The sequence below is a fragment of the Hypanus sabinus genome, chromosome 9 (assembly GCF_030144855.1).
Source record: "Hypanus sabinus isolate sHypSab1 chromosome 9, sHypSab1.hap1, whole genome shotgun sequence".
Classification (NCBI taxonomy): Eukaryota; Metazoa; Chordata; class Chondrichthyes; order Myliobatiformes; family Dasyatidae; genus Hypanus; species Hypanus sabinus.
Window position 1 is genome coordinate 46,044,427 of NC_082714.1, and position 72,089 is coordinate 46,116,515.

Here is a 72,089-nt window from a genome sequence, read left to right on the forward strand (position 1 = left end):
CATATTACACACATTGCATCAATAGCTCCTCACATTGCTCTATGCCCATAACCATATCACACAGTTAGGAATTATCTCTAACATTAAGAATTCACACACAACATTCCTATACTTCAGCTCCCACACAATGCTATAAGAGTCATAACCATATCTTTAAGCTTAAACTATACCTTACATGAAACACTACACTTATTCAATTGTGACAGGCTCATGACCAAATGTATTTCACAATTCTCCCTGGTTTATTTCCCTCGGCATAATGAGATAAGATGGGTTATTGCTCCCGTGGTTGTTGTAGCTCTGCTTTAGAGCCAAGTTTGGCTATGTGAACAAGCAGTAGAGGGTGGCAGAGAGAACAGGTAGACAAGGAAGAGCATTCATAAACAGGAGAAAATCTGCAGATGCTGGAAATCCAAGCCACACCCACAAAATGCTGGAGGAACTCAGCAGGCCAGACAGCCTCTATGGAAAAGAGTGAACAGTCGACATTTCGGGGCAAGACCCTTCATCAGTTCATCAGCTCTGATGAAGGGTCTCAGTTCGAAACGTTAACTGCTTACTCTTTTCCATTGATGCTGCCTAGCTTTCCGCGTTCCTCCAGCATTTTGTGAACAGCATTCATAAGTTCTGTTGCAAAGGAGGGCTCAGACTACATTTATACTTTGGATTCCTACAGAGAACAGAAAAGGCGAGTTTCAACAGAGTATTGTAAGACAAATCTAATTGAGCAAGGAACAAATAACATGACACAATAAATAACCTCCAAATCCCAGTTATTTGACTGGTTGAAATATTCACAGTGCAGTATGTATATTCACACTTTACGTGTTATGCATATGTAGCTGCACTTGTGTTTTAATGTGATGCTGACTCTTTAACAATCCCTCATATATTCACCTTCGTAATATTAACAGCATTAACTAGTTTACACGGAAAGGATTCAGCTTCATGCAAGGTGTGTTTGTTCCCCCATAACCCAATGGCTTTAACAATAGTATTTGTGGAAAATAAAAGCTCAAGATAAAATATTAGCATCCAATTGATTAAAAGTAGATTGATGTTATACTTCTTAGTGCAATAAGACACATTGCTGAAAGGCTTGCAAAGCTTGTAAAATAAACAGTATTTATTTGTTACTGATTTTTCAAACAAGTTAATATCCTCAAATATGAGATTTCTTTTTTATTGAAATTCTAAACTATAATCTATTTCTAACGTAAAAGCCTGTCAGTTACATTTTGAAAAAGCAAGTCTCAATTTTGATTCATATGACAGAAGTTAAACTGTGCTCTATTAATGTCATAGGTCACATCACCACTTACCAAGAGCCAACAGGACATCTCACCATCATGCAGATAACAAACTTGAACTTGACAGTACCATTCGCCTGAATGATCAGCCCACAGAGTTCCTCAGATCTCGACAGCAGAGCTGGTCATAGCCTACAGCGTAGTCAAACAGTCAGCTCACATCACTATCAGAATACCACCACAGTTACTTCATTAAGTCTTTGCTGTAGAGCTAGTTTAAAGATCACTGAATCTGTCAATTGCCTGGCAGGACCAATCACACTGCAGATCAATGATGAAGCACATTTTTCTTTTTAATGGTTGTTTCTACTCAACCTACAAGCTCCAAAGACACAATAAAAAATTGTAATCATCTTTTCATAAACTATACTCAGTAGACACTCTTGATAAACACATACATGTAATATATCTATAACCTACTTAATAAAAAACTCAGATGTTTCCAAATTAACTGCTGGTCATGACACAGAGTTTCACATTAGTTTATTTGAGACAAAAATCTAGGGCTAAGACACTCAAAAGACACATGTACAAAAATTCTCTACTAACCTGCGAATGCTGCAGAGGATTAGTGAATGAGACAACAAGGTCTCACCTGCTCTCACAGGTGGATATTGAAAGATTTCATGGCAATGATCATATTGCGTTATTCCTGACTGGATCTATACTCCAAGTAAGTGGTTGTCTGTAAAGCTCTTTGGGATCTTTGAAAAGAATATACATGATGCTTTATAAATCCAATCTTCCTTTTCAATGTAATGGCACTCCAGAAGTGCAGAGGTAAAGTTTATTTGGTTTAAGATCTATCCAAATGACAATAGTATTCGTTTGTTACATTTGACTGAGCAGATCTTCTTTGAGGAGATAATAAGGAGTTTCAGTGAGACTAACAAGCTAATTTTAGTTGATGAGGGTTTTAACGAGGCTGTTGACTAGATCTCACAAGTTCGTCTTCGGAAAAGTAAAATCTCAGGCAGTTCAAAGAGAAAGTAACAAGTTGCTTTCCAGACTGGCTTTTCAACAAGACGCAAAAGCCTGCGGTCATCGGGTGCTTAAGTATTTGCAGTGGGGCTCCACAAACCCCTATGTTAGATGCTTTACTTCCATGCAATGTAACAGCTTTTTAGATTTATGTTTTGAAGCCAATAGGAGACAAAAGAAAAGTCGGCTGTGTGGTTGATCAAGAGGAAGATGGACATCTCAGGATGAGTGCAATATTGTTTTTAATTGACAATGAATTTCATCTGAAAGAACTGTGAGGTGATGCATTTGAGAAAAGGACAAAAGCAGAATAAACAAAAAATGAAAACATAAAGAAACTTGGTGTGCATGCCAATACTGTAGATCCCTGAAGGTAAGCTAATTAAGCAGGTATATAAGATATTCTCCTTTATACTGAAGCACCCAATATAAAAATATGAAGGTCATGCCAGGATTTTATACAACATTGACTTGACAGTGAGAGAGAGGGAAAGAGGGAGAGAAGGAGAGAGGGAGAGGGAGAGAGACTTATGAGGATGTTGGAAATCCCATGTGCGGACTGCAGCAAATATTACGTCGGCCAAACTGGGGGATTATCTAGCCACAAGGATCCATGAACATCAACTGGTTGTGAAGCAGCATAACCAACTCTCCCTAGTCTCTGCCCACGAAGATTGAGAGGAGCATAAAGTCAACGGGGCATCAGTGAAAATCATTATGTAAGCGAACACAAGAATTCCTAGAGGTGTGGTTTTCCATGAACAATTCTGTAAACAAACACATAGACTGCAATCCTATTTATGAGCTGATGTGGGCAAAATTCCAGACCAGAACCACAAAGTACACTACACAACCAATCAGTGATGGGATTTCCTCCCCATATCACAAATGAGTTTCCAAAATAATATCCAATCAGCTGACTGAAAAGTATATAAAGGCCAAGCATTTGGAGGACACACCACAATCAACCGCGACTGACAGAGTCTCCTTGCATAGAGACAAAACATTTACAAGTAAATTGCCAAGATTAGAGAACAACTCAACTGTGCTTATGAGGATGTTGCCAAGGATGGAAATTTTTAATGACCATGATGCCTGGCTTGACTTGGAAAAAAATGAAGCTGAGGAATGGCCAGATTGATCTGTATAAAATGACAGGGGCTTAAACAGCATGGACAAGGAGAAACTGAGTTGGGGTAAGTACCTTTCTTGGTATTTAAAGTAATTAGAGAATTATTAGAGGAAACTGTTTTCACACAGATAATGATGCCATTCTGGAACTTGGTGTTTGATGTGAGGGATAGGACCAAGCTGAATGAAGGCAAAGAGAGTGGACAATTCTAAACATGATAAGGATTTTGCCTTAGAAATTAACCATCATCATGGAAAAAAATACATGGTATAATTAGCACTCATGTATGTGCTTGCCCTCCAGTATTAAGGGACTATGAGTGCAGCTCTCAGAAAACTAGCAAGTGTAATGTCTTGCACACACCCCTCTCTCACAAGGAGATAAAGCACATTTAAAAACACTTTTTGGAACATTTTTTATCCCAAAAGCTACAAGATACAGAGCAAGAGTTAGGGAAAAAGGAATAGTTTGAACAGCACTGTTTTAGCCAGCATGGTCTTGATGAACAATCATGGTCATGGAAAGAGCATGATCACCCACGTCTTACAACATGGCACATAATGAACCAACAGTCTGATTGAGCTGAACAGTCTCATCTGCTACACATTGCCTTAGCTGTATGATCGTGTGCTATAGGCTGACTAAGAGAAACAAAATATATGGAGTCTGGACTATATACCGGCCCACTACTTCACCCAAAATATGTTAAAACACTGATATGTGCGAACTGTACATAGCTCCCACTCTTTGAATTTGATGGGAACTACAGAAACTATTAAACTCTCAACACATTTCCAGAAGCTACTGCCTGTGGCTCAACCTGCAGATGTATGTACTAATGGCAAATTCTTCCTCTTTAATGAACTTCAGGCATTAAATATTAACAGAGGAAAAGAAATCTCCCACAAAAATAGGTTATGTCTTTCCAGACTTGGTCTGATAGATTCTATGTTATGAAGTTCTTTCTGTTGTGTCCTACAAGTTTAGTGTCTATTTTACAGAAACTCATATAACTATACACTGGAACTTGTTTCAAGGAACTAGCTTCAAATTTTATCTTCTCAGAGCTATTTTATTTAAGGACAGCCTTTACTGGATAATAGAATGAAATTTCTGAAACCATGGCAGGGATTTTGTACAAAGTTGTTGGCTGCAATGTATTTGTATGTACGGACATATTGTACTCTGTATATTTATATGCATAGAGATGCTGTGATCCTAAAGTGCATCATGATGTGCCTAGCTTATAACAGTGATACTAACTTCAATTCACGACATGTAAACTTTAAGGGGTTTGCCTTGCAAACTAGTCACTATGAAATTTGACATCTTTGTACTATGCCTTAAATGTACGTAAGGTAATATTTGGTAACAAGGACGAGATCTTGGATAACTTTTTTTTGAAACTGAAGGACATCAACAGCACTTGCTTGGCAAGTATGACATAGGTTAACAGCACCAAAACTGATTTTTTTACATTGTTTTCCTACAACCACTTGTGTAGAATTGTAATTATCTATGTTGCTTGTGTAACACGCTGTAAGGTTTCACTGTTCAGGCTAATGTGATGGCTTCTATGTAATGTTCTGCTGTTAAGGTAATGGTTTCTCTGGAGCAGCAATGTTTTCATTATGACTAGAGATAATGGAGCTTTGGGATGCAGGGGTTAGCCAATGAGGAAATGTTGTTCTTTCTTGTGTGTCTGGTTTCTCGTGGAGCAATGGAGAGAAAGGATGTGAATGGAGAGAGTTGGAAGACCACCAGCCGGAGCGGACTGAGGAGCAAGGGTCCGAAGGTTGGCAACGCTCGGAGGAGTGCAATAGTTGATGAATAGCCATATCAGTGAGCTCCAAAGATGCGCAATAGACTTTTTTCCGCAAAATAGGCCCTTTCCCTTTTTATTTTCTTTACTAACCCTTTACTCAGATTAAGATTTATAAAGTTCAATCATTTAATTGAATATGGTGTACCGTATCATTTTGCGATGCGGATTTGTAATTGGGCAACACCTCATGCAGCACCCACACAAACAAGATATCGCAGTTTGGTGGGGCCAGAGGTTGTTTTCCCCCAGACAAGCACCTGCTGGCCGAGCCTGAGGGTTACATTTCTATGTGCATATTATGGAAAACTGCAATGGCTAGGTGCACCAACGTTAACATTTGAATGGAGCATCATTGGCACCAAATCTAGCCGTGTCACTGTGGAATAGGATTCAGACTCGCTGTCCCCAGATGACTATAACAGCCCCAGCATGACTGAGGCTACGTCCACACTAGACCGGATAATTTTGAAAACACCGGTTTCGCATAAAAACGATAAGCATCCACACTAGGTGTTTTTAAAAATATCTCTGTCCACATTAAAATGGATATTTCGGCGAATCTCCTCCTACTGCACATGCGCAGGACACATCTACCGAAAACAAGCAATATGTTTGGTGTCAAATCTCGCCGTGAAAGACTTGGTGCGCGTTTGTCCAGTTACAGACTAGAAAAACTTAATTGCCAAAGGACGGACAACTGTTGGCTCTCACGTAGGAGGACTTAAAACTTAAAAAAAACAAATACTGGAGTGTATGGAGGCAACCAACAGAGTTCACAGACAATATGACCCAGCTGACGATGAACATTGAAAAACTGATTAACTCTGTTGCATTAATAAAGCCCCTTGTTAAATATATAAAACATGTCTGCATCAGTGTTATCTTGTATTTCCATACAATGTTACATTAGGCTGTTACACATCTATCGTCAGAAAAGTACTTGCATAGACAGGTAAACCACCATCATATGAGCAAGGACAGAAAGCAGGGCAAAGTGAGTATACTTATTTATTCAGTAAGTTACGGGTCAAATAAATGGTGAGTACACTTCAAACTCTTCTGGCTTCAGTCTCGTTGCCATCTGTTCTGAAATTGTTGGGTTGTATTCAAGAAAACAATGAAATGGCACACTGCCGTCGCCATCTGTTCCAGCACATCATGACAGCGTTTTTAGATTTCTCCGGTTACCCTGTCCACACTGTTCTGGCCAAGCGGCATTTTCAAAATTACAGACTCTGGAAAGCATTTCTAAAAAGCTCCGGTTTTGGGGGACGAAAACGCTGTTTTAGTGTGGATGGAGGGTAAAAATGAAGAGAAAAAGCTTCGGTTACAGATTTATCAGGTGTAGTGTGGACGTAGCCTGAGCATAAGAACTATGCATGGGTACAAGCTTTAAAGCAAAAAATGTGGAGTATGAAGAAGGTGATATCGTGAAAAACCAAACCATGAAATATAAGTGTAAGAAACCAAAGGTTGGCTGTGCTAGCAAAATGCTGAAATCTACAAGCTTGGTACAAGAAGTCAGAAGTAGGGTGAAAAAAAAATTCTTTTCTTTTCAGATTATGCCTTGCACATCATTTGTAGACAGATGAAATTATTCAAAGTTGCTAAGCCTGACATTTACATTCAGCAGATAAAACAGTAGTGCCACAGGAAATGACATTCAAGAGTGCCAGGTGCTGACCATAATGAGTGGTTCGTGGAATGTGATTTGTTTTATTCTTGTCACGTGTATCAAGAGACAGTGAAAAGCTTGCCTTGCATGCTGTTCATACAAAGTTGACAAGCTATTCACCAAATCTGAAGCAAAATCACATGTCTGTGCATAAGTGAATGACGACAAGGATTGCCAGCAGTTCAAAAGGCACTATTCATTCTACTCAAATACTCCATGGAGTCAATTCTTCACCAAAGTTTTCCATATCATGGTTTCTTGCAAGGAACAGATTATTGTATGTGTAACCTGGGCTGTCTGTTGAAGAGAAACAAAATGTTCAGATTTTGGTAGAAATATTGAGAAACCTGATGGCTGCAGAGTGAAAGTGGCACAAAGGGAATGCATTCTTTCCAGAAGGAATATTATACTTTGGGTTTAAGATTGATTCCAATGGCCTAGAACCAGTAAATAATTAAAGCCATCGCCAACGCAGTTAAAATTGATCCTGGGGTTATGGTGTATTAAGTATTAATATTCCACAATCTCCATAATTCCGTGAGATTTTCACAGACAGTTCAATAGACATCTATAGCAATAGAGAACTATTAGCACTGACATAGTTGCCATGCCTGCCAAAATCTTTAACTTGATATTTTCATGAATGCAAAATGGATAATATTTGCTGCAATTAACATCACATACTTCCATATCCTTAAAAATATAATGAGTGCACATTTCAGCTTTGACCCTTCACATAGCCTTGTTTCCTGTGCATCAGATAATATTAGAGACATGGCGCCATAAAACACTACAGTACAGAAACAGGCCCTTTGCCTCAATTATTCTGTGCTGAACTATTATTTTGCTTAGTTCCATCACCTGCACTCAGACCATATCCCTCCATAACTCTCCCTTCCACATACTTATCCAAATTTCTCTTAAATGTTGAAATCAAACCTGCATGCACTCCTTCCACTGGCAGCTCATTCTACACTCTCACCAGCCTTCGATTGAAGAAGTCGGACCATAAGACCATAGGAGCAAAATTAGGTCATTTGGCCCATTGGGCCTCTCTTCATCATGGATGATCCATTTCCCCTTTCAGTCAGAAGTCCCTACTCATGTTCCTCTTAAACATTTCACCTTTTTTGCTCTTAACTCATGACCTCTAGAGTTAGTCACACCCAGTCTCAGTGGAAAAAGTCTTTTTTGCATTTATCCTATTGATACCCCTCATAATTTTGTATACCTCCATCCTATTTCCCTTCATTCTTTGGCACTCTAGGAAATAAAGTCCTAACTTAATCAACCTTTCCCTATAACTCATGTGCTCATATCCTAACAACATCTTTGTAATTTTACCTCTGCATTTTTTCAATTTTATTGATATCTTTCCTGTAGGTAGATGACCACAGATGCCTGCAGTGAAGGTGAGTGATCAAAACTGTGCACAATGTCCCGACGTCCACTCTTGCATACAGATTTCAGGGCTGATCGTTGGAGGTCCAATATCTTCAAGTCCAGGCCAGGGACTGGAGATTGGACTGGTTGTCTCTCCTGGGGTTGCAGACCTGTTTGTGCATGTGAGAGCACGGGTGGGAGGGAGAAAGGGGCTTGTGTTTGCTGTCATTGTTTTGAATTGCTGCTGTTGTTGGGTTGTTGTTGTCAGTGTTGTTTTGCACGTTATACTGGCGCCAGAAGGTGTGGCGACACTTGTGGACTGCCCCCAGCACATCCTTAGAATGTGATGATCAATGGGAGTTCATTATAATCATATTAGGCATCCCTCTTTGTTCATCTACTTGCTCAAGCACAAATCTAGTCAAAGAGAAACATTGAAAGCAATCAACACAACCTGAAGCTGAATACAAACTAAATGAAATGAGTAATCCTGTCATACACTTCCCCCACTTTGATTATTGTTAACTAATGCTACTCACCAAATTCTGTCCATCTTTAAGGGTGTGAGTACTACCCTGAGACGCTCCTATATTTCCAAAACATGGTATTAAGCTACAGAAATATCATGCTTTCCAATTTTTAATTTCACAATCCACTTGAACTCAGTGCATGAGTGACTAATTGGATATGGATGCATATGACATCCAAACTAATTTAATGTCAAAACTTGGTTCTTATGAAATATTACTGGTCCCATCCAAAGAGTACTAGTGTCTCCATATTTTTATTTCCTAACAATATCAACATTTCTGCATTTAAAAATAGCATATCTAATTAATAACAGATCAAAAAGAAATGTAATGTCAACTAATATTTTAGTTGAATTCTTGATTTATCTTTGCACTGGAATACGGTTATGTTTATATTTAAAATAAGTACTTTGCTGTGGAATGTCAGAATGAATGCTAAAATTGGGTCAGTAGCTGAGAATAAATTGCTGTTTGAGTGTACTGTATAAATGTTAGAGTTGAAAGGGGGATTTACTTGGCTACAATGCACAGTGTTTCACTGAGGTTATGAATCAGACTCTGGGTACAAAATCAATACCAATGTTCCACTTGAATGAGTGTCAAAATGAAAATGATTACGTTGTCTAAGCAGAAGAGTGTTGTCAAGGGTTTGGATTGATCCGGTTCATTCCTTGCCTGAGATTACATTTAATAGAAGTTTTATTAAAATGCAGGAAATGCAGACAGTTCCATTTAAAACCTCTAGTTCAAAATAAAGATGGTTGCTTCTCATCATTTAACCAACGTTAATTAGAAAACTTTTATTTGTCACAACAATATGTTGCGACATGATAGCATAGTGGTTAGCTCAACGCTTTACAGTAGCAGTGAACCAGGTTCAATTCCCACCACTGCCTGTAAAGAGTTTGTACATTCTCCCTGTGACTGCTTGGGTTTCCTCTGGGTGCTCTGGTTTCCTCCTACAGTCCAAAGAAGCAACGGTTAGTAGGTTAATTCATCATTGTGAATTGTCCCGTGATTAGGCTAAGATTAAAATGGGCAGCATGACTCGAAGGCCAGAATGGGTTATTCTGCGCTGCATGTCAATAATAAATAAATAGAAAGCATAAGCCCCTACCATACTGACAGATACAGATACAGAGTCGGAAAGACAAATCGGTGGTTTGATTGTTGGAGCACATGTAAGTGTCTATCTTCAAGTATTGAATATGCTTCGATGCATTGTTCCATCAAACACTACTGCTTGGTTAGAGACTGACTGTCATTCACAGAAGATGTTTAGACTACAGGTGCTGGAATCTGGAGCAAAAAGCAACTGCTGGAGGAACTCATCAAGCCAAGAAATAGCTGTGGAGGGAAAGGAATTGTTGATGTTTCAGGTCAAGACTGTTGCAGGATGTTTTGACCTTTGCTCTGTCTATCCAGAGTAGTAGTATCTGCTGAAACCCCAGAGAAAACAATAGGCAAGGCATTGGTGAAGACGTGGTGTTTCTGTTTCTGAAGTACTGCGAGGAAAAGGACCAGTTTGGGGAAAATTGAGAGTCCAACTCCCAGAGCAACAGTGTACAGTCGGCCCTCCTTATCCGCAAGTTCTGCATGCGCGAATTCAATGAACCGTGAATCAAGAAAACTTGGAAGTGCTCTTCCAGCACTTGTTGTTCAAGCATGTACAGACTTTTTTCTTGTCATTATTCCCTAAACAATGCAGCATAACAACTATTTACATAGCATTTACATTATATTAGGTATATTAAGAAATCTAGAGATGATTTAAAGTATACGGGAGGATGTGCATAGGTTACCGTGGATCGGGATCGAAAAAACCAGAAGTCCTCTTGCTAAGTTGGAACAGGTATATCTGGTATTATTTAGCATCAGTTAGTAAAACATTTGTCTTTGTATATAATATATATTTTAACTTCCTATGCATATAAAACACTTAAGAAACATATGTATTTCAATAATTAAACCACTGCGTTGCTCAGTAATAATTGTACCTTTCATCAGGACAGGGCCTTTCTCAGTTTATCCTTTAAAATTGTTCCCATTGTTGACCGACTGTAGCCTAACACTTTTCCAATGACCGATGGCGTTTCACCTCTTTCCGATTGCATCATTATTTCCACTTTATTTTCAGTCGTGATCATGATTATTTTCGAGAACAGAAAAACTGCAGATTCAGAGTTCTGCTGGGTCCTAAAGTCCACCGCACTGAGACAGGTTGAATAAGGGACTTGCGCATCTGCATTTTTTGGTAACCGCAAGTGGTCCCGGAACCAATCCCTTGCAGATAAGGAGGGCCAATTGCATTTACTAAGGATGGCAGGAAATACAAGTGCTAGCCAAGTCATGAAGCCAAACCATATCAGATATCTCAATATCCTGCTATTCTCGCCACACAACCTCCTCCAAAGGTAGTCAGATGTAAACGTTTGTACTAGTGTTTACCCTGTCTGCTTGTGATTCCCATTGGTGACTGGCAGCAGTTTGTATAGCTGACTGGTGAGTAACATGCTCCTGGAACATCACTCTCTATTCCTCTGCCTGTATGAAATTAAATCAGCATTTATCTTCATTTCAATTTGTTTACATAGTCTGGAGTATCTATACTGACATGGATCGAGAGTTGGTTATCAGACAAAAGGAGTGTGAAGAAACAGATCATTTCCACTTCAGCAGGCTACAACTAGTGGGGTACTACAGGGATCAGACTTGAGCCTCAGCTTTTCATAACTCCTATCAATGATTTCACCAATAGAATCAAGATACCATATTTCCATGTTTGCTGACAAGTCCAAGCAAGGTAGGATTGTGGATGCAGAGGAGGACATACAAAGGCTTCAAAGGGATATAGGTAAGCTGAGTGAGTGGGTAAAAACATGATAGGTGAGGTTTAATGTGGAAAGATGTAAAGTCATCTACTTTGATGACCAGAACAGAAAAAAACAAGAGTATTTGTTAAATGGTGGTAGATTGAGACCAAGACAGGCTTGTGCACAAGTCGCAGAAAACCAATTTGAAAGTATGGCTTGGCCAATGACGCCATGTTTCTGGTTGCATCCATAGCCTTCCATCATGTCACTGTGATGATTGCAAGTATCTGTTGTTGATGTGCTAGAGATCAGGGAATGTCTATTTAGGAGACAACACTCCCTTCAATATCTAAATATATATGATGTTTACTCCACTAGGCAGTAAATCACTTGTAAAAACCAGAGATAATGTAAGTACAGAAAAGTATTCTATAGAGCAATCCAAACTAATTGCCCTTTTCTATTCCCACAGCCCTGTACTTTCCACTGATTCAGATGTTATTTACGTGCCCTTTAATCTTATTAATCATCAAAGAGAGACACAAACACAGGAAATCTCCATCACAAAACAGAGAACCAGAACCAGGTGTTACTCTAGAGATTTTGTTCTGATATTAGCAACTATAACATTAGATGGCAGAAAGTAAATGTCTGGTAATTTTGTAGATGCTGTAAACATTTGTTGGAATCGTGATGAAAATGGGTTTGCACATCAAGTAATTGCTGATGCCATGGACTTTGGGATACCATGCTGAATGGCAACTGGGTAAGGGTGCCACTCAGGAACTTATTGTACTTTTGTTTGGAGGAAAATAGGCAGTTGCCTCTAATGTTCTGACCAATGTTTATTCCCCATTTGGATATTTGGGTATTATATGGACACCTGTTTTCTACATCACAACAGCAACCACACATGAGTGAACTTGAAGCACTTCAAGTTGGCCATGGGTGAAGAAGATCCAGTGAGACAGCAGGAACTGAACTCAATTTGAGGAAATATGTTCAAGTAGGAATCTCCTAGGTTTAAAGGAATCAGGACAGCTTTATGTTGTACTGCTCGATGCACTGTGTAATGAGTTGATCTGTATGAACAGTATGCAAAACAAGCTTTTCACTGTTTCTCAGAATATGTGACAATAATACAATTCTCATAAACTAATCCAATTCCAATTACTAGTTATTGCCACAGGCAAAGAAATAGTCTCCCACATTCCTTTCTATAGTGCCTACACTTCACAAATTGTCTGGTTGACTCAGCATTTCTCTACGATATTTTACAAAGATGAAAGATACTCTTTAGTAAATGATTTTTGTTTTGCCCTCGCATCATATTTCAGTTATTTTAATCTCTGAGCCATGTTATTCTTCAATTAGATGGTGAACATTTGGATGTGTTCTCCAAGTTGTGGAAAATGCAGGATCTAATTACAGCCAAGATGCTCCATGGTAGCGTTGTGGTTAGCACAACACTTTACAGTACAAACGATCCAGGTTCAACTCCCACCACTACCTATAAAAAGTACACTCTCCCTGTGACCGCGTGGAGTTCCTCCGGGGGCTCCGCTTTCCTCCCACAGTCCAAAGACAGACCCATTGTTAGGTTAATTGGGCATTGTAAATTGTCCCTTGATGAGTCTAGGATTAAATTGGGGGACTGCTAGGCGGCAGGGGTCAAAGAACCAGAAGCGCCTGCTCCACACTGTTTCTCAATAAATAAATAAATAAACACCACACAAATGAGATTAACAGAGTTGATAACCTGGTTGACACAACACTGACTTTATTCAGATGGAAGATGAATGAAATTTATTAACTTTTTCCTCATATACTCGTATGTCAGGGTGAGAAATTCTCAATGGCAGAATTTACATAGTGTCTTTAATGCAGCAAAGAGACGTCTCAAGGTGATGCATCATGACAAAATCAAATCAGACACTGAGGCAGATAGATTAGTATTGCTCCAAGATTAAAGACCCAGATAACCAGCCTATTTTAACGGAGTTTACACATCGCTGAAACTGGTAGTGGAAAGATAAAACTGGTGTCAATTGCTTTCTTATAGATGTGATCTCATCCATGAGGACAATATTGCAATAGGGCATAATCTCAAGAAGGAAACAGAAGTGGCCAAAATTTGAGGAACCCTGGAATTGACTATGCAGAGCAGGAAAAGAAGTTATTGCTGGAGATCCTCTGAATATGATCAATTTAGGTGAGTCAAGCAAGAAAGGTTCCTCAGAGTTGAAAACTAAATGAAAGGATTAGAATGGTTGACTGCATTGAGGCAGGGAAAAGTTAAGGACAATGGGGAAAATAAAGCCCCTAGGCCACAATTACCACCACCGAGAATGTTTCTCATTGTTTTAGATCTATTTTAGTGATACAAAAGGATAGAAGCCATTTAGAGTAAATTAAGCAGGGGGGTTGTGAGAGCAGGCCATTAAACCGTAAAGTAACAATTTCATTCAAAGATCTTGGAGAAGAAAAACAGTTTGAACGGAATGGTAATTAGTGAAGAGACCAGGACGGCAGGTAGGCTTTCAAGAAAAAGAATGTTGACAGAAGATCTGAAAAGACGGACTGCACCTGAGGTACAAAACCATTTAAAATGCTAATGTTCTCTGTGTTGCTGCCAGGAAGAAACGTTAGGAGATCAGGAACTTAATGGAAATTGCTTAGAAGAAGAACAGGTATTTGGAAGCAGTGGGCTTGGTGGAGAAAGTCTGGAGAGTAGAGTTTCACGTCCTGTTCCTCCTAGTCCTAGATATGTGCATTATTAAAATACACAAGGGTAGAAATTAGTCTTCAGTAAATGTACTAATTATATCTACTAAAAGCCCATACAGTTTGCACTCCACTTGTAAACTTCAATTTCCTTGAGGTCAATGGAAATTAATTCAGACTGGGCAGTATAATGTACATAGATTAACATATCAAACATATAACACATGCTAGAAGGATGCAATCCTACCCTGCTGTTCATTTCTGATCCCTGATCCTCAAAGATTCATGCAAACAGTAAAATATTGAATAAGAAAAACTAATTTAGCCAACCTGACATATTTCTCCAAATCATGTACAATTTCCAGCACTACCCTAAGGTAATCCACAGAGAAAGAGGAATAACCAGGTAAAATTTCCAAGTAGAACAAACTAAGAAGTTCTCCTTGAACCGTAAAGACAAAGGGGCAAAATTGCAGCTATAAATCTAACATGATGATACACACCAGCCAAACCTAGTCAGAAGCAGGTGACTGAATGCCAGCTTTCTGTCAACATGAAGCTTTTATGAAATGGTAGACCAGCTTGGTAACAAGTTAGTTTGCTTCCAGTTCAATGCATTTTGAGCACGTTCCTTCTGTGAGACTAGTTGACAGACCCAAGTTCATGGACTGGAACGTTTCGAAGGAATAAAACTTGCCTCAACTTCAAACCAGCACAAAAATGCTTTGACTGATTTGAAGAAAGGTAGCCAGCTCTTATGCACAGATACAATAGACGTGGTCATTTCAGTGGAAAATCGGTTGACTTCCACAACAGTAGAGCAACCAGCTCTGGTGGTCTATCAGCCAAGTCACAAAAGTGAAAAACCCTCACATCAGCATTTAGGAGGGAGATTGAAAATCTGGCTTAGTGGACTCACAACAACAACCTCCATCTCACTCAAAGACAGCAAGTGCTGATTATTGACTTCAGAGAGCAGAAACCAGAGGCCATGAGCCACGGGGGGTGGGGGGTGGGGGAATCAAAGTTGGAGATAGTCAGCAACTTTAAATTCCCCATTGTTATCATTTCAGAGGACCTGTCCTGGGCTCTGCACAAAAGTGTAATTACAAAGAAAGCACAGCAGTGCCTCTAATTCCCGAGAAGTTTTCAAAGGTTTGGCATGACATCTAATACTCTGACAAACTTCTACAGATGTAAATTGACTGGTTGCATCACAACCTGGTATGGAAACAGAACATCTTACAAAATGTAGTGGTTCCAGGCCAGTCCACCACAGGTAAAGCCTTCTCCACTATGAAGCACCAGTCCACCACAGGTAAAGCCCTCTCCTCTATGAAACACCAGTCCATCACAGGTAAAGCCCTCCCCTCTATGAAACACCAGTCCATCACAGGTAAAGCCTTCTCCACTATGAAGCACCAGTCCACCACAGGTAAAGCCCTCCCCTCTATGAAACACCAGTCCATCACAGGTAAAGCCCTCTCCTCTATGAAACACCAGTCCATCACAGGTAAAGCCTTCTCCACTATGAAGCACCAGTCCACCACAGGTAAAGCCCTCTCCACTATGAAGCACCAGTCCACCACAGGTAAAGCCCTCTCCTCTATGAAACACCAGTCCATCACAGGTAAAGCCCTCTCCACTGTGAAGCACCAGTCCATCACAGGTAAAGCCTTCTCCTCTATGAAACACCAGTCCATCACAGGTAAAGCCCTCTCCACTGTGAAGCACCAGTCCATCACAGGTAAAGCCCTCTCCTCTATGAAACACCAGTCCATCACAGGTAAAGCCCTCCCCTCTATGAAACACCAGTCCATCACAGGTAAAGCCTTCTCCACTATGAAGCACCAGTCCATCACAGGTAAAGCCCTCTCCTCTATGAAGCACCAGTCCATCACAGGTAAAGCCTTCTCCACTATGAAGCACCAGTCCATCACAGGTAAAGCCCTCTCCTCTATGAAGCACCAGTCCACCACAGGTAAAGCCCTCTCCTCTATGAAGCACCAGTCCACCACAGGTAAAGCCCTCTCCTCTATGAAGCACCAGTCCACCACAGGTAAAGCCCTCTCCACTATGAAGCACCAGTCCATCACAGGTAAAGCCCTCTCCTCTATGAAGCACCAGTCCACCACAGGTAAAGCCCTCTCCTCTATGAAGCACCAGTCCGCCACAGGTAAAGCCTTCTCCACTATGAAGCACCAGTCCACCACAGGTAAAGCCCTCTCCTCTATGAAGCACCAGTCCACCACAGGTAAAGCCCTCTCCTCTATGAAGCACCAGTCCATCACCTGTAAAGCCCTCTCCTCTATGAAGCACCAGTCCATCACCTGTAAAGCCCTCTCCTCTATGAAGCACATCTACACAGAGCACTGTGGCAGGAAAGCAGCATCTGTCATCGGGACTCCTACCTTCCAGGTCATGCTCTCCTCTGACTGCTGCCATCAGGAAGAACGTACTCGAGCCTCAGGACTGACACTACCTGGTTCAGGAACAGTTATTACTCTTCAACCATCAAGCTCTTAAAATGATGGGGATAACTTCATTCAACTTCACTTGCCCCATCACTAAACTGTTCCCACAACATAAGGATTTACTTTCAACACCTCTTCATTTCATCTTCTCAATGTTTATTGTTTATCTATTTATTATTCTCTCTTGTATTTAAACAGCTTGTTGTCTTTTGCACATTGGTTGTTTGTCCATTCAGTTGGGTGCAGTCTTCCATTGACTTTTGGACCCTTCAAAGGCACTTCACAATAGCACTAACCAATCAGGTTAATCAATCAGCAACATCTCTAAATCTTCAGAAAGCCACAATACTAAACACCACTAGAATAGTCCAAAAGTTCCTAGCAATTGAGAAATGAGCATTCTTGGCAATGCCCACACCTCAGGTTTTACCAGCTTGAGCTGAGAAAAAATGTTTTTAAATTGTAATAATAATAATAATAATTCTAGAAGAAAATTACCAACAAACACAGAGATAATAAACTTTTGGTCTGATATCTGGTCAAAAAGGATGGCGCACAATCAAGAAGTTGGCTTAAGGACGAATAAGAACTCACACACACACAATTGATGACATGCAGACACCTGAAGTACTTCCCTTCATCCGTACCTGTTGATACATATCAACAATCCTCTTAAAAATCCTGACAAAGTGCTTGAATTTTTGACAGAATGTGAAACATGTCTCTTACCTAAAGGAGAAATCACAAATGACTCATTAAAATATCATTCTCTTACTTGTTTGCAAACTATTTATAAAATTGTAACATCATGCATCTCACAACTAATCACCACTGACTTGGATAAGCACAATATACTTAAAGAGCAGAAAAGATGCCGCAAGGGTATGAAAGGATATAAAGAACAACTGATAATAGATTTTGTAATTTTAAATCAAGCCCAGCAGAAAAGCAGAAATCTTCCATGTTGTTATATTGACTACCAGAAAGCATTTGATACCGTCCCATAACTCATGATTCATAGAAGCTCTTAATATATATAAACTACTTCTAATACTTGTGAAATTCCTACAACATCTGATTAAGCATTGGTGTACTATAATCACCCCATCTATTAACAACCAATAAAAGAACAACCACCATTAATTATCAAAATAAAATGAGGCATTTTCCAGGGCGACTCTCTTTAAGCCCACTATAGCTTTGTCTCGCTCTAAACCCACTTGTTAATTTACTACATCGTATGAAATTAGGGTATCAGATCAAAGAGCACCAAATGAATTATACACCTTCTATACTTGGACAATTTGAAATTGTATGCTCCTTCATCAGTAAGGCCAAAACAATTATTTCAAATATTAGAAGTAACATGAACTGTGGACTAGATAAGTGCAGAACATTAAACATAAAGAAAGGTGCAGTAGAGCTAGTAGAATATAAAACAGAGCAGCAGGATACAATACAACTAATGGATATCATCTGGGATATGAACAAGCAAAGAAAGTAGATAATAGTGCCATAAAGGGAAAAATTTTGACAGAATTTACTTCAAGGCTTAAAAATATCTGCCAAATAGAGCTCAATAGTAAAAACATAATAAATGCAGTAAACACATTTGATATACCTATATTAACATATTTTGGCATTATATCTTGGTCTGAAACTGAGCTGAAAAATTTACAAAGAAAAGTAAGAACTAAAATGACAATTTTTAGAAAACATTATGTATACACACTTAGATTAACATTACTTAGGAAAGAAGGAGAAATAGGAATAATAGACTTAAATAATGAATGCAACAATTAGATAAAACCTCGAAGGATACATTTTCATCAATGAAAACAGGATTCAGCACTCCACCTGAGCATATGCAATTCTGATAATAAGTATACACCACTAAACTTAAATGAAAGCACAACCCAGAAAAAATGAAGAAATTATCACTACAGAAGAAAAAGTTAACCAATGGAAGAGCAAGATCCTCCATGGAAGACATCCCCACGATCTGAGTAGACTAGATGTTGACAAAGAAGCATCGAATGCCTGGCTCAGAGTTGGAGACCTCTTCCCAGAAAGAGAGGGGTTTCTGTGTGGCAATACAGGACCGGGGGTTAACACAAAAAAATTATCAGAAGTACATAATAAAATACCAACCAATTCAAGATTAAGTGCAGAAATGCCAAGAGCAACCAGAAACAATCCAACACATTACAGGATCCCGTAGCAGTTTAACTCAATCTGATTACTTACACAGTCATAATCAAGTTGCAAAGATAATTCAATAAAACTATGCTTTAAAATACAAACTCATAAAGACTGCATATCTTACTATAAGTGCAAGCATGTCCAGTTTTAGAGTCAGAGTCTACAGATTATATTATGACAGATTCATTATTACAGATAGAGCAATCCTTAATAACCATCCTGATATAATATTACAGGATAAACAAACAAGAACAACATACCTAATAGATACGTATAACCATTCTAAAACACATAATATACAAAAATCAATAAGTTAAAAACACCAGAAATATGCTGAACTAAAAGGAAATTGAAAGACTATGGAACATGAACAGGGTATACATTGTCCCAGCAGTAATATCTATAACTGGTATCATCCCAAAATCATTACACAATAGCAAAAAACAATTAGACCTACACAGCAGTATTTATGTAAATCTCCAAAAAGAATCACAATACCAAATACTACTAGAATAGTCCAAAGTTCCTAGCAATTGAGAAATGAGTGTGTTTGGCTGTGCCTATACCTCAGGTTTTACCAGCTCGATCTGAGAAAAATTAAAAATATAATAATAATATCTTTATTTATGGAACACTTTTCATACAGGTGATGTTATTCAAAGTGCTTTACAATGGAATAAAGTGCAAACATGAAAATAAAAGAGAAAAAGGTGTTAGTTAAAAGCAAGGTTAGAAAATAGGCTTTGAGCAGGCATTTAAAAGTGTCAACTGAGTCTGCATTCCATACAATTTTAGGCATTGAATTCCATAGGTTAAGGGTGTAGTTCAAAAAAGCTGACATGCCAGTTATTTATTTACTTAGTGATACAGCGCAGAATAGGCCTTCCCAGACCCTCGAACCGCTCCAACCCAACAACCATGATTTAACATTAACCTAATCATGGGACAATTTACAATGAACAATTAACCTACACGAGAAGTCTTTGGACTGTGGGAGGAAACCCAAGCTCCCAGGGGAAACCCGCGCATTCCACAGGGATATCCGGAGATTCCTTACGGATGGTGCAGGAATTAAACTCTGAACTCTGATGCCCCAGGCCATATTGCTGTTGTGCTAACCGCCACACTACCATGGCACCCATTTTGAGGGCTCTTGCTTAAATTTAACAGACTGGCGGAAGAAGACCTGAGAGCTCAAGCAGGATTATAGAATGAAAGTGATTCTGCGATGTACTCCAGTCCCAGATCACCAACAGCTTTAAACATAAGTAAGAAAACTTTAAAATCAATTCTAAAAGAAGCAGAAAACTAATGCAGTGTAGCTAGTATGGGAGTGATCTGGTCACTTACTTTATTTGGGAATTAAAATCCTAATCTGAATCAAAGCCAACACCCTGGATAGTTACTTCTGATTTTACAAGGGCAACCAAGTTCCTGAGTTTATTAAGAAGTTTAAATCATCTGGCTTTGACTTTGGGACCAATCAAAGATATTTCGATTTTTCTCTTCACTTAATTTTAGGAAATTATTGCCCATCCATGTATTGCAGCCGTACCAGAAGTCAGAGAAGATAAAGTGTTATCATCAGGCTCAACTGATATATAATTATGTGTCATCTATATAACTGTAGAAATCAAGTTTATGCTCTCTGATGATATCTCCTAAGGGGAGCATGTATAAGGAGAAGAGTAGGGGACCAAGGCAGCTTTGCTGAGCAAAACCAAAAGATACATGATATCTCTTATAAAATTGGTCTCCAAGGCAGACAAAAAAATTTCTCTATAAGATATACGAACAAAACCATTTAAGGGCACTACCAGAGAGGCAAACCCAGTTCTCAAGGCAATCTAGGTGAATATAACAGTCATTTGAGTCAAAGGCAGCATTTAGGTCTGGAAGAATTAGAACTGAGAATCTGTTGGGGTTAGTGCTGGGCCTAAGGTCACTGACAATGTTGGTAAGGGCCAGTCTCCATGCTGTGATTTGCTCTAAAACCTGACAGAAACTTTTTTGGAATATTGTTCTCATTTAGAACAATATTGGTTGAGTTGGTTGAGAATGGTTGAGAATTGGTTGAGAATGGTTGAGTTGGTTGAGAATGGTTGAGAATTGGTTGAGAATGGTTGAGTTGGTTCAGAATGGTTGAGAATTGGTTGATTTGGTTGAGAATGACTTTCTCAAGAATCTTGCCCAGGAAGGGAAGATTTGATATAGGCCTGTAGTTAGCTAGTACCTCACTATCAAGGTTTGGCTTTTTAACTAGCCATTTGAAGGCACGTGAAAAAACTCCAGTTTCAAGGTACATGTTGATAATTTTCCTAACAGAATTGAAAATACTATTAAAAGAGTCCTTATAAAGTGTTTCAGGGACAGGGTCGGGACAGCAAGTGTACAATTTACTCTTTATTGCAATCTTATAGAGCTCTGAACCAGAAATACTTGTTAAATTTGACATGGTTGCTGTCCTAACAAGAGGTGGGCCTTAGAGGTTAGCTGTACCTGTAGCTATACTCTCCCCAGTGGAAGTAATTTTGCAGATAAAAATATATTGCAGATGCACCCGCCAGGGATGCCCCTTAAGTCCCTTGCTCTTTGATTTGGCTATGGAACCTCTGGCGATAGCATTTCGAAACTGCCCTGAATTGACTGGGATTTGGAGAAGGGGTGTTGAGCATAAAGTTTCTCTCTATGCTGATGACTTATTACTCTTTCTCTCAAATCCGTCTACATCCTTACCTCCAATGTTTTCACTTCTTGACCAGTTTAGCCAGATCTCTGGCTATAAACTTAATTTACATAAGAGTGAACTTCTCCCAATTAATAAAGAAGCACAAGAACTAATATTTCATGATCTCCCTTTTAAAGTAGTCCATAATCAATTTACTTATCTTGGAATTACAGTCACAAGGAAGTTTAGAGAGCTCTTTCGTGAAAACTTTGCCAATCTTTCATATGCTATAAAACAGAGTCTGGTACAATGGTCACCTCTATCTATGTCTTTGGTAGGTCGTATTAATGTTGTTAAAATGTATGTTCTCCCCAAATTTTTATACCTATTTCAATCTATCCCAATTTTTATTCCTAAATCTTTTTTTGATTCCTTAGACTCTATTATTTTGTCATATCTGTGGCAGAATAAGCGCTCTAGAATTAATAAAATCCATCTCCAAAAATCTAAAAAGGAGGGTGGCATGGCTTTACCTAACTTTCGTTTATATTATTGGGCAGCTAATATACGTTGTGCTACCTTCTGGTCTTTCTTCCGTGGCCAACCCGAATGCCCTAACTGGGTGGCGATGGAGCTGAGCTCCACTAAAGAATTATCTATCTCTGCACTTCTTGGCTCTGCACTCCCTAGTAGTCTGCCCAGATCAATAGCTAATCCTCTTGTTAGACTCACTTTGCGTATATGGGCTCAGATCAGGAAATGCTATGGTTTCCAGGGGTTTTCCGTTTCCAGCCCTATTGCTCATAATCACCTTTTTTTTACCTACTACATACGATTCAGCATTCCAGGTTTGGTATAGGAAGGGCATTAGACATTTTGAAGATCTTTTCATTGATAATCGCTTCGCTTCTTTTCAGCAGCTCTCTGTTAAGTTCAATCTGCCCAATGCTCATTTTTTCAGATATCTCCAAATCCGACACTTTATTGCTCCTTTAATTCCTAACTTTCCTGAAATGCCTGCGAAAAATGCTATGGACCTATTTCTTTCCATGAATCCACTAGGTAAAGGCTTAATATCAATCATCCGAGATAAACTAGCAGCCTTTCGACGGGCCCCCATGGATAAAATCAAAATGGCCTGGGAGCAGGATTTAAATATCTCCTTATCTGAGGAGAGCTGGGATTCAGTTCTCAAATCGGTTAACTCAACCTCTCTTTGTGCTCGCCACTGCCTTTTACAGTTTAAGATTGTTCATAGAGCCCATTTGTCTAAATCTAAACTATCTCGATTCTACCCTAGCGTTAGTCCGCTCTGTGATAAATGCAAGAGGGGCGTGGCCTCTCTCATCCATATGTACTGGTTCTGTCCTAGCTTGGAGAAATTCTGGAAAGATGTCTTCACTACGTTATCGTGTATTCTGAATCAGCACCTAGAACCAAACCCCTTAATTGCTCTGTTTGGTTTTTGGGGCGAGACAGATTTATGTCTGGGTCCGACCAAATGCCGAATATTATCCTTTGCCTCTCTCCTGGCTAGATGCTTGATCCTCCTCAGATGGAGAGATGTTGCCCCGCCCGCTCATGCTCAATGGCTTAACGACATCATGGCCTGTTTGGACCTCGAAAAAATTCATTATTCAGTTCTCAATTCGGATCTGAAGTTCCATAAGGTCTGGGGACCTTTTATCGAGTACTTTCATAACCTCCCTCTTGACTAGGGTTTTTTTTTCTTTTCGGTCCCTTGCTTTCAGCTCCTTTTTTTTCTGGTAGAAGGCATTATTACCCTCTGTTGCTGAGTGTATTCACAGTCTGGGAGTTTGGCTGTCCTGACTTATACTCTCTATATTGTGTTGTGGTTGGTCTGGAGTTGCTGTTGTTTTTTTCTTGTGTTGTGGGGCTTGGGGAGGACACTAAGCTTACTTGTCTTTAAGTCAGGTGCTTTTTTTTGCTAAATTCTCTTCCTTTGTAGCATATTGTTATTGTATGCTTAATTTTGCACTGTTTTAATGTTCCTCATTGGGATTTGGGGTTTTTAATTTGTAAAATGTTTTGAAAAACTAATTAAAAAATTAAAAAATATATATATTGCAGATTCTCATATTTTGTGGAAGATGCTTGAGGTTGGGGCAGAGTTGAGCAGTTGGTTTATAGTTGAGAACAATATTCTTGAATCATCACTGTTCTCTGGAATAACCTTGGGGAAAATGGGTTCTTCTTGCTGAGCATATAGCAGCATTAAAGGAGCCTAGTTATTCCTTGAAGCTATTACTCTGGGCTTCTAATCCAGTTTTCCTCCATTTTTTCTCAACTACTCTGCATGATCTCACGAACTGGCAGACAGAAATGTTTAACCATGGTAACATTTTTGTAGGTGATTTCTTTTAAACCCTAAGTGGGGCCAGTGTGTTTAATATATTGTCAAGTTACTGTTGAAAGAATCAGCCATTTCATTTACTGATCAGTTTAAGTCACATGTGCCTGAAAAGCTTGCCAGCTCAGAGAAATTAAGTTGCATTGCAGCATCAAGAAACCATTTTTTTAACTATAATTTCTTCTGTGTTTTTCGTTCCAAAAGTTCACTACCACGTATAGCAATTCTTGACTCAGGGATCATTGTTGTATTGAACGTGTTGACAATCAAAAACCAGGCATTCTGTTACTATGTAAGAAAACATGCTGTAGGTGGAATTTCACAAGATTCTGGTAAACCAGCATGAACATCCTGCAATAACTAGCTTCATTGAAAACCATAAATAGCTTCAAAGTTCAATATATTATTTCACCTTGATTCCCTCTGGCTCCCGAGTTCTGTCTACATGGTCTGAGGATACGTAGCATGGTGAGGCTTTGTAAATGCACAGAGCAAGTATTGGTATGTCTACCAAATAGTGCACCTCTTAGTGTGGGCCATAATTAAAGCATCAACATTGATTTTTTTTTTGCACACATCATTCATTACAGCTTCTGGTACTTGCTGTATTTTGCCAGTTCACACTTACCAAGAAAAACCAAATAGGTCAAGTCCTAATAACTGATTTATGTGGTTTACTAACTCGGGGTGGGGGGAAGAAAGCAAGTAAGAAATGAATGAGGCAACAAAATATGTGCCTTAAATTTTGGAACATAATTAGTTTTAAGGGTCATCATTTTTCAAAAATTGAGCATGAGTTACACTTCAATTTTAAAAGTAGTTTTGATAGAAGTGGTCTCCTCTTGGCAAACATTTCACTTGTGGATTTTTGAATTCAGGTTTCCCCTGCTATTCGAAGGTAGAGTGTTCCTATGAAATGGTTCGTAAGCCGGAATGTCGTAAAGTGAAGATGCATTTACCATTTATTTATATGGGAAAACTTTGTGAGCATTCGCAGACCCAAAAAATAGCCTACCAAATCATGCCAAATAACACATAAAACCTAAAGTAACAGTAACATATTGTAAAAGCAGGTATGATCTGATAAGTACATAGCCTATATATAGGAATACTTTTTTGCAATCATTGCAGCACTGTCCACCATAGCGAAAATCTCAGACAATCGCTCTTAGTAGAAAGACTTGGTGCAAGCACTCTCGTCAGAAGCACTTTTTCCAGTAACCTTTAAGCTATGAAGCTGCCAAGTCGTACCAAATAATACATAAAAATACACAGCCTATATAAAGTAGAAATAATGTACGTCCAGTGCCGTTACACTTACCGGAATCGGGAAGACAGCGAGCACACTGATGATGGTGTGTTAGGCTGAGTCGTCAGAGGTTGAGGTGGTGGGAAACTGGGGTGTCATCTCATCGTCGTCTGTTTCCATCAGGGCAGGCAGGTCACCTTCTTCTATGTCTGCCTGCCTCGATGTCAAAGGTCAAGTTTCATCGTCTGCTGTGGTTGATGTGGAAAACAACGGTATGCTTGACTGCTTAGCCTCGCGCATTTTTCTATCATACAGTTCTTTGTAAGCACTCAAACCATCCTGCAAATATGCCCTAAGCCTATGTACTCTTTCAAAATTAAAGTCATACTTTTCTGCAATCACTGCAGCATTGTCAATTGCAGCAAAAATCTCATGCAATTGCTTCACGTTCAGATCCTGGATGACTACACTTTCGGGCCGTTCGCTACTGCATTCGGCTTCAATTGTTCTCCTTTCCTCTCCATCAGCTCTTTATCTGTCAGTTCTTGGTCATGGGATGCCAAAACCTCTTCAACATCATCTTCATCAACTTCCACAAACCCTTAGCCAAACTCACTATGTCCTTACTTCATTCACCACGATCAAAACACTTTATTATGTCTTGTTTTACACTAAGTGTAGCACCCTTACGTGTTCTTTTAGGCTTTTCTGATACCTTAGAACTCATCTTGCTAACAGATGCACAAAATAAATCGACATAAAGCACAGATGCTCACTGGCGTGTGTTTAAGCAATGCCGGCTAGAATGTAGTTCCGGGGGAGGAGCTTGGCTGCTCGGATCACGTGCTGCCTTTTTTAGCGTGCTGCTTTTACTGGGATTGTACAAATATCTGATACTGTGACAGAGCATCCCATGAATGGTTTCTCATTGTCACACGTACTAAGGTTCAGTGAAAATCTTTGTTTGCATGCCATCCACTCAGATCATTTCATTGTAACAGTGCACTGAGGTAGCACAAAGAAAAACAGTAACAAAATGGAGAAGAGTGTTACAGTTACAAAGTGCAGTGTAGGCAATAAGGTGCAAAGTCATAACAAACTAAATTGCAAGGACGAGAGTCAATCCTATCATATTAGGGGACCATTCAATAGATTTATAACAGTGGTGTAGAAGCTGTTTTGAGCTTCAATGTCGTTTGTCTTTTCAGACTTTTGTATCTTCAGACCAATGAGAGGCAAGAAGATAGATTGTCTATGGTAGGTGGGGCCTATACTAAGGCAGCAAGAAGTACAGACAGAGTCCATGGAAGAAAGGTAATGTGCTGAGTTGTCCACAACTCACTGCAGTTTCCTGTGGTCTGGGGCAGAGCAGATGACCTACCAAGTGTCATGCATCTACATAGGGTGCTTTCTATGTTGCATCCATAAAAATTGGTTACAGTCAAAGGAGACGTAAAATTTCTTTAGCCTCTTGATGAAGTAGAGGCCCTGGAGCGCTTTCTTGGCTGTGACATCTACATGGATGGACCAGGTAATGTTCAATCCAAGCAGTTTGAAACTCACAACCTTCTCACACCCAGCACCTTTGATATAAACCAGATGGCGTGCATTGCACATCCCACTCCCTTCCTGAAGTCAATGAGCAGCTCTTTTGTTTTGCCGGCATTGAGGGAAAGGCTGTTGCCGTGACACCATGCCACGAAGCTCTTTAGTTTCTTTCTCTGCACTGACCCATCATTATTTGAGACACGGCCCACTACAGTGGGTGGAGCAGAATCTGGCCACGTAGTTGCGGGTGTACAGGGAGTACTGTAACGGGTCTGAGGACGCCGCGGAGTGGAGCACCAGGGTCGAGGGTAAGTGTGGCAGAAGCGTTTCTGCCTCTCCTGACTGATTTCAGTCTGTTGGTCAAGAAGTCGAGGATCCAGTTACACAGGAGGTGTTGAGTCCCAGCTCTGTAATGAGTTTGCTTTGAATTATAGCATTGAGTTGGAGCTATAGTCAGTAAACAATGCAGGTACCTTTACTGTCCAGATGCTCCCGAGACGAGTATAGAACCAGGGAGATAGCATCTGCCATAAACCTGTTACAGTCATTGGAAAATTGCAGTAGGCTGAGGCTGTCTGAGAGGCTGAAGTTAACGTGTGCAGTGACCAGCCTTGATGGTGGATATCAGGGTCACTGGACAGTAGATATTAAGGCTTTATTTTCCTCAGGGACCAGACTGATACCAGTCTTCTTAAAGAGGATATGGTAGTTTAGAAATTGATAAACATGCTAGTCAGACAGAAGGAGATACAGTTAACATTTCAACTATTCATCAAAGATAAAGATTTAAAGATTAGCTTTATTTGTCGCATGTACATTGAAACATACAGTGAAATGTGTGGTCCTGTGTCAACGACCAACACAGTCCGAGGATGTTCAGGGGACAGCTTGCAATTGTCACCATGCTTCTAGTACTAACATAGCCTACCCACAACTCACTAACCCTAACTGATCCATGTGAGAGGAAACGGGAGCACCTGGAGGAAACCCACACGGTTATGGGGAGAACATACAAACTCCTTGCAGACACCAGTGGGAACTGAAACCCAATCAGTGACTGGTGGTGCTGTAAAGCATTGCACTAACCTCCATATGGTTGTGCCACCCTATTGGTTTATCCAGCACCCTTCAGCTACAAACCTCTATGTAAATAAATTGATTGGTTGTCCATCGTATCCGACGACAACAGCTAGATTTATGCGGTTCTGTTGGGTGTTCGTAGCTGGCTGTTGGGCCCACGTCACTGACATGAAGACTGTGCTGGATGTGGAAGTGGAGCCACTGCTATTTCTTTCCTTCTTTGTCGGGCAGAGATTAGTACTGATCAGCAACTCTCCATCACATTGTTGTGAGCGGTTCTAACCAGGGCTTGCCAGCCTCTCCGGTCTTTGAACCTCTTGCCACGGTTCCTCTTGCCCAGCGAAAACTCAACATCTAGTAGCTGCTTAGAGATTTGGGAATAAATTATCAACCACTGAATTTATGAGACTGTAAAATGTGCAACCTGGCATCTAGTTGATGTATGAATGCCAGAACTGTGTATCCAGTATATGTGTATAAATATTGGTCTAGATATTTCTATATTTAAAGGCATGATGTTAGATTTGAATAACTCTTCTACAATGGTCCAATATTTATCCTGCTTTCAGATTTTGCTTTCTATTCAAGTTAATGGACTCCCTCCTGCAGCACCAAGTATAACCTGCTTCACATTTAGTGGCATCTCCCAAGCAGGTATCGGGAAATTACTATAAGCTTTCATTTTGTCACTACACGCCATGGGAAGACCAACACTAGGACACTGTCAAAGTGCAACCAGTTTTGACATGGTGACACGGATATAAAAGAATCCTTATAGTAGATCCAAGCAAAATCTGTTTCAGCGATTGCTTTCTTTTGCAAAAGCAGCACTTCTTAAGATAAATTCAGTATTATTATGCTGTCTAAATTTTTGCAATGGCATTTGCATTTTACAATTTGTGGAGGAACAGAAATATTCTGAGATGCTGTAAAGCACCACTTCGTTGATAATGATAATCATTATTTTGCCTTAGTACAAAGCATTTTTTCTGGAAACAACATATGGTGAACAGAAACGAAACCCCTGTGTGATGTAGCCTTAGGGTAAGACTGCTTCTCTCTTGTCCACCTCCATTTTTCTTGCTTGGCTGGATTCTCTTTGTTGATAAAAAAATATGGAGACCTACCAATACAATGGGCTGCCAATTTATGGACTAGCCATGTGAGATTTACTCTATTACATGCAATCGATATTCTGGGCAAAGTCTCTGAGTTTGAAGGTTTTAATTTTTGAAGGCAAGAAAATCATGCAACAAGCTGATGTGAAGTTGAAGCATTTGGTTTCTCTGCTCCTGAATCGAACCTCAGCCATTACATGTGGAAGTAATTAGGGAAATATTTCTTCATAATGGATGCATTCAATATCAAACACAAATCAGTGCCATGAATTTTAAGTCTTGTGTCCAGGAAATCTGGATGAAACATTAATAAAAACAAGAAACAGTTGCATAGAAATTGGATTTCATTTTGATGCACCAAATGGGTTATGCTTTTAGCCCTAATGCACATTCAGCAGACCCACAAGGAATATTGTTAATTATCCATGTGTGTACCATGTTCAACAGTGACCTGCCACATTCCCAGCTGCAGTAGATTGCAGTATTTGCAGTTGCTGCATCATTCCTGCACTGAGGCAGATCAGTGCCTTAAGGCACATACTCTGTGGCAGCTACTATGTAGCCTTATAGAAGGTGAGGGCAAGTAAAGGGAAGGACAGCATGTACCCTCCATCTACTACTACCATCAGAGTTGAATGACTCCTGTAATAGAAATTATCTAATGCTGCCTTGAGACTCAAAGGTCACAGTGTAAAAGTGTGCTGTGGTTTTTCATTATGCACTGTGATGTCTGCAATGTGAAAAACAATAGTCCAACATATGCAGAGAGTAAAACATTGATGCCCCGTCGAGTCAACTTGAATCACATCTGCCCTGTGTTTTTAGTTTTAATGTAAATGAAAAATGTGTATTTTTAGTTACAGATTATGAGCCTAATTTCTGACATTTGGGCAACGATGAATATCACACACATTGATGACATCATGAAGCCTGCTAGTGACATAGGAAAACTGTCTTCCACACTGAGGTGAACCACAGCTCGAACTATTCCAATTCAGTTTTATAATGAAGAGGGCGACTGGGGGGGGGGGGGGGGGGGGAGGTATGCGGGGGAGGGGGGGTGTTTCCTCAAAAAGTGAACACAGCCACACTGGAAAATGCATTTTATGGATTTAATGTATAATTTCAGCAGTAAAGACAAATGGTACATGCTCCGATTTTGAGATATGTGTTCTCTTCTCTTGATCACTTTACAGAACATCTTTGTTCAATTGACAAGAGCGACCCTGAACATCCAGTGGTCTGTCATTGTAATTCTTCGTTCTACTTAGGGCGGGGGTCGGCAACCCGCGGCTCCGGAGCCACATGTGGCTCTTTTACGTCTGTGCTGCGGCTCCCTGTTGCTTTGGGAAATAATTGGTTGTGGCGACCCTTTTCCTGGCACATCCGAACCGACTCACAATTAGATAGCCTACGGGGGTTTGCGAGCACAGAGCTTTGGAGCCTCTGCGCCATGGGGGGCAGGTTGAGGGAAGCTTAAAAGTGAGGCGGAAGATTTCGAATAAAGTTTTATCCTTCGACTGCAGTTACCGACTCCGTGTCGTAATTTTAGCGCTGCGTTTAGCACACCGCTACATGGTCAGTATTTAATTAAAATGTATTTTATGTTAGTTTGTTAGTTTTTGAAATGTAATTCTAAATTTGAAGATTATGGTGATCTTGTACAATCTAAATAAGACGTTGTGGCGACCCATTTCCTGACACATCCGAACCGGCTCACAATTAGCCAGCGTTCAGGCTAAGGGAGATAGCCTACGGGGGTTGGTGAGTACGTGTCTTTTGCAGCATCCGGGCCCATGGGGGGCGGGTTGAGGGAGGCTTAAAAGCAAGGCTGTTTAGTTCGAATAAAGCTATCTTTGACTGCAGTTTACTGACTGCATGTAGCACACCGCTACAACGTGTTTTTATCGCTGGCTGTCCAGAGGGGAGGTGCTGAAACGGTTTGTCGCGTGTCTGGAAGAAGTGAAAACTTTCCTGGGCAGCAAAGGGCTCAACTTTCCTGAGCTGGAACAGCCAGAGTGGCTGGAAAAGCTACACTTCATGGTAGACATGACAGCGCACCTGAACACGCTGAACACAGCTCTTCAGGGGTAAGGACGTACAGCCCTGCACATGTTGGAGGATGTTTTGGCATTTGAGCGCAAGTTGATAGTGCTTGCCAGAGATTTACAGAAAGGCACATTGTCTCACTTCCCCAATTTGAGAGAGTTCCAACAAGGTCACGACATGATAAATTCGGAGTATTTACATTCTGCAATCATCGCAATGCAAACATCGTTTGGGAAACGCTTCTGTGAGTTCAGAGAGGAAAAAAACACATTATTCTTCCCGGTCACTCCCCTAAGCATCGATCCATCCCTACTGAATACGACTGCATTGTCAGGTGTGAGTCAACCTGACCAAGTATGATAAATATTTTAATTGCCTATTATTTTACATATATTCATATGTTTTCATTGTTCAGTGAAATAGTCCTTTTATTTTTCAGGTTGACAGCTGGCTGACGTTATTTTTGGTTTGCTGCTGGCGGCAAATTTAAGTTTGGCGTTTTTCATAAATACAAGAAGGACTCAAATAGACGTTGAGTATTTTACTTAAAAGTAACCTTCAACCCAACGTCTTTTTTTCGGAGTTCAAAATGTTTTTGTTGCATGCAGAAATGTAATTTCGTTTTCTCTGCAGGAGTTCATCAATTTCATAAATGCAACACATTATAGTTTGTTTATACATAGCATAAAGGCAAAACAAAACGTTATATGCAGTGTTATTTCATTTTAAATGTCAAACGGGTTTTGCGGCTCCCAGTGTTTTCTTTTCTGTGGGAAACTGGTCCAAGTGGCTCTTTCAGTGGTAAAGGTTGCTGACCCCTGACTTAGGGCAACTATGATCTCTTCAAGCGAGGGTGATTATCTTGGAGATTTGCAGAGAAATTTTTCACAGTTTTTTCTTGAATTATCTTCAAGTCATTCTTTCTATTCTCTAGTCATTTGTGAGAATAAGTTGCTTGAGTCCAAGATACCTACCCTGGAGACAGGATTTGGTGGGCTAATGGGCCCAAGAGTCTGTTACCTCCTTTGCTTTTTGTGTGTGTGTACATGTGCTACATGCGTTCTCTCATATAATTTCCAACATGAAGGTTTACCCACAAGTTGAAACATGTGATTAGAAATGTATCTGCAGTCAAGCTCTTGATGTCGTAGCTACTCCACCACCAACAAAATAGGAGAGGGTTGAATACACGTAGGTGCTGTGCTTGAATTTCTTGGCAAAGATACACAGAATGACTACTTTATTAGGTACACCTGTACACATGCTCATTAATCTAATCAGCCAATCATGTGGCAGCAACTCAATGCATAAAAGCATGCAGACATGGTCAAGAGGTTCAGACCAAACATCAGATTGGGCAAGAGATGTGATCTAAGTGGCTTTGACCATTAAATGATTGTTGGTGCCAGATGGGGTGTTTTGACTATCTCAGAAACTGTGGATCTCTCAGGATTTTCACACACAACAGTCTCTAGAGTTCCAATTCTAGAGGGGTATTTTGTATTAAACGCAAAAAAAAACAACACAGCGAGCGGCAAGTCTGTGGGTGAAAATGTCTTGCCAATGAGAGAGGTCAGAGAAGAATGGCCAAGCTGGCTCAAGTTGACAGGAGAGCATCAGTAACTCAAATAACCACACATTACAGCAGTCATGTGCAGAAGAACAGCACATTGAACTTTGAAGTAGATGGGCTACAGCAGCAGAAGACTACCAACATAACTCAGTAGCCATTATATTCGGTACAGGAGATGCTAAATAAAGCAGCCTCTGGATGCTTTTACAAAAGTATTCATTTCTGGAACACTGAACATGTTAGCTCCCATTCCATATTCACACAAGTTCTTCTGAAACTGTTCCAGAACACGCAGACGTGGGAAGTAACCTGACCTGACTTCTCTTTCTCGGTATCATCTAGCGATAAGCTCTTGGAAAACCTAGCTACCTGCGTTTGGATTCTTGACCATTGCTGATGCACAATACCTCTCATCTTCCTGTGGTCATATTTAACCTAGCACAAGTGGAAGTGTATTATTACGTTAATTTAAGATAATGCCTTCCATTCCCAAGCTATACAAAAATATGTTTTCAAAGAACAAGTGCAAGATAATTTTTGCTGTGTCCATTAGTCAAGCCATTATAATCTCCTTTAGTTTTCATCATGATCACAGCTGGATAGAAATGATGAAATGAAACAATTCACTTTAACAGAGCACTATTCCCATTCTCACGATCCCGCAGTGTACTCCTCCACCAAGAAAGAGTGGTGACATTGTAAAGCTGAAAAATACATTACTCATTTGCATGAAACAAAGTACCAACCACATGGTGAAATGAATTAAACAGCTGGTGGTGTACATTCATGTTGATTAAGAAAGGATGAATGCCAGGAACAGAATGATTACACAGAACCACAGTATTGTTTACATTAGTTGAAGAAAGGCGTCTCAACTGAAAGATGATACGACCAACAACATCAGTCTAGATCCGCCTTTCTCAACCCTTTTGCCCTGGAGGAAATCTTGAAATAATTTTCAAGTCTCAGGGAACCCCTGCATAGAAATTATTGCATCTACAGCTCACGGTAGCATGATAAGTAAATTGTAGATATATTAATTCAAAAATAATTGTCAATGCTCTTTTGAGTAAAGAATAAATTTTTAGCCAACCTTTCTTGGGGAGAAAAAAACGGTAGTTAAGCTTAGCGTACCTTTCTTGAAATTATTCTCTTTCTTTCCTTTTCATAAATTCTAAAAAGTCATGAGGCAAACTTAATAAAGTTCACAGTACAATTCACTTCTAACCTACACAGTCCACCTTTTGGAACATTTACAATAACAGCAAAGCAGCAGGCTGAGTCACTGCACATAAAAGTTTCTCTTTAGAATGAAAAACTCCGCCCCAATTTTCTATAACACCCATAATTTTTTTCACTCCCATAAGTCAGTTGGTGGTGCATAAGGGGAAGTTGGGGGAAGTAACTTGGGAGGGGGAGACCGACGCCACAGCCCAAGTTGGGGTAGTTCATCCAATGCCCAGAAAACGCACTTCACACTCATCAGCTGTCCACCCCTCCGTGAAATACAGTGCTCACTAATTATCAATAGCCTCCCTATCTCCCATCAAGAACTGAGAATGGACTCAAGTAAACACAGTCCTACTGTTCACTTTCATGCTGGGCTGAGAGACCTCCAATGAGATTACTAATGAGGCTGCTCAATCACTGCCCATCACTGAGCGCACTAGCATCACGCACTTCATGAATTCCAAAAAAAGATTTTTTTTTTTAAATCACGAGCTCTCGTGGAACCCCTAGTGACTTCTCCCAGTTGAGAAATCCTGGTCTAGATTATGCACTTAAACTCCAGAGAGAAGCTCACAGCTGCAGGGTTCTGGAAGGTCATCAAGTCAGTGAAGGAAACCCTTTGGTCTGTCTTCCAGCACAGTGAGATGTCTGTGGACTGGCTCAGTCCGGCTGCAGGGGTACCTGCTGAGGGACGCACCGAAGATTGATGCAGCCAGTACTCTGAGGGGAGGGATCAAAGTCTAGGCTCCTACCACCACTGCACATGAAGGGGCCAAGTTGGTCGGGGAAATCCCTCGAGCAACCAGGGAGCCCCATGAGTGGCAATGGAGTTGTGTTTGTTTGTGTCTTTTTCTCTTTAAGGTTTTCACTACTAAATGTACCAGCTGTACCAACATACAAATAAGAGTTTTACTTTTGCACTGTTTCCTCACCCTTCATGTATTTTTATCATGAATAAAGTCTATTTATGAAATTAAAAGAAGGGTGGGAGGCAGGCAGATTCTGGGGTCAGACGGGGTTGCTCACTCCTCCCGGTTTTGTTTATGTGCTGGACGGAACCCTTTGCCAAATCATCAAGAAGAACATGAACAAAAGAGAGGTGACACTGCCTGGCAGAGTAGACAGACACGTCAATCCTCCCTGTACATCGAACCTGTTGCCACCTTCTGCTTGGACCCACAGTAAGTTTGCAAATTGACCAGCATCTGCAACAAGCCGAGTTTGCCTCGGGGACCAGAGTCAACTGAAGGAGGAGTGAGGCCATGCTCTTCAGAAACTGGCTACTTGAGTCTGCTGGGGATGTGCATCAGAGGGGCTGAGGTGAGTAACAGGAACTGGCTTGAGGAGATTCAGGAAGTCAAATGGAAATTGGGTAGGTGGGTAGAGCATCCTCTGTCAATAACTGGGAAACACTTGGTTATCAGGAGTGATATGCATTTGGTGCTCATAGAGCCTGTTCCCCGTTCCTCTGCCTCTGTAATCACCTGGTATGTCTTCCAGTTTATTTAGGGGTCCAAGGTGGAGCGAGTCCACTGGATCACAATGCACAAATCCCCTGGAATGGTGGCAAGAGTGTATCCAACGTTGCCCTGATAAGCCAAAGTACGTGGGCACCAGGTGTTACCATATGCTAAAAGCCTACCTGTCCCTCTCGCTGTGGACAATAGGAGTGTGGGAAAGCGACAGTGTTGCTGCTGTTGTCTCATTGTTGTTCTTACTTTTGCTTGTGTTGTTTTGCTGAATTGTGGACATGCTGTGTTGGCTCCGGAATGTGTAGTGACACTTGCGGGCTGCCCCCAGCACACCCTTGGGTGAGCTGGTTGTTAATGCAAACAGCACATTTCACCAAATATTTTGATGCACAAGTGATGAGTAAATCTGAATTTAGATCCTTTCCTCACTGGAATAGACCTCCTCTGAGATTTATGAAGTATCTCCTTGAGTGTTTGCCCCTGCTGAACTTCTGCCTTATTGTTTTCCCGGGCAACTTTATCCAACTCTGCCCTCATACCATTCTAAATTTAGGACACTAATTTCAAACACAAGTTTTTCATTCTTAAAGTGAAGTGCTATAATAGTATAATCAGTCTTTCTTAGAGGATAATTTGCAATTAGATCATTAATTAATCAGGTCCCATTACACCTAAAATAGCCTAATCCCTGCTGGTTTCCGAATATATTGCTCTCAGGAACCATGCAAATACAGTCAATCTACTTGTCCTCATGCTGCCCTTGCTATTCTGAGTTGTCTGATCTCTATGATAATTAAAATCTCCCATGATAATTGCCGTACTTCACTTACAAGCACACATTATTTCATGCTTTATGCTCTATCCTACAATATAGCCACTGTCAGGGGTCCATACAGTACTACCCAGAGGAATATTTCTAAATGAAGTATGTCTCAGCATTTGATGCTTTAAAAGGTTGTGCCATCATTCCATGTCATATTGTCAAGTTCTTGTACTAGGGGTGGTAAGAATAGGTGGTTACTGTCCTCTACATGCCTTTTCTATGCCATTTGTATACATGCACCTGCTGATATCATGATGCATATAATACTCAATGCAACAATTCTTGGATCTTCAGGTCATTTTATCAAAAGCTGACTGCTTGGAATTGATGTGACAGGGAATCATCTCCATCATCTTGGATCCAATGTCTCCGCTAATAGCCAAACTATTGTGCCGTTATCGTCTGTTCACAGGAATGGCACAGTCCTTTCCATGAGATAGTTATCACTTAACTGTTCTCAGCTGCACTTCACTCACTCTCAAAATTACCAATCCTATTGGTACACATTTATAATGTTCTTTATCCCCAAGTATCTTCTCTGCCCAACAAAATAGTAAAGGTTGAAAATATATATTAAACATTCCCATCTAATCCTAGTCACTGGCACATTTTCATTGTCTATTTTAGGCAATATTTATCTTATTCCCTGAAATAACCAATTATATTGCATGTATGCTTATTATTATTTCAACATTATCCTAAGTTCAAAGAGTAGCATCATTGGAGTGTTTGGGCAGTTTTCAAATTTATATCACCATAGGACAGGAATCAATCCACTCCAATCTTTCTTCAAAATGTAATTATTCTCTTTACTAAGGTTTCGGTTCTTTTATACCTGAGACAGCAACCTGTATCAGTTTATCATCAGCAATTCTGATTTCAGAAGAAAATGTTTCCCAGGTTTGGTGAATGCACATTAAGGACAGAAATTCCTGCAATTACTTCTGTCAGAAGCCCCCACATCTCCCTTCATTTGTCCCTGTCTCAGAAGCTAGCAGATGAGCCAAATAGGGAAAAATCATCGCCGTGAAATCTTAAATCCAAAATCTCATCCCACTGTCAATTAATTAATATATTTTTGGTAAAACTTAACTGTTTTCAGATTGGTAATTCGAGACTATTTATTTATTCTTCTTTAACTCTACAGGGCCAGTGTTCTGTCTGGGTGTCAGACGAGGCATTTCCAGGAGATTACCAGCCTCCCCAATGGCCACATCTGCACCAGGTGCCTCGAGATGCAGCCTCTGAGAGACTGTGTTAAGGAACTCGATGACCTTCGGCTTGTTAGTGAAAGTGAAGAGGTGATAGACAGGAGCTTACAGGGAGGTACTCACCCCAAGACTACAGGAGACCGATACATGGGGGACTGTCAGGAGAGGGTTGGGAGAATATCAGGTAGTGGAGAGCACGTCCCCTTCAACAATAAGACCTCTATTTTGAGTACTGATTGGGTGGGTGGACCCACCTGGGGGAAGCAACAGCAGCTGTGCCTCTGGCACTGAGTCTGGCCCTGTGGCTCAGAAGGGTAGGGAAATGAAGAGGATGGCAGCAGTAATAAGGGACTCTATAGTTAACGAAACAGATAGGCAACTCTGCAGATGCAAGAAAGATGGTAGTTTGCCTCTCAAGTGCCACGGTCCACAATGTTTCTGAATGCATCCACAATACTCTGAAAAGGGAGGGTGAGCAGCCAGAGGTCATGGTATATGTTGATACCAAAGACATAGGTAGAAAAAGGGAAGAGGTCCTGAAAGCAGAATACAGGGAGTTAGGAAGGAAAGTGAGGAGCAGGACCTCAAGGGTAGTAATTCTGGGATTGCTGCCTTGTGCCATGCAACAGTGAGGATGGGAATAGAATGAGGTGGCAGATGAATGCATGGCTGAAGAATTGGAGCAGAGGGCAGAGAATCAGATTTCTCGATAATTGGGACCTCTTCTGGGGCAGGCAGGACCTGTAAAAAAGAGATCGGTTGCACTTGAATCTGAGGGGACCAACATTCTTGCAGGCAGGTTTACTAGAGCTGTTGGGAGTGATTTGAACTAATAAGACAGAGGGACAGAAACCAGTGTGATAGAACTGAGGATGAGCAAGCAGTTTTACAGATAGATAATATGTGCGACTTGAAGGTAAGGAAGGATAAGCCAACAATTGGGTACAAATGCAGACAGTGCAAAAAGTTAAATTGTACCACAGAGACAATTCAAAAGAGCAAAGAATACAGGACTGAAGATGTTGTATTTAAATGAGCGTAGCATTCGGGATAAGGCAGACGAACTTGTAGTGCAATTAGAGATTGGACGGTATGACATTGTGGCTGAAAGGAGGCCATAGTTGGGAGCTTAACATCAAGGGATATACTTTGTATTGAAAAGACAGACAGGAAAGAATAGGTGGTGGTGTGGCTCTGCTGGTAAGAGATGGAATTACATCTTTAGAAAGAGGTGACAGAGGGTCAGAGAATGTTGAATCTTTGTGGGTGGAGTTAAGAAACTGCAAAGATAAAAAAAACCATTAAGGGAATCATATATAGGCCTCCAAATAGTAGCCAAGATGTGGGGTTGAGATTGTAAAGAGAGTGGGAAAGGCATATAATAAGGGCAATGACACAATTATAATGGAGGACTTCAATATGCAAGAGGATTGGGAAAATCAGGCTGGTATCAAATCACAAGACAGGGAATTTGCTGAATGCCTATGAAGTGGCTTTTTAGAGCAGCTTGAACTTGAGCCCACTCAGGGAAAGGCGATCTTAGATTGGGTGTTGTGTAATAACCCAGATATTATTAGGGAGCTTAAGGTAAAGGGAGCCTTTGGAGGCAATAATCTTAACATGATTGAATTCAATCTACAATTTGAGAGGGAGAAGCATGAGTCAGATGTATCAGTATTGCAATGGAATAAAGGGAAATACAGAGGCATGGGAGAGGAGCTTGCCCAGGTGGATTGGAGGAGGATATTTGCAGGGATGATGGTAGAGCAGAGATGGCTGAAGCTTCTGGGGCTAGTTCATGAGGCATTGGATAGATATGTCCCACAGAAGTTCTCAAATGGCAGGGGTAGGCAACCATGGCTGACATGGGAAGTTAGGGACTGCATAAAAGCCAAGGAAAGGGCATATAAGGTAGCAAAGGTGAGTGGAAAGTTGGATGATTGGGAGGCTTTAAAATACAACAAAAGGCAATTAAAAAAAGCTAATAGAAGGAAAAAGATTAAATATGAGGGAAAACAAGCCAATAATACAAAGCAGAATACTATAAGCATTTTCAGTTATATAAAGAGTAAAAGGGAGGTGAGAGTTGATATTAGACCATTGAAAACTGATGCTGGTGAGGCAGTAATGGGGGGGACAAAGAAATGGCAGATGAACTTAATGGGTACTTTGCATCATTCATCACCAAGGAAGACATTACCAGTGTGCCAGAGGTCCGTAAGTCACTAGACTACAGACCTACACAGGACTGCGTGAAGTGCACAAAAACAGTGCAGGCATTACAATAAATAATAAACAGAACAATAGGGCAAGGTGTCAGTCCAGGCTTCGGGTATTGAGGAGTCTGATAGCTTGGTGGAAGAAACTGTTACATAGTCTGGTCGTGAGAGCCCGAATGCTTCGGAACCTTTTCCCAGAAGGCAGGAGGGAGAAGCGGTTGTATGAGGGGTACATGGGGTCCTTCATGATGCAGCGCGTAGTGTGAATGTCCGTGATGGCTGGAAGGGAGACCCCGGTGATCTTCTCAGCTGACCTCACTATCTGCTGCAGGGTCTTGCGATCCAAGGTGGTGTAATTTCCAAACCAGGCAGTGATGCAACTGCTCAGGATGCTCTCAATACAACTTCTGTAGAACATGATGAAGATAGGGGGTGGGAGATGGACTTTCCTCAGCCTTTTCAGAAAGCAGAGACGCTGCTGGGCTTTCTTTGCTATGGAGCTGGTGTTGAGGGACCAGGTGAGATTCTCCGCCAGGTGAACACCAAGAAATTTGGTGCTCTTTATGATCCCTACCGAGGAGCCGCCGATGTTCAGCAGGGAGTGGTCTCTCCATGACCTCCTGAAGTCAACAACCATCTCTTTTGTTTTGTTCACATTCAGAGACAGGTTGTTGGCTCTGCACCAGTCCATTAGCCGCTGCACCTCCTCTCTGTATGCTGACTCATCGTTCTTGCTGATGAGACCCACCACGGTCGTGTCATCGGCGAACTTGATGATATGGTTCGAGCTGTGTGTCGCAGCACAGTTGTGGGTCAGCAGAGTGAACAGCAGTGGACTGAGCACGCAGCCCTGGGGAGCCCCCGTGCTCAGTGTGATGGTGTTGGAGATGCTGCTCCCAATCCGGTCTGACTGAGGTCTCCCAGTCAGGAAGTCTAGGAAGTAGAGGGCACAGCCTCAAAATTGAGGTAAGGAGAAATTTTTAGCAAGAGTAGTGAATTTGTGGAATGCTCTGCCTCAGACTGCAGTGGAGGCCAAGTCCATGAGTATACTTAAGGCTGAAGTTGATTGTTTCCTGATCAGTCAGGGCATCAAAGGATATGATGAGAAGGCAGGCAAATGGGGTTGAGCGGGACCCATGATGGAATGGCAGAGCGGACTCGATGGGATGAATGGCCTAATTCTGCTCCTATGTCTTTTGGGCCTATAGTCTAATACTTTTCTTAATTGCATAATTAAACTTCTTCATTTATCCTTCATTAGTCTGATCTTAAATTCAATAAAAGCCTTCTGCTACATCATTACCATTCATGCAGTCTGAAAAACTGTCACCCCTTATTCATAGGAAAAACCAGGCATTGACTGTGTTTTACTTTAGTGTCTATAAGCATTAAAATCAATAACAAGCTGATATAGTCTACATGGTACATCAAGCTTTCTCTGTTGGTCAGTAAAATCAAGGCTTATCAATTGGATTCTCTCATCCCAACCCCACATCATTTGCTTCGTTTTAGTATAAAAGTAACTCAACTCAGGAAAGGAAATCTACCATCCTTAACCAGATTGCCCTCAGTGTGACTCCAGACCCAGAAAAACGTGGTTGAGCCTTAATTGTTTTATGAAATGGCGCAGTAAGCCATCCAGCTGGTATCACAGCTACTCAATTGAAATAAAAATCTATTAAATCCCATCTGAATGCCCAACATTGAGCCAGGCACTGAATCCTGACATGCCAAAGTTGCTCCCAGCCCTATCAAGCCTCTTCTATACAAGCCTCTAGGGGTTGCTTCTATCACGGGAGAGCAGCCCCACGAACTAGTGATGCAACAGCATGATATTGTCATATTCGTAAAATAAAAGCCACGGACAATATACTGCACTCCTCAATAATTTGTTCCAGCAGCAAAGCAGCCCCACCAGAGATATATTGGCAGGACGTGTATCACAAGATCACAAGACAAAGGAGCAGAAGTAGGCCATTCGGCCCATCGAGTCTGCTCCACCACTCCACCATGAGCTAAACTATTCTCCCATCTAGTTCCAATTTCCGGCTTTCTCCCCATATCCCTTGATACCCTGACTAATTAGATACCTGTCAATCTCCTCCTTAAAAACCCTCAATGATTGGGCCTCCACAGCTGTATGTAGCAACGAATTCCATTAATCCACGAACTTCTAGCTAAAAAAAAATTCTCCTCATCTCTGTTTTAAATGGGTACCCTCTGATTCTAAGTCTGTGACCTCTTGTCCTGGACTCACCCACCAAGGGAAACAGCCTTTCCACATCTACTCTGTCCAACCCTTTCATCATTCAAAATGTTTCTATGAGGTCCTCTCACTCTTCTATATTCTAATAAATACAATACAAGAGCTGACAAACGCTCCTCATATGTTAGTCCCTGCATTCCAGGAATCATCCTCGTGAATCTTCTCTGAACTCTTTCCAACGTCAGCACATCCTTTCTAAGATAGGGCGCCCAAAACTGTACACGGTATTCCAAATGGGGTCTCACCAGTGCCCCATAGAGCCTCATCAACTTCTCCTTACTCTTATACACTATTCCTCTTGAAATGAATGCAAACATCGCATTCGCTTTCCTTAATGCCGATCCAACCTGGTGGTTAACCTTTAGGGTATCCTGCACTAGGACCCCCAAGTCCCTTTGCACTTCCGATTTTTGAATTTTCTCCCCATCTAAATAATAATCTGCCTGACTGTTTCTTCTTCCAACATGTACAACCGTACATTTCTCAACATTGTATCTCATCTGCCATTTCTTTGCCCACTCTCCTAAACTGACCAAGTCTCTCTGCAACCTTTCAGTTTCTTCAACACTTCCTGCTCCTCCACCTATCTTGGTGTCATCCTCAAACGTAGCCACAAAACCATTTAATCCATAATCTAAATCATTGATATACAGCCTAAAAAAGAAGAGGCCCCAACACCGACTCCTGCGGAACACAACTAGTAACCTGCAACCAACCAGAATAGGATCCCTGTATTCCCACTCTTTGCTTTCTGCCTATCAGCCAATGCTCCACCCATTCCAATATCCTTCCTGTAATTCCATGGGCCCTCATCTTATCAAGCACCCTTTTATGCGGCACCTTATCAAAGGCCTTTTGAAAATCCAAATACACAACATCCACAGCCTCTCCCTTGTCAATCTTATTTGAAATTACCTCAAAACATTCCAATAGATTAGTGAGGCAGGATCTTCCTTTCATGAAACCATGCTGGTTTGGGCCTATTTTGTCATGCACCTCAAGGTAATTCATAATCTCCTCCTTGTGGATCGACTCCAATAACTTTCCAACTACCGATGTCAGACTAACAGGTCTGCAAATTTCTTTTTGCTGCCTCCCACCTTTCTTAAACAACGGAACTACATTTGCGACCTTCCAGTCCTCCAGAACTGTGTCAGAGTCTACTGATTCCTGGAAGATTATTTCCAATGCCTCCACTATCTCCAAAGCCACCTCCTTCAGAACCTGTGGATGCACTTCATCCGGTCCAGGAGACTTATCTATCCTTAGTCCATTTAGCTTCTCAAGCACTTTCTCTCTAGTAATCTTGGCTGTACCTAATTCTATTCCCTGAGACCTCTGGTTATCAGGTATGTTGCTAATGTCTTCCACTGTGAAGACTGATGCAAAATACTCATTTAGTTCCTCTGCCATCTCTTTGTTACCCATTATAATTTCTCCAGCATCCTTTTCAATAGGTCCTATATCTACCCGTCACTCTTTTACCCTTCATATATTTAAAAAAAAACTCTTAGTGTCCTTTTTATGTTAATTCCAATTTCCTTTCATAATTCATCTTTTTTCCTAATGACTTTCTTAGTTTCCTTCTGTAAATTTTTAAAATTCATCCAGTCCTCAGTTCCTCAGTTTTCCCATTAATTTTTGCTCCCTTGTTACCTGCCTCTTTTGCTTTTATCTTAACTTTAACTTCTCTTGTTAGCCACATTTGTGTCATTTTTCCTTTAATGATTTTCTTTTTTCTTGGAATATATTTTTCCTACAGTTTCCTTATTTCTTGTTGGGATTTCATCCAGTTTTGCTCTACTGTCCCTCCATTTAGCTTACATTTCCAATTAACTTGGGCCAGTTCCTCTCTCACACCACTGTAATTTCCTTTGTTCCACTGAAATATTGATACACCTGATACCAGCTTCTCCTTTTCAAATCTGAAACTGAACTCTAACATATAACGATCACTACTTCCAAGGGGTTCCATCACCTCTAGCTCCCGAATCACCTCAGGCTCATTACACAGCACCCAATCCAAAACAGCTGATCCCCTGGTGGGCTATTGGACAAGCTGCTCCAGAAAGCAATCCTGTAAGCATTCTACAAACTCCCTCTCCTGAGATCCAGTATCTTCCTGACTTTCCCAATCCACTTTCATATTAAAATCTCCCATAATTATCTTGACATTTTCCTTCTGACACGCTTTTTCTATTTCCAGCTGTAACTTGTAGTCCACATACTGGCTGCTGTTTGGAGTCCTGTATATAACTGCTATCAGTGTCTTTTTACCCTTGCCATTTCTTAACTTGACCCATAGGGATTCAACTTCTTCTGATCCTATGTCCCTTCTTTCTAGTGATTTGATATCATTGCTTACCATCAGGGCCACGCCACCCCCTTTACCTACCTTCCTATCTTTCCTATACACAGTGCTTCCTTGAACATTCAGCTCCCAATCACATCCATCATTTAGCCGTGACTCAGTGATGGCCACTATGTCATATCTTTTAACCTGTAGCTGTACAAGGTCATCCACTTTATTTCTAATGCTGTGGGCATTTAAGTATAGTACACTTAGATCAGTATCTGTTACTGATTTTGCTATATTTCTATCACACAGCAAATTATCCTGTCTGTTCACCTCCCTGTCCTTCTTGCCATCTTTGCTGCACACTATCTTTGAGTTATCACTATTTTCCTTTTCCTCGACCCTAACACCCTGGTTTCCTTCCCCCTGCCATCTTAGTTTAAACCCTCCCTAACAGCTATATTAAACAATACCGCCAGGACATTATTACCCTTTGAGTTCAGGTGTAACCCATAGTTTCTGTATAAGTCATGCCTTCCCCAAAATAGATCCCAGTGATCTAAGAATTTGGAGCCCTGTCCACTGCACCAGTTACTTAGCCACACATTCATCTGCTTAATTCTGCTGTTCTTATCATCATTAGCACGTGGCTTAGGCAGTGATCCTGAGATTATTACTCTGGAGGTCTGGCTTTTCAATTTTCTTCCTAGCTCCCTGTAATCTTCCTTCAGGACCTCCTCTCTTTTTCTGTCTATGTCATTGGTACCAACATGTACTAAGACTTCTCGTTGCTCACCCTCCCTCCTGAGAATACTCTGGACCCGATCCGAGATGTCCCGTACCCTGGCACCAGGGAGGCAACACACCATTCGGGTATCCTTGTCTGTCACACAGAATCTCTTGTCTGTTCCCCTCACGATGGAATCCCCCATAATTACTGCATTTCTCCTTGCTCTCTTGATCATGGCACTGGGCAGAGTGCCAGAGTCCTGTTCGTTGTGGTCTTCCTCTGTCCGGTCAACCTCTCCAACAGTATCTAAAACTATATATCGATTCCTGAGGGGGACTGTCATAGAGGTGTTGTCCACTATCTCTCTATAGGTACTATCGATCACCTCCTCACTTTCTCTAATTAGCTGAAGGTCATCAAGTTGTTGCTTCAGATCCCTCACACGATCCCTAAGGAGCTTCATCTCATTGCATCTGGAGCAGATGTAATCCTGGGGGAGGCTGGGAGTCTCCCAAGGTCCCCACATCTGGCACTCCAGGCACAGCACTAATCCTAAATGCAAACCTCTAATGCTACTGTTAGCTCTAAATAAATAAACCTGTAACCTACCACTTTACTGTAAGACTCAATGGTCACAGAAAGCCTCTTCCCGTTTCTGCCTAAGCCCGTTGAGCCAAAGCCCTATCACTCTGTACCCTCTCACTCCACTGCCCGCTCCGACGCTGCCCGCTGGATATGGCGGTGTTCTTTTTAAATCTTCCGCGCTCTGTCATGCACCTGCGCAGTCGTGCGTCTTTTATCCCAAGTAGTTTGAAAAAAAAATCTGAACTTTTTCCCGAAAAACTGGCAACTTACACCGCTGCCTGCTTGCTGTGATTCCACAGCAATGATGCCAGAAATCTTGAAGTCTCCTGGCATTGAAATCAAAATGGGCAAAGATTTTTCCTCGGCATTTTGGCTTCTCTCTCTGGATGAACCAGTACTCATCCAAATTGAATAACACTAGGAAGAAGCAATAAAAGTAGCTAGGGCACAGAGTGCAACCTAGGTCAGGTCTTCAATGTCTATCACAAAGAATAAATTGGTAGCCCCATCATTTTTCAAGCTGGCCTAACTCCTGAAGGACACAGCTGCCAGATTGGTTCTGTAGCACATAAGGAGTAAACGAGTGGACTTGTCCATACCAACGTGCAGCAGCTGTTGCAGAGGTGTCTGTCCATGCATGCAGAGGTGGACATGAACACCAGATAATCCTTGTGGAGCCTCAGGCCAATCTTCAAACTGAGGTCATCCTGTGTCCTGCTGTGAGACAGCACAACAGATCTGCCCGCATCAAACTGGGCAAACACGAGGTGTTCTGAACCATCATCAGCGGAGGTGTACAGCCGCACAACCTGTAACCTCATGGTTTGCACTTCAGCTGGTACCATCAAGTAATAGGATGAACTCTAGTTCAAGCAAAGTGACGAAGAGCTTGATAGGACCAGTATCAGCATACATAACAATGTGATAAGCTGTTGGACCTGTAACACGTGACTTCTCACATTTTAAATAGTAACAGACAGAGCAAAGTGAGCCCATTACTGGCATATTGGATCAAAACTCCACAGTTACTGCTGAAGTGTCAATGGAGCAGTGGGCAATTCAGCTGATGGGGTCAGTGCAGAGCGTGGTGGTGTGGGGTGGCTAAGGGGGGTAATCAGTGGAGATGGATCAGAATGAGTCTAGGAGTCAGTGGACAGGGGAAATTTGGGTAGAATCAGCTGTGGAGAGCAGTGCAGAAGAGAGGGTAAGAGTCAGCTGATGAAGGTAAGTGGGAGGATCTGCTGGAGGGGATTGGTAGAAAATATTGCATGAGATGGGTAATTGTAGAATGGTAGAAGTTGTTGGAGTGTGAGTTAGCTGATGGGGATGAGTAGGAGTTGCAGAGAGGGTGCAGTGAGGGTAAATGTTGGAATGAGGATTGCCTAATAAATATAAATAGAGGAGGGGTGGGGTGATAGTCAGCTGATGAGGAATGGAAGAGATGAGATCAGTCGGGCTGTTGAGCTGAGTAGTCATTACTTTTGGAGCCATGGTAGGTTAATGACTATTATGGAGACCCTGTAGTGATCTCAAGGAAGCATAGACTTCAACTGGCAATGACAACATGAGTAGGTCCCCATCTGCACAGATGCAGATCTCTCTTCAAACATTGCTATTTAGTCAGGCTGACACATTAGAACTTCTCCTGGAAAACTTCGCCTGGACATACACTGAGGATCCAATCTCCCATCCCTCCTCGTACATCATTTGGCAGGTAGCCCTGTTCTTGTGTTTCCCCAGGTATTGTGCCCAGAAACAGTGCCACCACATCTGGACTATATCAAAATTAAAATAAATCTTTACTCACACCACACAGTCATGATGCCTCAAACTCCATGAATCCAAATGAACGAAGCTGTACAATGAAGACTCCTCCCAAACAATCATCAATACAACCTGCAGATAACTGAGAGTCCCTTAAAACATCTGGGTTCTCCATGCAAACTGTTTGTGTTAGTGAAACTCAGGTCAAAATACTGGCATAGAATCAGTGTATAAAAGCTGGTCCATTATGTGGGCTTTAGGCATGTGCAAAATTTCAAATGTGACCATCCCAAATCACACTACTAAAATGCACTTGTTCTTGATACAATTAATAACCAATTACCAATATAAAGGCACCCAATTTCATACTACTTTCTGCTCTTCTATGACTTTGAGGCCTCCATTAAAATATCTTTCATCCTTTACTGAATCACAAGATCTCTTAATGTTTGCATTAGCTTTCTGTTTCCTAGTTGGCAATGTGTTTGTTATTTTGTGTAATATGCAGACCAGAGCTTTATGTGTGGTCAAAGCAAGGTTCTAACAAAGTTTAAAATAACTTCTCCAGGCACTTTCCCCTTTATGCTCCCGTGAGACCCATCTCGGAAACACCAAAACAAATGGAGCAGGAGGAAACCAGGTGCAAAGGTCAGTCAAGACAGGGATGAAAACGTAAGTGTTATTATTGCTTTGTGTCAAACTATTTTCCTTGGAATAAAGACATTTCCAATGAAAGAGGCAACTGGTCCCTTGTGTCTGTGCTGGGTCTTTGAGGCAATATTATTTAGTTCTCTAATCCCTGCTCATTATCTACTGTGTAACATAAGAGGTAGGGGGTAGAAGTAAACCAGAAGGCCTGCTTCAATGGTGTATCTGCCTATGATTTTGACTATGAGAATGTGAGTGAGTGGACTACTCTTCAACAAAGCTGATGCAATGTCACTGAGCTGTAATGATGCTGTGAGGTAAAATCCATGGGAGAGAGAGATATTTATATCCTACTTAGTTTGGTGCTCAGAATTATTGACTATGTCCGACACAGTAAATTATAAATTTCCTTATATTCCATTCATCTGTCTGAATTCCAAATAGCCTCCAACCTGATGGCATGAACATTAACTTCTCTAACTTCTGTTAACGCCCCTCCTCCCCTTCTTACCCCATCCCTGACATATTTAGTTGTTTGCCTGTTCTCCATCTCCCTCTGGTGCTTCCCCCCCCCCCCCCACTTTCTTTCTCCCGAGGGCTCCCGTCCCATGATCCTTTCCCTTCTCCAGCTCTGTATCACTTTTGCCAATCACCTTTCCAGCTCCTAGCTTCATCCCACCCTCTCCGGTCTTCTCCTATCATTTCGCATTTCCCCCTCCCCCCACTACTTCCAAATCTCTTACTATCTTTCCTTTCGGTTAGTTCTGACGAAGGGTCTCGGCATGAAACATCGACAGCACTTCTCCCTATCGATGCTGCCTGGCCTGCTGTGTTCCACTAGCATTTTGTGTGTGCTGTATCTGTTCTGTCTGGTTGGTCTTGTTCCCCTGCTTTTCTCATGTGTGCTGGTCCCACTGCTCTGCCTTATTCACCTTGCCTGTGCTGCCACGCTGTCGGTTGCCTTTCCCAATTTACTGGTGTATCATGGTAGTCCTGCTGCTCACCCTGGACCCCTTGTCTCTGTCGGGCAGGTCCAGCTGGACTGCCGCTGCCTGGCGGGGGTTCTGCCCCTTCCTACCCATTGCTCCCTAAGGGTTATGCCCTGCACCTGCCCACGTGTCTGTGCATTGCCCAGGCCTCTGTGTTTTCTGCCTGGGAGGCGGCCCTGCCCGGGATCCATGCGGCCCGCCCTGAGGACTCCTACCCTTTCCTCCCCTCGTTTCCCATGGGTTGTGCCCCGCACTTGCCCAGGCCTCTGTGTTCCCACCTGGGAGGCGGCCCTGCCTGGGATCCATGCGGCCCGCCCTGAGGACTCCTACCCTTTCCTCCCCTCGTTTCCCATGGGTTGTGCCCCGCACTTGCCCAGGCCTCTGTGTTCCCACCTGGGAGGCGGACCTGCCCAGGATCCATGCGACCTGCCATGAACTCCGGGGTCCTCCTGCCTCGTCCGACCTCCGGGATCCAGCCCCACCTGCCTTACCCTTTGCATGCCATGGTATCCCCATCCTGTCCTACCCCTAGTACTTCAGTGTCCTGCATTTGAGTCCAATCCTGCCCCCATTCCTGACATTAACACCTGAAGTTTGCAGAATCTCCTTGCCACAAACTCACCAGCTCCCAAGGACTTGCTGAATGGGAGATGGTAAGAAAGAAAGTTTCCAAATAACTAAAGTTTATTCCAATCACCTGGTGAATCAGGAGTAAGTCGCAAATGTATTCCTGGAAAGTAAGGGGAAAATCTGACAATTACTTTGCACCATGAATGAACACAGTACAGAGAGCCTGAAATTAAAAAGCTGAAGCAATCTTTAATGCTTTATTTCACTCTGGGTTGCAATGTTGTGTATCTGTGCAGTGAGGGTTAGATTTCCAAAGATTTTCCAAACATCCAGCTACCATTTTTATTCCATCCCCTTATTGATGGTTTCACAAAATGAACAATATGTTGGGTTCTAATTATCAATGCAATGGCCTGGAAGAATCAAAAAGATGAACTGAATGACTAAAGTCACATCATTTTCTGATGAAGTGATATCACAACAATATGCAGAACATCTTTTGATGGGATGCATTTTAACTTGCAAAAGGAAGTGAAATTGTTCTTCATGAAAGATTCCTGTATAACCATTTGAAGAAGCAGAATAATACTTTTTTTGCAAGATTTTGAAGGGACGGGATGGGGATCGAAAAACTGTTTGAGGATTACTTGAAGTCTAGTTTCTCTCATCTTCATCAGTAAAATAACTGGCTTTTTAAAAAAAAATGGAGATACAACATTAAGGGGGAATAAAACTAGAGAAAATGGAGAAACAAAATAAATCACCTCATGCATTTAAATGAGTGGAATAGTGACAGATACTCCATCTGGCAGAAGCTGAGGTGAGGAAGACCCTGGCGAGAGTCAACCCATGCAAACCTGCAGGGCCCAATAACATACCAGGTCGGGTTCTGAAAAACTGTGCAGCCCAGCTGACATGGGTACTGACAGATATATTCAACATCTCTCTAGAACAATCTATTGTCCCCTCAGTTTTCAAGGTGGCAACCATTGTTCCAGTGACAAAGAAGGTGACAATAACCTGCCTAAATGACTATCGTCCGGTGGCATTAACATCAACCATTATGAAATGCTTTGAGCGGCTGGTCATAGAGCACATTAAGGCCTTTCTTCCAGCTACACTTGGACCCTTTCCAGTTGTTTATCGCTCAAATCAAACCACTGATGATGAAATAGCCTCTGCCCTCCTCTCTGTCCTGTCCCACCTGGAAAATGGCATCTCATATGCCAAAATGCTGTTCGACTTCATTTTGGCGTTCAACACCATTGTACCCCAGAAACAGGTGGGGAAACTGTCCTCGCTGGGTCTCAACACCTCCCTCTGCAATTGGATACTGGACTTCTTAACTGTAAGGCCACAGTCAGTCAGCATGGGTAGCAACATCTCTGGTCCCATTACACTGAGCACTGACACTCCCAAAGGCTGTGTGCTCAGCCCGCTGCTTTTCACACTGCTGACGCACAACTGCGTCACAGGATCCAGCTCAAATCATGTCGTCAAGTTTGCGGATGACACAACAGTTGTTGGCATTATCAAGAACAATGACAAGATAGAGCATAGAGCATCTGTAGATTTTATCCTTAACTTCATAAGTTATCGTGTGTTATTGTATTACTGTGTTTTGCACCCTGGTTCAGAAAAAAAGTTGTCTCATTTCCGTATACATTTTATGGTTATATACGTTACCTACATCTGTATAGTTAAAAGACAATAAACTTGACTTGAATGGAATAGTGGCAGATGAAATTTAATACAACATTTGTAAGCAGCCTTTATTTTGAGGAGAAAATGTCAGCAACATTTATTGCACTAAAGGTGTAAAAATAAGGCTGAGACTGAACGAGAACGAGGTGCGTTTGACACATTGCACAGCATGTCACTGTGCAATACCAGGCTAGAGCTGCAGAAGACCAAATTAAATTCATGTTAACTCCATAAAACTACAAACAATAAAAAATTAGCTTTAAACTGCACTGCTGACAATTCTACTTGCTTGCATCTAATCACTAGAAAATAAACTGGATTACCTGTGTCTGCTTCTGAACCAGTAGGAAATGAGAGACCTCTGCTCACTCATCCTGATAGAAATGTGACTCCAGGTCACAACTTCAGTATCAGACATCTGTGGTGAACTACGTGTGCCTGTCTGGACATGCCCCCTGCTGACTGCTCCTGTGGCTCCTCCCACAGACCCCTGTATAAAGGCGATCAAGGCCTGAGCCCGGCCTCTCAGTCTCCAGGATGTAGTATGGTGGTCACTCACTACTGGTTCCTTCTTCCAGTCAATAAAAGCCGATATCTCGCCTTTATGTTTTAGAGTGAGTTACTGATGGTGCATCAACATCCATCCAACTGGAAGGTGTAACCACCTTTCAGGCAGACAGGTATGCCACGACTTCCGGTTACATCCATGGAGGAGGTTTGTGTGTCAATAAGAACTGAGGTGTGAATGTCTCAGTAGTAATAGTTCACTGCTCACCACAGCTTTGCTATCAGAGGAGCGAATATATTAGACCTGGTTTATAACAACATTTGTGGAGCCTATCAGGCTGCCTCCCGCCCTCACCTCAGATGCTCAGACAACATATCAATTTTGCTAATCCCAGTGTACAGAGCACAGGTTAAACAAATTAAACCAGTTTACAGGGAGTTCAAGGTCTGGCCAGAAGGTACCGTCTCATACCAACTCACCTCAGGAGTGCTTCAAAAGCACAGACTGGAGCATATTCAGGTAGGAGTCTTCCTATGATCAAAGTTCAAAGTTCAAAGTAAGTTTACTATCAAAGTCCATATATGTCACCATATACCACCTTAAGATTCATTTTCTTGCAAGCATACTCAATAAGTCTATAATGGAATAATAACCAGAATAGAATCAATGAAAGACCACACCAAAGATCATCACATCAACATTGATGAATATGTGGGATCTGTGACTGGCCACATAGGAAAGTGCATTGTGGGTGTTACCATGATTAAACACTACAGCAGCAGGGCAAACCAAAACCATAGTTGACTGCAGAGGCTCATGCTCTGCTAAGGGATCAGGATGCTGCCTTCAGATCAGGGGTTAAGATGACTCTAAGGTCAGAAAGGATGCATTCTCTCATGCTATCAGGAAAACAAAGTGAGAGTACTCACAGAAAATACGCATAGTGACACTAGGGACACGCTGCACATGCAACAAGGTATGCAAGCCATGACAGATTACAAGCCCACCCTGCACATCAACGACAGTGATACGTCCCTTCCTGATAGGCTGAAAGCTTTCTGTGCAGGATTTGATGCAATGGATGATGTGACACCGAGGAATCCTCCCTCGCTCTCAGAGGAACTGGGGCCCTGTCTGGCCAGAGCCAAGGTGAGAAGGATCCTAGCTAGGGTAAACTCACGCAAAGCTGCGGGGCCAGGCAATGTATCTGGTCATATGCTGACAGATTGTGTGGCCCAGCTAACGGACATTTTTAATATCTCTTTGCAACAGTGTACTGTCCCTGCAGGCTTCGAGGTATTCTAGTGCCCAAAAGAGCAATAGTTCCTGGCCTGAGCGATTACTGCCCTTTGGCATTGAAGTGTTTTGACTGGCAGGTAATGAATCATATAAATCCTACCTTCCAGCTACATAGGACACCTTCCAGTTTGACTAATACTCAAGCTGGTCCATCAGTGATGCAAAAGCCTCTGTGCCCCATTCTGTACTGTCCACCAAGAAAACAATGCCTCATACACATTTCTGTTGTTGATCGCCTTCAGCTCAGCACTTAACACAATCATTCCTCAGGGGCAGCTGGGACTTCGTAACAGGATCTTGGACTTCTTGATGGGATGATCCCAGTCAGTCCGAGTTGGCAGCAAACATCTCGAGCTCCATCGTGTTGAGCTCTGGTATCCCCCAGGGCTGTGGGCTCGGCCCCCCCAGCCATTCATGCTACTGACTCACTGCACTGCCAGATCCAGCTCGAATCACATCATCAAGCCCGTTGACGACATGACAGTGGTTGGCCTCATCAGCACTAATGATGAGTCAGCAACAGAGGGGAGGTTAAATGGGGTGAGAACAACAACCCTTGTCTCAGTATGGAGAAGACAAAAGAGATGACTGGGGACGTCAGGAAGGGCAGGTCCATCACGCTCCATCGCACATCAGTGGATCTGTCGTGGAGAGATACAAGAGCACAACACTCCTTGATCTGTAAGTAGCTGAAGATTAACCTCCTCACTAGTCAAGAAAGCACAGCAGTGTTACACTTCCTGAGGAGAATGAGGCCTTACCCCCACTCTAACAGTTTTCTACAGCGGCACCATCCAGGATATCCTGTCTGACTGCATCATTGTGTTGTACAGAAGCTGCAAGGCATCAGACCTCAAGACCCTACAGAGCAGGGGGACCACCAGGATCTCCCTCCCCCTCTATTTGTGACATTTACCAGGAATGTTGCATACAGAGGGCCCAGAACATTGCTGAAGATCCTTACTACCGTTCACACAATCTCTGTGACCAACTAGCATCTGGAAGGAGGTACAGGAGCATTACGACTTGTACTTCCAAGCTAGGTAGCAGCTTCTTCCCTCAGGCTGTGAGACTAATGACTACCCTGCACCACCAAGGTCTCGTCATTAAGGCAGCAAGCTGTTTACTGTTTATTGTGGACCCGTGCTGTGCATTACATGTTCTTTGAATTATATTTTTTTAACTTAGTTGTAATATTTTATATGCGTACGTGCTGTGAGTGACACATGCTTTGTGGGCACACCACGGACCAGAGGTATGCTCTGTAGGTTTGTATATACGTACAACAATAAACTCGAACTTGAAAGAAACTGGCATCATCTTGTCAAATTATCAGTTCATCGTCTGCCTTGGCATATGTAAACAAGCTGATACATAAGATCTGTATTGTCAACAGCAGGCTTACACCGCAACCCTGACACGTTCAGTTTTGATTTTGTACGCTTTCCTGAAGCTCGCTCTCCGTCCTTCAGTTTAATAGGCTGGTTATCTACCAGATCAGAAAACCATCAGCAGAAAAGCACAGCTGTGAACTGTTGATGACAGGAGTTGAGTCATAATACAGCAATTGGGAGGGAGAGAGGAAGGGGATGACTGGGAGTCGTGGAGAACGTTCGTCAAACAGAAACAGTGGCAGTGGGGGGGAGAGGTCGCAGGACAGCTCATGCATGCTTGAGGGCTCGGAAGACATTGCAGGACCTTCAAGCCGACAAGAAATGCTGTGAACAAAATCACTTCACAGCATCAGCGATTGCTGTTCGGGGTTTGATTCCCGCCACCGTCCGTAAGGAGCTTGTACATTCTCCCTGTGACTGCATGGGTGCTTCGGTTTCATCACGTATTCCAACTGGGCCCAGTTAGGGTTAATGAACTGTGGGCATGCTTTGCTGGCACCAGAAGCACAGTGACACTTGCAAATTGTCCCCAGTACAATTCCCAGACTAGGCAGCTTTTGACGCAAAATGACACATTTCAGAATCAGAATCAGGTTTAATATCATTGGCATATATATGTCATGAAATTTGTTGTTTTTCTGGCAGCAGTGCATTGCAATGCATAATGAAAAATGTGAATTACAGTAAATATATATATATATATATATATATGTTAGATTAAATAAGTAGTGTAAAAAAGTAGTGAGGTTGTGTTGATAGGTTCCACATTTTGCTTTGATGCAAATGTGATAAATAACACTAATCTTTACCTTTACCTTGCTTCTTATTGGAGGAGGGAGCTCCCTTTATTATTTTGCAGCTACTTTCCCGAGGCTTTGCAAACCAGACTGCTGAGCTAAGTTCAAATCAGGACACCAACCGCACCAGTGGGAGCAGATTTAAATGTAATCGTGAAACATCCTACTCACTGACAAGAGACAAATGCAGACAAACTTGGGGCAGCAAAAGTGATGGGTTAAGATTCAATAGCACTGTTCTTTTTTCTTTAAATTTTTAACCCCCCCCCCCCACCCCAGCCCCAGCTCACCCTACCCTAACAGCCACATTCAGAATAGTATCATCACCAGTGTTTCCATTCAATATCCAATTTATCTTCTTTCCCTGAATAACTAATTGCTCCACATTCAGCGATCAGACTCTCTGTACAATTTTACTACAGTGGTACCTGCTGCCATCTTCTCCTTTGCTAGAACGTGATTATCTGAGCAAGCTTGACAAACGGAGTGAAAAGGTAAATGTAGTGTGAAGTGCTGCCTCCGCACGAATCTAAGGATTCTGCTTAGTATCGACCTTACTCGATCTGTAACCTTGTGCCTGCACAAACATATTTTGAACATATTAAAAGTGCAGGTGCAAAGCATTAGGATTGAGAATAAATAAAATTTCCATTGCGTTAGCATTGAAACTTGTTTTCTTTTCAGTCCTACAGTGAAACTTGAATCCTAGGTTCAAGAAATGGATTGCAGCTATACTTACCTCACCTGCTCAGACTTTGTATGACAGTGAACTGCCCACCGCTGCTTTGTTTCCTTTGCTGGAAAATAGCAGATAAACAACCATAAGCGGTGAATCAGCCCACACACTTAGTGACCTAAGTTTGTCTGACAACCACCGGCGTAGGCGAGAGGTTAAGACCAGAAGCTCCACATGTAGGATAGCATGTAGGTGATGTTTTCAGGTCTACAATGCAAGAAAAATATTAAGAACACACCTAAATTCTGGCACCCACTTCCTAATTGAAAGAAGATCCTATTGAATCAATCAGCTTGCTCTACAATGTTATCATTTTTATTTATTTATTGCAATACAGCACAGAATAGACCCTTCCAACTCTTTGAGCCATGCTGCACAGCAAACCCCTGATTTAATCCTATCCTAATCACAGGACAATCTACAACGACCAGTTGGCCTACCCACCAGTACGTCTTTGGACTCTGGGTGGAAACTGGAGCACCCGGAGGAAACTCACACTGTTGCGGGGAAGGTGTGCAAACTCCTTACAGACAGCAACGGGAATCAAACCCGGGTCGCTGGTAATATAAAGCATAACACTAACCACTACGTTGCCATATTAATTCAGTAATCTTAGCTCAGTACATCAATTTTAAAATTGTCATCCTTGTTTTCAGTTCCTTTCTTTGCTTTTCCCTCCCTCTCTCTGTAACTTACAACAACCCTACAACCCCCTCAGGTTGCTCACAGACTGGCATCATCTTGTCAGATTATCAATTCATCGTCTCCCTTGGCATATGTAAACAAGCTGATACATAACGTCAACTGCAGGTTTACACCGCAATCCTGACACGTTCAGTTTCGATGCTGTGCACATTCCTGAAGCTTGCTCTCCTTCCTTTGAAGACAGCCATGCTTTCAGCCGCAGGCTATGACTTTCCACGCTAAATGTCGCCGTTCCTCTTTTTAAGGATACTCCTTAAAACCTATCTCTTTTGATCACCCTGTCATAACACATTGTAATACCTCCCTGTGTGTCAAATTGTATTTAATAACACTCCCATGAGGCATTTTATTATATTTAAGATGTTGTAAAAATATACTGTTGTTGTTGCTGCTGTCTACCTTTGAGTGGATAACAGTGTCAGAGCGTCATCCATCTCTTTTATTATTATTGTAGTTGTAATTTGAGCTTTCAGTCTCAAAATATGGCCTTCCAATATTTGTGTTTTCAATCAATTTTACAACAGTTTCTCCATGATGGCCAATGAACAACAGCAGGGGCAACACAGCTGGAGAAGGGATGAGACCTGGCAAAGTCACCATGAGGCAAGCAGAAAGTTTTATTGTCATGGAGAAGGCATAAATCTAGATAGAAAGATTGTCTATTGTGTAGTTATGTAGAGGCTACAATGTCCATCTATGATATATAAAAGGGTAAAGAAGGAAGGATAACAGCAAGATATACGCTCCTGTACCTAATAAAGTGGCCTCTGAGTGTATGTTCATGGTCTTCTGCAGCTGCAGCCCACCCACTTCAAGGTTCAATTTGTTGTGCATTCAGAGATGCTCTTCTGTGCACCACTGTTGTAGCACATGGTTATTTGAGTTTCTGTTGCCTTCCTGTCAGCTTGAACAAATCCAGCCATCTCCTCCGACCTCTCTCATTAACAAGGATTTTTTGCCCACAGAACTGCCGCATACTGGATATTTTTTTATTTTTCACACCATCCTCTGTAAATTCTAGAGACTATTCTGTGTGAAAACCCCAGAACATCAGCAGTTTCTGGAATACTCAAACCACCCCATCTGGCACCAACAATCATTCCACGGTCAAAGTCACTTGGATCACATTTCTTCCCTATTCTGTTGTATAACAATTGAACTTCTTCCCCATGTCTGTGTGCTTTTATGCATTGAGTTTCTGCCACACAATTGCCTGGTTAGATATTTGTATAAGCGAGCATGTACTCAGTTGTACCTAATAAAGTGGCCACAGCGTGGAGCGTTGAATGTGAGACAAGCTATATATTGCTCATGCTGCTTCAGCAATGGATTGGGGCAGGAAATAATGCATGGAAAATAGCCCATTGTATAGTAAAGCTTATTTATTCAGTAAACACATTAGAGGAAACGAAGTGTGGCAACATCACATATTAAAACCAGGTAATTTCTGCAGAAAATGCAGCAAATGAAGAAAAGTTACACTGTGGTCACCTAGCTTGATTGATAGCAAAATTGCCTTTATCATCTCAGGTCTGGCTTGAGCTAATATTGTCACCAAATGCAGCACCTGCAAACTCAAGGATTCAGGATAATTAGAGCATTGAGTTCTACAGGTAAGATCATTATAAAATAGCTTGCAAATATACATTAAACTCTTTAAACAATTCAAACATAAGAACACATAGGAAAAATAAGTTCAGGCAACAGCCCAGATATATAAAAGAGCATTGATGCAGGCAACATTAACAGTTCTAGCTTTATTCTTTAGAATATATAAATTACAATTGCCATACTGTACATGGAAAAACTACACTCTGATGTACCCATCAAAGAGTGGTGTTTCAAACTGGGAGAATAGCTACACACAGCTTCATTTAATTCTGTTAAAAGTTTGCAACTTGCAGCCTTGGGTTGTACCACGTCATTACCTGTTCAACTGCTCACCGAGTCCTGCGCCTCAGATCCTGCTGATTTATTGCAGACCTTGAAACAGTCCGTCAAGTCTAGCGCCCAGTGTCAGGGACGCCCTTAACATACAAAGTGACAGCATAATTTTACCCCCGGGGCTACAGACTTTACTCAGAAAACTAAATGCAGACAGATCAAAGCCACTGCTTTATCGGATAGATGGATGCCCAGACAGCTAGACAATTTTATTAAAAATTTTAAATGTTCTTTTTAGCTCTGATGTAGCTACAGATTCTGGCTTTATGCTATACAGATTTAATTGAGGCACTGCTTAAAGTCATATTACAAAATGTAAATAGCTCTTAGGGGTTATTAATTATTAAATAGCCCTTGCACGCATGGTTTTATAAACTCAGACTATGTCTTGTACACAGAAATTATTTAAGGTTCTGTGATGCAGTGTATTTGCTTTCTTCTTCATTCTGTGCTCCATATTGCCCCTTCCTTTTCTCCGTTTTTCTAGACACCGAAATTCAAGTTAATCTTCTTTGTTCCTTTATTTCCATTCTACAAACTTTTATAATACAGTTTTATATTATTTAACCTTAACTTCCCTATTTGCTTTTTCCTTTTATTCAGATATGGCATTCTTCACCCTAGAATAAACATTCTTTTACTTTGTTTTACTACACTGTAAATGAAATGAGATCTCCTCTGGCACGCTGACACTTACCACGCACTCCCCACCCCTACTACCCACCCTGGACTCTTGGGTTGCCCTGTTTTTAATCTCATTTTATTTTTTGTACCAGTATCAGGAGGGAACAATGCAAAGCCAGTTTACAAGAAAGGAATTTGATTCCAACATTTCACTACTGTTCCAACCACAGCTATTTGTGCCAGATTGAAGAACATCATGTACAAAGTATTGGATTCACCAGGGAGGCAGTAACTGGCCTATACTTCCAAAAAAAGAACCTTCAGCCAAACTCCTGGTCAAACCAGAATGCTGATTGTGAAGGTTGTTTCAATCCAATGCCTATTTTTACCCATATTCTTTTCCAAATGCATTGGGGACATCAATAACAGCAAACAATTGCATCACTTTCCCCATGGGGATGGAGTTGACAGTAGCAGAGACATATTAGGGTTTTCCCAAAAGTTGAATTGCCCAACATTGAGGGTGTAATTGTTGGAACATCTATAGCCTATCGTGCTTCATGGGCACACTATAATGGTTTATATGTGGATCACAAGGGATACCTCTCAATCGATACCTAACCTGTCTGTGACCTTCTGCATGGGATAATGATGAATGCTCAGTTCCCCAGACAAATCAAGCTGACTTTAGTCCCCTGTCAGCATTGTGGTGACTTTATTTCAAGACAAAATTGACTTCAAATCAGAGGCACAAGAGTCTGTGAGCAGTTGAGCAGATGTCACTAATATAAACCCTCTACAAAATTGTGACGGTGCAGCCAAAGATACATGAAACACTCTTGGATCACGATCTCTCCGCAACCGGGCAGTACAATGAATTTAATGTATCTGTGAAAGGTAACTGTAAGCATGCTTCAGACATGATGAAGTAACAATGCTGCTGCCTCAGTAGATTGCAGGATGACATTAGATAGATCACCATGGTTCATTGCACATGGATCATTGCCAAACAAGGAGGTTAAACGTGGAGCATGTGTATTGGTGGGATCCATAAAATCCTGTGGTGACTAAAAGGAAGTTACCTTCGTATTTCAATCATAGAAACTTTTCCCAGGTTATTTCTCAAAGTCAAAGAAAGTACAGACCTGGCAATTTGGAATAAATTCTCTCTAGATCATGATGCCTTCAGCCTGTATTGGCCCATTGTCTTACATACAGTCATGAAGGACATTTCTTCAGGTAATATTTTTTCCACAGCTTTCAACCCTGCACAACCTGCTTCTACTTTCTATCTGGGATCTACAAGCAGGACTACTCAGGCAGATCTATTGTTTTAGTCTGTTCTTGCTCCACTGAACATATTCCTTCCTACCTTAACACCATCTTTTCTCCTCGGGTCCAGTTCATTCCCACTTCATGGCACTTCAGATCTCCTCCTCCATTTCACCAACCTCGCAGTCCTAATGGATCACACTATCCACAGACATACAACTCTTTATACCATTACCGCACATCAGTACGGTCTGAGATTCTCTACTTTTTCCCTGAACAGAGGCCAATCAGTTGCGCCCCATCAGTGAACTCAGTCACTGGGGATGAAGTTATCCTCACATAGAAATGGAGCTGAGTATGGCACATTCTCCTTATGCTTCCATCCACCACAACCCAGAGACATGTGGGTTAATTGTTTCATTGACTACTGTAAATTGCCCCTTGACTGTATGTGAGTAGAATCTGGGGGTGGGGTGGTTGAAGGTAATGTGAAGACAGTAGCATTAGTGTAGAGCAATGTAAATGGGTGCTAGATGGTAGATCAGATTGAAAGGACCTGCCTCAGTGCTGTATCTTCTCAATATCTTTCACACCTCACGCACAGGACTGACCATACCCACTGGACTGGCCATCTTTGCAGAATAAGAAAGTGATGAGGTACAAATGTTTTAAGATTTTGTACACAAAATTATAATTCCATTTTTTTCCCCAGATTTACATCAGCCACAAGAACTTGAGTCTTTGGGGAAGGTGGCATGATCTGAGATGGAGGCATTTTCTTCACCTGCTCAGATCCTCATACTTGGTGGAACTAGTAATGCAAGTTAGAGTATTTGCAGAGTTTCCCTCACACATCATGAGCGGGGGTGAGGGGGGCATGCACACAGTATTCTGGGTGTGATCTCACCGACATCTTGTACAACTATAACATGACACATCTACTCTTGGTACTCAATGCCCCATCTGATAAATGTAAGAATACCAAATGTCTTCTTCACCTCCTTGTTGCCCTGTGTTATTACTTTCAAAGAATGACGTACTTAATCCCCAGGTACCTCTGTTCTACAATGTTCCTCACTTTCCTGCCATTTACTGTGCATATTCTACCCAAGTTCAACTTCCCAAAATGCATCACTTATCATTTGCCAAGTTAAATCCCTTGGTCCATTTCCCCAGTTAATCTGGATCCTGGAGCCTTAGATCAAATTCTTCACTGTTATCACACAATCAGTTTTAGTGTCATTACAAATTTACTAACCATGTCAGCTCGATTCTCATCCAAGTCATTTATATACTGTATATGAAAATTCATAGAGGATCAAGCATCAATCCCTGCAGCACACCTCTGGTCACTGGCCTCCAATGTGAAAAACAAACCTCCACTAACACCTTGTGACTGACCACCAAGCCAACTTTGTACCTACTGACTAGCTCATGCTGGATCTCATGATATCCAGTTTGGGAACCAGAATACTTATCAAAGGCCTTGCTGAAGCCTATCAACCTGCCCTCATCAATCCTCTTGGCCATCGCTTCAAAAAGCTCAATCAATTTCATGAGACACAATATCCCATTCACACAGCCTTGTTCACTATTGCTGATCAATCCTTGACTTTCCAGATACAAGTAAATCCTATCTCAACAAATCCCCTCCAGTAACTTACCCAGAACTGATGTTAGCTCAGTGGCCTACACTTCACTAGCATGTACTTGAATTCCTTCTTAAATAGCGGCACATTTCATTATTGCAGCACTTTACCCATAGCTAATGAAGATACAAATATCAAGTTAAGTCAAGTCATTTTTTATTGTCATTTCGACCACAACTGCTGTACAGTACAATAGGCACAGTAGAGGGCAGTAGGTTGGTGTCAGTCCAGGCTCTGGGTACTGAGGAGTCTGATGGCTTGGGGGAAGAAACTGTTACACAGTCTTATCGTGACAGCCCGAATGCTTCGGAGCCTTTTCCCAGATGGCAGGAGGAGAAGAGTTTGTATGAGGGGTGTGTGGGGTCCTTCATAATGCTGTTTGCTTTGCAGATGCAGTGTGTGCTGAAAATGTCTGTAATGGCGGGAAGAGAGACCCTGGTGATCTTCTCAGCTGACCTCATTATCCACGGCAGGGCCTTGCGATCCGAGACGGTGCAATTTCCGAACCAGGCAGTGATGCAGCTGCTCAGGATGCTCTCAGTACAACCTCTGTAGAATGAAGTGAGGAATGGCGGGGGGGGGGGGGGGGGGGTTGGGAGATGGACTTTTCCCAGCCTTCGTAGAAAGTAGAGACGCTGCTAGGCTTTCTTTGCTATGGAGCTGCTGTTAAGGGACCAAGTGAGATTCTCCACCAGGAGAACACCAAGAAATTTGGTGCTCTTATCTCCACCAGAATTGCTGCAGTTTCTTCCAACGGTGCTTTGGGCAGTTCTGGGGATTGATCCAGCCATATCCACTTCAACACCTGATTTTTCATAATGTCAATGTTTCAGGACATCACTGGCCTCTTTTCTGAACTCCCTCACTTCCATGACTGTCTTCACAGTAAATGCAGTCAAGAAGAATTCACTAAGAACCTCTCCCATCTCCTGTCACTCCACACATAGACCACCACACTGATCTTTACAGGAGATCTATTCTCTCTTTAGTTACCATTTTCAAGATTCAAAAACTTTATTGTCATTCTTCTAACCCTCCAGGACAGGCCATCTTTGCCACTGGCCTCCAGCGGATTCAGGCTGACACTCTGTGGGGTTTGATTTCACCAGTGGACTTACAGGACCCCCGGATCACTGAACACTAGACCTCGAACTCCAGACTCACCACTGGCTGGGTGCCAAACACTAGTCTTTGAACTCCGATCTCACTGTTTTGTGATCCCAGTGGAGTCATTGGACTCGCTCCCCCTCCCTGCATGGAACGCTGACTCTGAAACCAGCTGACAACTCGCTAACTCTGTAGAAGAAGGCACCAGCCCTCATCCATGCTGGTCTGCCAGCCCAACATCTGGCCACATGTGCCTCACATCTGCGTCACTGGTTTTAAAACATGGAGCAGGGACTTAGACTCCAGCCTGACCCATAATCCCCCACATCCCTGTCCCTAACCTGACCACTGTCCCCCCTCTGTCCCCAAACCCATCGCTACAAAACTAAAAAACAACTCGAAAACAACTAAATCTGAGCCATAATTTCACAGTGCTCAAAGCTATTGCCCTCTTGTTCAGCACACCTTCTTAAATGTTCTCTTAAATCCCTTAAAGTCCTCAAGAGAATTGTTTGATCTCAGATGCCTAATCCTGACATATGCCTCCATTTTCCAAACCACGGTCTCAATGTATCTCATAAACCAGGGATCCCTAATCCTGCCCAACTTGCTATGCATTCTAACAGTGACATCTTGGCCCTGATCTCTCCCACTTGGCAGATATCCCTCTAATTGCTAACAGCCTCTCCTGGTCAACATTTGCAAGTTCCTGTCTGATGCCAGCAAAATCTAGGAGTTAAATTCATGGACCAATCCTATAGTTCTCCACAATTATTTTAAACTAATAGAATTCTGGTTACTGGTCCAAAAGTGCTCCACCATTGATACTTCAGCCACTTGCCCAGGATCATTTATCAATCAATAACCAATACATGTTTACCATGTTACCAACATTTACCAATGTATTTGATTCAGAGTTAGACGGAACTTTCTGGGCCAGAAAGTCCCAGAAAGGGTTATTTAAGGGTCAGAAGCAGGAAGTACTTTATCATTTCATTCTCGTTGTTGTGTCTGTGGTTTCATGAGATTAAAGGCAGGAAACTCACAGACATCTCACTCATGCTTTTCCCCTGAAATGACTCATTGCCTGGGAGAACCCAACCATGGAACTAGACCTCAAAAATTCCAGCCAATAGTTTTAAGCCCTTCTCCCATTTTCATCTCTGAATATAATACAACCTGAACTGTTACTCTGTTATGCAAAATACTGGAAATTAAAACTGAAGGACTAAACCTGCAGGGCTATAAACCAATTACACACATAAGAAAAATAATTCTTTGCTAATGAGCTAAGAGAGTGCAATGTCACTGCCATAAAACTTTGTGCATTTACATTTTTACCACAATGGAATTGAAATCTACATTTGACAAAACTGTATCTGCATAAAAATCCCATTGCTTATGTTTGTTTCCCAATTAGCTCACCAAAGAATTAAGATAATTCCAAGTGCTATATTAATTGTAAGAGCCATAATTTTTATTCTAGAAGAATCCAGTTTAAATATCATTTGCTATCATTCCAACTGTATACAGATTAATGTGTAATGTCCTAATGAATAGAATATATGAGGCCTTCTTATGCCTGGCTACTTCAGGTAGTTTACACATTGAACAGGATAGCCTCATTTGACACTGGTCTTCAAAGTCAAAGTCAAGTTTATTGTCAAATGTACAAATACATGCATGCAATTAAAACTGTATTATGTGCCGGCGATGCTGCTACAAATAAGCTTTCATTGCACTGAGATTAGCCGTGTTGTGAGCTTATTGGTCAGGATCATGTAAGACTAGGACAAATTTTAGTGGGAACATGAACTCGAGCAGAGTGTTCCTCAGTACCTAACTGATGGAGTAGAAAATTTCAGTGAGGTCGAGAAAGACCATGTGTAGTGCTTGATGCTGCTACTTGCATTTATCTTCAAGTTGTTCTGTGGTGAAAATTATGTGTGCCGTCTCTCCAGACCAGGTGTTCCCAACGTGGGGCCTACGGGCCCCTCGGTTAATGGGGGAGGGGGGTCCATGGCATGGTTAGGAATCCCGGCTCCAGATGGATACAACTGATAATGTGATTCAGGGAGAAGATCTTAAGCCTCAGAGATGGAAGTGAAGGTGAATCTAGGCAGTAGTTTCGACCACAACATGTCTGACACCCCCTGATGTATCCTCCTCTTCACTGATGTGCCTGATGAGACTGTGGAGTTGTAAATGAAGCTCCTCACTGCTGATCTTTAGTGGCAATACAACCACATTCAAGGTTTTGTTGCTTTTTTTAAATTAAGATAGGATTTTTTAAACTTTGTGTTAACTAATAGTGCCAACAGTTCCGGACTGAACATTGTACAGTGGGTTTGTTAGTTTTTTCATGTCAAGGAAACAGAGGTAATTGAACTGTCCTTCTAGCTAGCATTGACTGTCATCTTCACTTTTGGTCTCATTTGGGTGAAAATATGAGTGCTTAAGATGCAGACGTCCTTGGCAGCTTTGAAGAACCCACCCATGCATGCCCTTGGCTATCAGCAAGTTCAAAGGTTCAAAGATTCATTTATTATCAAAGCTTATATTCCTCTACAACTCTAAAATTTGTCTTCTCCAGATTGCCACGAAACAAAGAAAGAACATGAAAGTAATTCAGAGAGAAACGACAAACCCACCCCTGATCAAAAAAGAACGTCATCCTGACCATCAACCCCAAAACCCTGCATACTTTGCACAAAATGGAACAGAAACTTTGACCCCAAACAACAACCACTCCCCAGCACAAAAAACTACAGATCACTAATAGAACATCAACCCTGAAGTTACTAAGCCTCTTTCTGCATATTCTCTCCCTTCTAGCTGTTCTCTAGGTCATGGTTTTACTGCTGGGCCTCTCTCATCAGGTAGCTCCATAGCTGTTTTCATTCCCTTGAAGAGTGGAGGAGCTTCCAATCTTGAAATTCTTTCTGTTTTCAAGTAATTAGTTTCTTGTTATCCTGTCCATTCTCGTCAAATCAGTTCTAGTTGTTCTTGTTAGAAGAGCCAAAAGTCTTTTCAAACGTGCCAATAAGGTGGATTCCAGGGTAGCTCATGAAGTATGAATGCCTTTTGACTCCTGTAGGATAGGAGTTGACACATTGTCCACGAGGTCACAATGAAACTGCAGCTGTTGCCTTTGTGGAGTCCTTGAAACATTGATCCTTTTGCCCTGGCACTTCTTCCAGCCCTTCCCAATGCTGCACCTCAACTCCAATAAGTTTTGCAGGAGTGAAATGCCTACCTACAGACTAGAATCAAGGTGAACACAGCCACAGTGGCCAAGTTACTCTGTGGAGACAATTTTGCATCTGAGCTCCAAGCAGTCTTTGGAGGATGGAAATTAAACTCAATATCCAAAGAAGCTCAGTCACCTTGCGCCTGCTGCATCTTACTGGCCTCTGCCAAAAACAATGCATGGTCTTTTGTAGGAAAAAAAGGTGTTTTAGGATCCAGAACTCTGATATGACTCAAAATGCAGTGGTGATCCTTGCCTCCTATGTGCTTTTGAGACAAGGATTACCAAGAGCAGGCTTCTCAAAGCACTGGAGGTTTACCAATAAGGCTTCATTCATAAAATTCTCTAAACTTACTGAAGAAAAGTAGATTATTTCTCCCATGCTAACATCTCCTGCAATAACGCCTTGTTAAAGTCAGTTGACTCAAGTGGGAAGGCCATAATTTTTTCATGCCTAACACCAGAGATTTCAAGGGTCAGTTCAAAGGCTGCTTATAAAAATGCAATATTTCCACCAACTCCTAGGAATTCCTAGCCAGAAGCAGCTCAGAGTGGAGAAGGTACATTTGAGATGTCATTAAGTCGTCACAAATTTGTTGACACTTATTTTTGAGGATGTATGTGACTGAAAGAGATCTTTAAACAGATTACTTGCTAAACTGATTTGGAAGGCATGTTCTCCAATGTTTCTCAATAAAGAAATTATCCCAACAAGATGACTTTTATATTCATTCTTTTCATCAGTTAAATTGAATATTACTCACAGTTCATAGTTTGGTAAAGAAATAATCATGGCTCACAGAGTCCCAAATTTGACTTACACTATCAGAGTGAAAGCAGGAAGAGGTGTATGCACACTTGTTGCTTAACTATTCCTAGAAAATATTCTGCACTATTTTCTCCCCAGTCAAATCCCTGAAAAGAATTGCATAGAAATCCAATCGGTCAGAGCAGTCTGTTGTTCTTCCCCATGCATGGGGCAAACTCAGTGTTTCTTTAGCATTTGTCTGTTTTTTTTTTAATGAGGCTGAGTTGTTAGCTCGATGCTTAACCCAGCATGGATGGAAAGTGAGCAAGTAGATTCGAACCCGGGACTACTTACCTCGAAGTCTGGTGCAGATGCCACTACACCACAGCCAGCAAATAGCAGTCCATAACCAAACCAAATCCATTCTCTATCCAAGTATTGCACTCCCCCCTCCAACCTCCAGTCTCCTGGAAGTGTTAAGGTACTGCTCTGTCACCTTACCCAAGTAATCTACCTTCATCTATAGACTGGGAGCTTCCATGAATCTATTCAGTTGACTTGCAAAGTAATTCACTACTAGGTCAATCATTAATTTTAAATCCAAGAACTGATACATTGTTGTTAACTGACCTTATTTCAGAAGGTGGGGAAAGAAAAGCACTCTGGCATTAAGTCACTTCCAGTTCTACAGATGAATAATAATAGTCACTTGGACAAAGTGTCAGAGTTGTATCTCAACATCAGGTAACACTTTCATATTACTCAGTGCATTGGAGGAAGGACTTGTTATAAGCCCTTTGATAACATCCTTAGAAGGACAAGAATGTATTTGCTGGCCACCAAAGAACAACTTAAGTAAACACTCATTAACTTGCACAACTGAACCGCTGTATTTGACAACATACTTGCAGGCAATTTGCCAGTTCTGGAGTTCTTTGAGATATCATGAAACTGTAATAAGGTGCTGGTTTTAACAGGGCTGAAACTCTGTGGAGAACCACATTCGGATTAAAATGCAGCCGTTAAGCAATCTGTCAGATTTTTGCATTAAGTACAATTTCAGTTTCAAAGATGCAGTTGAATCTTTCCGAAACTGCTGAAAAATGCAGGAAAATATGATTTGCAGCAGAGTCTATGACCATAAAACTGATCCAATGGAATTTATGCCTTAAAATGTTATTTGGCAAGATGATACATGGACCAACAAGCAATAAAAATCTGTTTATCCAGCTGTCAAAGCAAATTCTTCATCAAGTACACTTACTCTGGCTCTGTAGAAACTTAACTGTTCCATCCTGAAATCCAGCACCATCCTCTGCGATGCCACCATCATTTGCCCTTGAGATGCTTTAACCCTTTGTGCTGTTCATGGTCATTTGGGTTGGCATTTCTAGCTTGGGGGAGCCATTTGGCAATCATTCCTCCTGGAAATTAAAAGATCAGCAATTCCCTTTGAAAATCATGTAGATTCAGACAATTTTTTGTTCCTGCATCTTCACCAAGAGTACAAAATCACCAATGAAAAAACTGCAGTCTGCAAACATTTGCTGTTCAATAGCACTAAGTTTCACCAATATAGAAAATCTAAGAAATGCCAAGTATTCGTAGAAATCCTCCTTTTGTGAATGGTCTTAGAAATGGAATAATATAGGTGAGTAGTTTCACATTCCTTTAACCACCAGTGTGGTCCTACTTTGTATCTTCAGTAGTCATGGATTAGGAAAGGGAAGATTCAAGAGGGGATCCCACCCATGATTACTATCCGATGAAACACGTGGGAATGATGGTGAGAATAAGATCGGATAACATATAACTTGAATAGATAGAAGCACAGCTAGAAATTAAAAATATTGGCACCTTCACAAATCCCTGTGATTTCAGTCTCTGAGGCTGACATGAAAGCATGCTTTAGAAGGGTGAACCCACAAAAAGTATCTGACCCAGAAGGTGTAGCTGGCTAAAGATTGAGTATCTCTGCTGGAGTGTTCACTGATATCTTCAACCTCTCTCTTTGGCTGTCTGTGGTACGTACTTGCTTGAGGTGGGCTTCAGCCATACCAGTGCCCAAGAAGAATATGGTAACCTGCCTCAATGATCATCATCAGGTAGCACGTACATCCATAGTGATGAAGTGTTTTGAAAGCTTGGTCATGAAGCATATCAACTCCAGCCTGAGGAGTGACTTGGATCTGTCCCAGTTTGCCTACTGTCACAACAAGTCAACAGCAGATCCCATTTCATTGGTTCTTCTCTCAGCTCTGGAACATCTGGACAATGAGGATATATACACCAAGATATTCTTCAGTGACTACAGCTCAGCATTCAACACTATCATCCTCTCAAAACTAATCACTAGGTTCCTATATTTAGGCCTTTTTAGCTCCCTGTGCTACAGGACCCTTGATTTTCCCTCTTGCAGACCCCAGTCAGTACAGTTTGGCAAAAGCATCTCAGCACAGGTACACCACAGGGCTGTCTGCATAGTTCCCTGCACTACATGCTTTCTAAGTACAACTCCAATGCCATATTTAAGTTTATTGATGACTCCACTGGTGATGGCCAAATTGAAGGTGATGACAAATTGGCATATAGGGAGGAGATTGAAAGCCCGGTTGGATGGTGTTATAATAACAACCTCTCACTCAACATCAGCAAAACTGAACAAGTGATTATTGACAACAGGAGGATGAAGTCAAATGTCCACGAGCTAGTCCACATTAGGAGATCTGAGGTAGAGATCCTTAGTAGTATTATATTCATTAGTATTACCATATCAGAAGATTTGTCCTGGGACCAGATCAAAAGTGCCATCATAAAGAAGACATGATAAAGCCTTTACTTTCTTAAAAGTTTGCATAGATTCAGCAAGTCATATAAAACTTTAACAAATTTCCATAGATGCACAGTTGAGAGAATCCTGACTGGTATGGAAACACCATTAACCAGGAATATGAAAAGTCCTCCTAGTCCATCACCGGCAAAGGCCTCCTCATCATTGCACACATTTACAAGGAACACTGCTACAAGAAAGCAGCATCCATCATTAAGGACCCCCACCATCAACGCCATCCTCTCTTCTCGCTACTACCATCAGGTAAAAGGTACAGGTGCCTCAGAGTCATTGCGCAGAAACAGGGCATTCAGCCCATCTATTCTGTGCCAAACTGTTAATCTACCTAGTCCCATCAACTGGCACACAGACCATAGCCCTCCATACCCCTCCTATTCATGTACCTATCCAAATCTCTCTTAGATGTTGAAATAGACCCTGCATCCACCAGTTCCACTGGCAGCTCTTTCCACATTCTCAACACCCTCTGAGTGAAGAAGTTCTTCCTCATGTTCCCCTTAAACATTTCACCTTTCAATTTTAATCCATGATGTCTAGTTTGAGTCTCACCTAACCACAGTAGAAAAAGTCTGCTTGCATTTACCCTGTCTATACCTTTCAATATTTTGCACACCTCCATCAAATCTCCCCTCTTGTTCTATGCTGTAGGGAATAATATCATAACCTATTCAACCTTTCCCTATAATTCAGGTCCTCAAGTCCTGGCAACATACAGGTAAATTTTCTCTGCATTCTTCAATCTTATTGACATCTTTCCTGTTGGTAGATGACCAAAACTGCACACAATACTCCAAATTAGGCCTCACCAACACTTTATACAACTTCAACATAACATTCCAACTGCTGTATTTAATACTTTGATTTATGAAGGCCAATATGCAACAAGCTTTCTTTATGACCTTATCTATCTGTGACGCCACTTTCAATGAATTATTGACTTATGGTCTCAGATTCAGTACCCTACCATTCACTGGGTCAGACCTACCCTGGTTGGTCCTACTGAAGTGGAACACCTCACACCTGTCTGCATTATATTCCATCTGCCATTATCAGCTCATTGTTCCAGTTGGTCAAAGCCACTACAAGCCTTGATAGTCTTCCTTGCTGTCCACTGCACCCCCAACCTGGGTGTCATCCACAAATTTGCTGATCCAGTTAACCACATTATCATTGAGGTAGTTGATATAGATGACAAACAATAATGGACCCAACACCGATCCCTGCAACTCTCCACTAGTCACGTCCCTAGTCAGCAAACATTTACTACCATTCTCTGTCTTCTCTTGTGAAGCCAATGTCTTGTCTAATATACTACATCATATTGAGCAGCAAGCAACTGAACCTTCTTGACCAACCTCCCATGTGTCATCTTGTCATGGAGCATGCTAAAGTCCACATGGAGAACATCCACTGTCTTGCTTTCATCAACTTTCCAGGAAACTTCCTTGAGAAACTCTGTTAGATGGGTTAGACATGATATACCACAAACTCAGCCAGGTTGACAATCTTTAATTGATTGAAAATTGAAAGTCTGGCTGAGTGGCGTCACAACAACAAACTATCACTAAATGTCAGCAAGAGCAAAGAACAGATTATTGACTTCAAGAGCAGGAAACCAGAGGTCCATAAGCCAGTCCTCATTGGGGCTCAGAGGTGGAGAGAATCAGCAACTTTAAATTCCTCAGTGTTATCATTTCAGAGGATCTGTCCTGGGCCCAACACGTAAGTCCAATTATGAAGAAAGAATAGCAGCACCTCTGCTCCCTTAGAAGCTTGTGAGATTCAGAATGATATCCGAAACTTTGACAAACTTCTATAGATGTGTAGTGAACAGTGCATTTTTGACCAGCAAATACGCCAACCCTCGAAAGATGCAACACAGTAGCAATTTGGTCTTCAGACTATTTTGACCACCCCTGCAAATGCCCCACTAAACTACAACACAAAAGTACAATATCCAGTACTATAAACCCAATAGTAACCTCCCAGTGAA